The sequence below is a fragment of the Cyprinus carpio genome, chromosome A23 (assembly GCF_018340385.1).
Source record: "Cyprinus carpio isolate SPL01 chromosome A23, ASM1834038v1, whole genome shotgun sequence".
Taxonomy (NCBI): domain Eukaryota; kingdom Metazoa; phylum Chordata; class Actinopteri; order Cypriniformes; family Cyprinidae; genus Cyprinus; species Cyprinus carpio.
Window position 1 is genome coordinate 15,339,725 of NC_056594.1, and position 72,089 is coordinate 15,411,813.

Genomic DNA, 72,089 nt, shown 5'->3' on the forward strand with positions numbered 1-72,089 from the left:
ACTCTTTTCTTTGACCTTGTGTATATTGAAAACACGAAAGAAAAAAAGAAGCATTTCTGCAAAGGTTTATTTTGCAAGGACAAGGACAGTGTTTTACAGCTGGTGGCCTAGCAGAGCCACAGCCGTTCAGTCAAGTCTGTCGCGGACACTGTCTACCGCTAGAGGGCAGCATAGCTCTACGAGAAACCTGTAATGGTAAAATATCCTGAACTCCAGCTCATAGGGATGTGAACCGTCCCTTCCTGTTTAACTGGCGATCAGAGAGAAACATTGACGCCGTAATAGAGACGCGCACGCTCCCATTATGTCTGGAACCGCTCGCTCCGTTGAAGACCAGGATTTTTGTTTGCCTACGTGAAAGCGGCAACCAGCAATGTCGCCTTATAGCGCATAAATGGCACTTGACGAGTTATAGTCTACAAATATATTTTGTATCGCGCTGCTGCAACCCTTGCTCCTTCTTCTGTCAATGATTGTCCTACCCATATAAGCCTACTCATGGCGGAGACCAAAATTATATACCATATCGACGAAGAAGAAACCCCTTATTTAGTGAAACTGACGGTTTCTCCGGAAAAAGTAACGTTGGCGGATTTTAAAAATGTCCTCAACAACCGTCCGGTCAACAGTTATAAATTCTTTTTCAAATCTATGGATCAGGATTTCGGGTAAGCGGAGAAATATGATTTTGCTCTTATTGTAGTGTGGTTTAGTATTCAACAAACACGATCACACCCATGATCGACTCAGCATTTTGGCAGTCACGTGCCTTATAGACGCTGTCAAACCTGGAAAGCGTTTAGAACGTTTAGTTGTTCGTTGTGACGTTGCTACATTGTTACATTCTTGCTGCTGGCACCTGCTTTGAACCCGTGTTCTAAAGTGCGCGTTCTTGCGCGGGTGCGGGTGCTTGTGCTCAGAGCAACCCACTGTGGCAAGCCGCTTTAACATTTACGTTTAGCTTCAAAGTGAAGACGGAAGTATCGAAATATTCTACTTACTAGTAAACATGTATAAGTAAGTGATATAAATTATATTTTTTTATCTTTTTGAATTCAGATTCACAATATAGCCTAATTAATTTGCTTTGTTTATAGAACTTGTCCTAATAATGGATTCCCAACTCACAGGTGTTTCCTAAGGTGCACTTGAGGGCAGCATTATTCCTTACTACCTAGTCTTTTCATTAAGTTACATTTTGTATATACTAAGTAATCCAGTATCCAAGTTTCATTTTCATTAGTAATTGGATATTTATTGGACGAATGCTTGTTCCAGTTGTTACTATTTAAATTTATTACATCAGTCTAGTGATTTTTCAGTACATACTGCTACTTATTCCTTTACTTACATTTTTCCCCAACAGTGACTTGTTGCTTAATTATTGAAACTGGCAACAAATTGCAGCTTTTTTATTTTTTCCCCATAACGGTTCTAACAGTTACTGGTTTGTTTTACTGTCTGAACCACAGGTGACCATAGAAGTCAGTAACAAAAAAAATGTTTTTTCTTTGTTTTATATACAAGTAACGATAGAAGTAACTTCAGTATTAAGATATTCACTATTAAAGGGATACTCCAACCCAAAATGAAAATTTTGTCATTAATCACTTACCCCCATGTCGTTCCATGACTGCCATGTAAATAACAATGTCAAGGTCCATAAAAGGTATGAAAGTCATCGTCAAAATACTCCATCTGCCAATGGAGTATTGCAATCTGGGTTATATGAAGCGACGGGAACATTTTTTGTAAGCGAAGAAAACAAAAATAATGACTATTCAATAATTCCTTTTTCAATGGTCTCCTCTGTGTCTCCCCATATCACCGTATGCTGTGTATGCGCTTCTGTGTCATACACGCCACAAGGATGCGCTGTTTCTGCGTGTATTTAGCTTTGATTTGAAATAAAACAGCGCATCCTTGTGGCGCGGATGTTACAGAAGGGCATCCGGTGATATGGAGTGACACAGAGGAGACCGTTGACAAAGAAATTATTGAATAAAGTCATTATTTTTGTTTTCTTCGCTTTAAAAAAGTGTTCCTGTCGCTTCATATAACCCAGATTGCACGTATGAAGGCAGATGAGTATTCTGACGACGACTTCCATACCTTTTATGGACCTTGACACTGTTATTTACTTGGCAGACTATGGGACAGTCACAGGCCTCCAGGTTTTCATCCAAAATATCTTAAATTGTGTTCCAAAGATGAACTAAGCTTTTATGGGTTTGGAATGACATGGGGGTAACTGATTAATGACAAAATTTTCATTTTGGGGTGGAGTTTCCCTTTAAGTGACAAGTAGCAAAAATAATGCCTACTAATATCTGAAGCGGTTCTAGTTATAAGTGAAATTGAAAAAGATACTAGTCACTGTCTGATTACTTAAACATAATTACTAGTAACATAATGAATACTAGTTTGTTTTAATTAATACGTTAAATGGCTTGCCACAGCACCACACATGCACTGCAACAGAGCTAATTTTGTCAACTCCAGTGGCATGCTTCAGTTATCCACATGGTTCAAATATATCATGGTTATTTCCTAATACAGTGTCTTCTGTTGTAACTCCTTTTGACAGTGCTCTGGTTTCCCTGGATTTGAAGCTTTTGAAGTTTAGGCCTGGCATTCAGAGGCATCATACTAGAAAATCTGAACATGACATGACAAAGTCAGCCTGATTTTGAAAGGAGACAGCACCTTTCATAACTCTAAAACAAACACACTCTCAATTTAGTTAAAATTAAGTTAAAATTTATTAGAAGTACTTCCATGTTAGACAGATGGGTCAGATACACTGACCATCGTTGACCAGATAAAAGGAAGACATCAAACATAATCTTCATATCCAATTAACATCTCACAGGTCCTAATTTGTTCAGACAGCAAACTCATTTGTGTAGCAGAATTTCAGTCATTTTCTGTCACTTCAAAATGACCAATAGACTGAGGTTAGTTGAGGGGAAGTGAGAGACTGCGTACCATCAGCTGTCAAGCAGAACTGTCACTTTCTAATTTGTCAGAGTCACCCAACATGAATGGATCAGTTGTCTAATATTTCCAAATGGCAAACAGGCTGTCAGATAAAACGAGCAGCTGTCCTTTCAGCTTTCTATTTTTCTGTGATTGTTAAACATTGTCATTTTGAAATTGAGTCAAATTTGTATTCGTAGTCATTCACAATAGGTCATCTAGTGTTTTAAGTAGCAATATTCTAACCATATTGAAGCTGTAGCAAAATAAGAAGTTTATTCTACAGGAAACTATGTTCTTAAACAGAAACAGTGCCTGTTATATTACTTGCTGTTAAATGTAATTATAATAGCAATAAAAATAGCAGATCATAATTACAAGCTATTCATTTCTCAGTTGTTACATAGCAAATACTATATAATCAATATTGGGTGGCATTGGAGTTTTTTTTTTTTTTTTTAATTATGGTTGCTGCTATCTATAATAGTACATATATGCTGACTTCTAACTGGTATTGTCAATTTTGGATGAGTTTCTTTTAAAGTATTTTTTTCTCAAAAGTCTATTGAACTGACTAAAGGCCTCTTCAGACCAAGAATGATAACTATAGCTATAACAATAACTATATTAGCGTCCACACTTTCACACAATACCGTTCTATTCGGCTATAATATCTGTTTATGTAATGTCATTGGTGGATAAATAGATAAATTTGATCTTGGCTTCCCGTGTTAACTTCTAAAGAGTCTCTGGATTATTCCTGTTCAGAGATGACTGTCTCATTTGATCTGAAAATACACACAAACATGCCCTGATGTTTAGTGACATGTCCAGGATGGAAATGCTCCTCTGCAGTACCAAATGTGGTTATTTCTCACAATTTCAATTTGAAGACCTCTTTAATCCCACATAGCTAAGGCTATTAGCCTGCCATTCACCAGACCCTTTTAAACTCACATATGCACCACAACACATGTTGGTGTTCTAGCATGACCTTCTAAAAAAAACTCTCTTTTCCTGTTAACATAGGAGAGTTTACTAACAGCGTTGCTTTCCTGTTACACCTAGCACTGAATGCACAGTTGGCCCTGGTGACCGTGAAGTAGATTGCTTGAACAAACAACGCTTGACCTTCAGTTCCAGACTGCTGTGGTTTACTAGGTTCTCCTTGGCTACTTTGTTGTGCTAAAATGTGAAGTAGTAGCTTGGGCCTATATATAGGATCCTTTGAGTTTGGGCTGTGCGATTAATTGAATTTTAGTTTCAATTTCGGTTTTGGCTTTCAGTGATTATGAAAAAGCAAAAATCAAGACTTTTTTTTTATTACATTAGTTAGCCTAGTATTAGTTTCTGCTGTGGCATCGAAATTGGTATCAAGAATTACGAAATTCCATTGGTATCTAAAATTGTGTTATTATAGCAATCATTTGTCCAGCAAAATATACTCTATATTGTTATTGTGAAAAAAACATACTCATAAGATTTTGGTCTTATGACCACTGCTAATCATAAAAATGATGATTTTTGCCATAACCAAGCAGTCCTACTTTGAGGCTCAGTATGCTTGACGACAAAACTATGAGTCACAACTTGGATCTGGACACATTTCCGAACCTTAAACGCGTCTCAGGGGGAGTTGAGTTATTTTGTGTGCAGCTAAATGCGGTTATTATTTTTAGACAGCATTGCATTGTTCATGCTTCAACCATTCATAAAGCAGGAAGAAATCCAACCAGCACAAGTCTTGTGAGATCTCAAATGCACAAAAATGGGCCTCTGTAATGTGGGTTAGTTAGTGTTTACATTTACAGATCAGCGATGAGATGAACCTATGAACTCTGGGAAGGCATAGAGACACACCCCTTATTATCACATCATAACTAGCCCAACAGTGTCCAATATAAACATCGCTAATCCCACTATTACTGCCATAGATCCCCACTGTGTTCGTCCTCTGTAATAATAAACAACATTCTGCTGCTTCTGATAATATCTTCTGATATTATCCTCCACAGTCTGTTAATACCCCTGTAAACCGGTTTTGAGGATGATAGCAGCGGCAGACACCCAAACACCATCTCTCTGAGGGCTGATGCATGCCAGTTACCTCCATTTCACTGCTGCTGCTGCGTGTGATTGTTGGAAAACATAATCTTAAATAAATCTGATTTGTTTAACAAGATATCAGTGGAGCGTATGAATGAAGACTGTGCGTAATGATCCAGATGGATTTCATTGGCTTTTAAGCTGCCTTTGTTCAGTACACATTGCTTATAGAGCGCTTGTGTTTTAACTAATGGTTACGCTGTAATGGATTCCTCCATGTCAGGCCAAGTTAATGTATTTTTTTGTGATTCATTTTTAAAGTGCTGCTGTCGCGTGTTGTGTGAAGGGATTTGGTTAGCTTTTGACTGGAAGTGATATGGAAGTGGCACTCTGTTCTTAACAGCTTGTAGGTGAAATAATCTCATGGTCTCATTCTGATGATCAGGCATTAATCGGACAGAGCTTGCCCTCGTCTCGGCCCTCATTATTTGTTATAGGATCATGCTAAGCTGTGCCGCAGCTCACAGATGGAATGCTCCCACATCACAGGAAATCCCTGAAGTAGATAAATGATATCATTACCATGTGCTTGCTAGTCAGAAAAGCCCTATAGGTTTTTGAATAAAGGCATGTGCATGGTTATATATTGATTTTCATCTGTTAGATCTCACTGGGAATGTCATCAGGTGCTTGCATCACTATTTACTCTTTTCACCAACCTTAATTATTAAACTCAGGCCGTTTGGGCTATTAATATGAATTGTACCATAAATTGTGTGACTGGTTGAGGAGAGTTGTGCTTTTTATTTTCTAAGTGATCTAATGTAAGATTTTTGCCTGGCAGATAATAAAACTAGTGTTATTTTAGGATTATTCACGTACTATAGTATTTATTGCTATTTTTATACCTTCATTTTGTATTTTAACTTTAGTTTCTTTTAGTAATTTTCTTAAATCATTAATTTGTCATTTTGATTAGTTTTTGCCTTTTTTTAATTTAATTGTTTATATTTATTTCAGTTTTAGTTTAAGCAATTTTAGTACTTAAAAATTGTACATCAAATGTATTTCAGTTGCCAAGGTGACATTTCTATTTTTTAATAAAATATTTATTCAGATTATTTTTAAAATATATTAAAATAGATCTTTAAATAAATATATATCTATGTATATGTGTATATATATATATATATATATATATATATATATATGTATATATATATATATATATATATATATATATATATATATATATATATATATATATATATATATATATATATTTCAGCTTTAATTCATTTGATGAAAATATTTCTAATAGTTTTAGCTGTAGTTAACAGTAACAGCACTGGATTAAACTGATTCCTTAGATTTAGAAAAGAGAAACCAGAATATCATAGACATTCGCTGGAGGGCTAACACGCTAGCAACTGCATAGTAACATGCAAAAGACCACACAGAACACCTTAGTAACCCATAGCAACAATCTGGCAACCGTCCATAGCATGCTAGCATCATGATGGTCAGTTTTGCACAGGCTAGAACCATTCAGATTTAAAATGTTGTATTGTCTTAACCTGTATGACTGACTTTCTTCTGCAGAACACAAAAGAAGATATTCAGAAGAATGTTTCAAGTTAACTGTCCATACAGTTTTAGTCAAATGCGTCCAAAAAAGCATTGGAACCCATTGACATACATTGCATGGACAGAAAACAATACAGTATTTTCCAAAATATCTTCTTTTGTATTACACAGAAGCTGGAATGACATGAGAATGAGTAAATGACGACAAAAGTTTCATCGGGTCTGGTGAACTATCCCTTCAGGAAAGAGTGTTAGCTAGTTTCAAGAAATTTTAAGTTTGAAGCTGATATTATTACCCAGAAGAACAGATTTAAACTCCAGTGTGTAACCAAATGCATTACTTTCCTCAAGTTTGGACAAACATACTTCCTTATGACCACCCCCACACACCTCTGTGTATGTTGCTGTATATTGTAAAGACCTCTTGAAAGGACACAAACACTTCCTAATCCTAACCATGACTAGAGTTACACCCAGTTTCCTGTGCTGGGCTCAGGACGCTTGCACAGGCTGCAGAAACTCTCCTTGTTTTGTAACTCTTTCCACAAGACCATGTTATCATCATCCTTCTGTCCCACTTAACTCACCTCCTCAGTCTCACAGCCGTGTGGGTGATGTAACCTGGAAGTTCTGGAGGAGCAGAGAGGAAGACATTATAATTACGACAGGCTGCTGGAATTTCTCAAATCATTATGCTCTGTCAGCACATTTTACCACTGACTGCACAATATTGATTTTTATGTTGTGGTCAATATATGATTACTAATGTTACATCTGTTCTTCATTTATTCATGTAGCAGATGCTTTGATCCAGCTGTTTATCTTAAAGAGACAGTAACATAAGATGTTAACCAAGGTACAAAAAGTTAGAAATGTACAAGCTAGTACATGATATAACGCAGAGAGGAGGATGCTGCATAGAGCTGTTCAGTCATGACATCAGTCTCTAGGCCAACCCGGAGGGCTAATTCGTCATTTGTTCCCTGAACTTCTAATGGGTTTTTAGAGTGGTTGTGTTAAATTTTTGATTAAAATAAAATCTGTGGTTAACATTACTTAAAGACACTCTTAATGTCATAATCTACAACATGCATTCATACCATAAATTTGTTTGGTATTTGAAGAATATAAGAAATGTTTGCGTTCATGTTGATCCGTAACTTTTGATTGCAGGTGCTAAGCTTTTGGGTTCTTTCTTGGGTTGGGAACAGAGGAAAATACCAGAACCAAGTGTTTTTTCGTTTCATATACAGCACGACTAGTGTGGTCTGATTCCCGAACAAATGACTCTTTTTAATGTATCAATTATGTGTAGTGCAGTTCTTGAACTAATGTCTCTTAAGGAACACGTTCTTTTTAGTGAATCAAACAAATACAGAGAAACCAGTGTAGTCTGACTCTTGAACAAATGAATCTAATAAACTGGTTCTTCTTGGCAAACAAACAAATGCAGCATGGCCATTGTAGTCGATTCTTGAACAGATTACTTGTATGATCTGCTTCTTTTTATAGTGAATCAATAGCATTCAGTGTGACCAGTGTAGATAGGGTTCCCAAACAAATGACTAATAACTGGTTATTTTTAGTAATTCAAAAAAATTACAATGCACCCAATGTATTCTGAATCCTGAACGAACAAATCTTCTGAATTCTAGTGAATCAAAAGCACACTGTAACCAGTGTAGTTCAATTTGCGAGTTAGTTCTTATTTATGAATCAAAGACAATTATGAACCATAGAAAAGTTGATGAACACACAATTTAAGGCTCACTTACTGAACAGCAAGTGACACAAGTTGGCTTGTGAGAAATCACTGTAACTTTATTGGTTGTTCATATGCGAATATGTTTTAATATAGGTATATTTTATTAGGTCAATTACTAGATTGCAATTAGTGGTGATTTTGCCAGTCTCGTGTGGTTTGTATATGTGTGTCTGGACTGTGGACACTCTAGGCCTGTGTAAAGTTACAGGAGACCAACAGGTGTGTGACTGCTGAACCTCGACTGGGAGGGTTAAAGGGTAACTGTGTGGTATTTACGTAGGGAATTTACAGCCTGGGATGGACACTCTGCTAACACACTCACTTACTCTATTAATAACCTCCTGTGCCCTGACACCCCTGCTGCACCTTTCACACATATAAATGTGCCCTCACTTGAATGTGTATATATATGTACAGACCCTCAACACTCAAAAACGCTCACACACTTAGAGAAACATTAGATCTACATTTATACTAAGCCACTGTATCAGTCCGGCAAGAGCAGTTTTAGTAGGTAGTCTGGAACGTGTGTGAGGTACTAATGAGGCCTGTTGTAAAACTGAGTAGATTTCAACAGAGTAGTCGGTCAACAGGGGTGTTCAGCATTCTCATCATGAGCAGCCAGCAGTTGTGAACTAAGTGGAAAATTCCGCTGTTTGAGCGTGACATGCTTTCAGTATGCCTCAGCTTTTGCAAATAGATGGAAACACTGGTGTGCAATCCTGGGTGCTGGTCTCACAGAGTCCCTAACAGTTTGTGTTCTTTCCCGCAGAGTTGTCAAAGAAGAAATCTCTAAAGATAATGCCAAGCTGCCCTGCTTCAACGGCAGAGTTGTGTCCTGGGTAAGTGAGACAGATGGTGCCCTCCTCTCTGTATTGGACAGATTGTGACATTACAGAATATCAGTGTATCAACGCTGCTGGAAAAAAACAGCTTAAAACAGTTATTTTTTTATAGGTCTCTCAGGCCAGTCTGTTGGCTAGTTTTAGGGGAACAAACACAGAAAACAAATTCCTGAATGAATGATTCTTATGAACTGGTTCTTTTTAGTGAATCAAACAAATACAACGAAACCAGTGTAGTCTGATTCCTGAACGTGATTCTTGTGAACTAGTTCTTTTAAGTGAATAAATCAATAAAGCACAACTAGTACAGTCCGATTATAAACTGGTTCATTTTAGTGAATCAAACAAATACAGTATGACCAGTGCAGTCTGATTCTTGAACAATTGACTCTATTGAACTATTTCTTTTTAGTAAATAAACCAATAAGGTGCAGCCAGTGTATTCCGATTCCTCTCTCATGATTTCTTTTTAGTCAATAAACCAATGCAGCACAACCTGTGTAGTCTGATTTCTGAACAAATTACTCTTATGAGCTGGTTCTTTTTAGTGAATAAACCAATACAGCATTACTAGTGTTTTCGATTCTTGAATCAATGACTCTAATAAACTGTTTCTTTATAGTGAATAAACCAATACAGTGCGACCAGTGTAGTCTGATTCCTGAAGGAATGACTCTTAAGAACCAGCAGAATAATAATGAATCTGATAATTGCCTCTAAAATACACATCTACACTCCTACAAGCAGGTGTTATACCCATAGTGTTGTGTAGAGTTGATGTGAGGTGCAAAATACAGGTTAGTGGACTCCAGCGAGCATCCAGCTGCACAGAGCTGCACAGACATGCTGTGATACATGACATTGAACTGTGCTCCACTAAAATATGTGCTTCACTGCCTGCTGTCCAAACATGGAGACCTTCAGTATACCATAACATGATCACTACTTTAACATTTAACAGTGCATTGGATTTCTGCCGTACTTCGAGGTTTTATTATTGGTTTTTGCAGAGAATATGAACAATAGTGTTTATAGGGTTATAGTCTCAGGTATCAAACATCTACCACCCATTATTTGGATCATGAAAGCACTTCACCACATCATAAGCCACCTTTTTTTGTTTCTGATAGAATAAGGTGGAGTCGTTGGACCACTCATATAAATATTTGCTATTCTGTTGCTTGAAATTTAACTGGACCAACCTCAATTGTCTTGTGTGTGATTTGAGCAAAGTATGCATCAGTACTGCTACCATCGTGGTCATATTTTATTGCTGATTTGAAATATGTTGAAATAGCCGCCCAGGGCCTTTATCGAGAAGCCTGCCAAGTGAACTGACTTGCCTTAAAGGGTCCATGTTTCACTCTCCTGTCTGCTCAAACAAATGCACTCTCTTCTCTTCCTTCTGCTGGTCTACTTATTTATGCAGGGCTAGTAGTTAATCTAGAGAGTTTCTTCCTGAAGCCTTTGTGGGTAATTATGTGTGTGTGTGTGTGTTTGGCTGTAGTTGGTGTTGGCTGAAGGCACACACTCGGATGGTGGATCTCAGTGCACAGAGAGCCACAAAGAGCTGCCGCCACCCTTGGAGCGAACTGGAGGGATTGGAGATTCCAGACCCCCCTCCTTCCAGTGAGTAATGCCGTGCAAATAATTAGTCTGACATTCAATACTCACTTTTTAGGCCCGTAGTACACCATTGAGGTCTTATAAGGTCACATCCTGTTATAACCTGATTTACAACAAATAAAGATCATGAAATGTATAAATTTAGGTCAAAGGGTCAAGTTCTTCCTGTTGGTATTTTATATTTTATACGACCCTTTGAATATGCAAGAGACGCATGTGCACATCTTAATCATTATTCGTTTTCAAACATACACTGCCGTTCAGAAGTGTGGGGTCAGTAAGGATGCATTAAATTGATCAAAAGAGACAAAAAAGATATTGTACATTTTTTTTTTTGTTTAAAATAAATACTGTTCTTTCATCAAAGAGTCACTGAAGACTGGAGTAATGGCTGCTGAAAATTCAGCTTTGCCATCACAGGAATATATTACATTTTAAGCCATATTAAAATATAAAATGATAATAATATTTCACAATATTACTTTTTAACTGTTTTGTGTTTAGTGAAATAAACTGGAATACACTCATAGAATGCACACACACACACACACACACACACACACACACACAAAAACACGCACACTTCTGACAAGCATTACAAAACCGCTGATTTGATTTAATTTGTTCTGAGTTCCTGACCACAGTCACAGCAGTAGCAGATGTCTGTTATCCAGCTGGAGGGAAAATATCATTCTTGTCCTTCTGGGAGCCACGTGTGAATCACAGTCCAATTCCAGCGCCTGTCTCTTGAGCTCCATTCTAATAGGACACATGTTTGCCTCACAAAGTTCAATGTGTTTGTTTGATTTACCAGCATTCATGCGGTCAGGTCTTCAACCAGTCATGTAGCAATGCCTCCTTCCACTCATACACAGCTGCCCACAATATTAATTCATGTTCTTGGGCAAATACCAATTACAGATTTCATAACATTAAAGTATTTTAGTGATAGTCTTATCGGATTCATGAATGAATCTTTCTTGGACGTATTCGTTTAAATGATTTTATTAAATTGACTCACTGTTTCTGTGTTGTGTGTGTGTGTGCAAGGTTCAAGTGATCATGTTTTTTTCTTTCTTCAATAATTGTTATGCACATAATTATATACATATCTCTTGAACCATTTGCTTCAATAAACAACAAAAACAGGTTTGCTAAAACCAATCAGACTAATTTCTTCTCTCCGTTTGCTTGAGGTTCTAAAAACACTTTAATGTTGCTTGAGCTGTAAAAAAGGCTTTGAGAGTTATGCACTGTTGCATATCTGGTTATGTTGTGCTTCTGCCGCAAACACACAGATTAAATATTCTCTTTGTTCCTATTGAAGATGTTGAAAGCTAAATTTAGATCAACGAGCTTCAGGGCAGCAGCCTTTCTTTGTGCATCTCTGTTGCACCTGTTCACTTTGTATAAGTCCTGTGATTTCTTTATCTAATGTTTGACTTTCTGACTTTTTTGGTGGTGTTCTGAATTGTAGCCTTCTCACCCCACCAGAGAATTCTCACCAGTTGTTTTCTATAGTGTCTAGTGCCATCTAGTGCCAGAACATGTCAAGGTGAACCGCAGACCACTTCCTTTCTCCCATCAGTCCTCTCCCTCATGGTCTCTGCAACAGACTACCGGCCAATTTTACTTGAAATTAAAATGAATGTTTCTCCCACAAGAAATCTCCCTCATTTCCATTATAAAAGTGTCACTGTAAGCATTAGCAAGTAACCAAATGTTATCCTCTGCCTGCTCCCTTTGTGCTGTGCATTATTTATTGGTCCTGCTGAATACATTTGGTAGGGTGAGGAGAGTATGTTTTCGGCTGTCCCTTGAGCAGCTAATCCGGATTAGTGGACACTAAAAGCACCCGTCTACGTTGCTCTGCAGGGTGACACAGCTGCCTCGGTCTCCCCAGGACTAAACTGTCCCCCTGTAAATACAACATATACTTACTCAAAGAGTATAAGATATGTACAATAAATGGTATTTAATACCATTGTGTGATAAGATATATTTTACACTGATTTCACAATTTTGTTCATTTTGGGAAGTTATTTGTAAGCCATTGTAAATCAGGCCAAATTATATTTTAATTGCTTAAATTTTTTTTTTTTTTTTAACTTTGCATTTGAAGTCAACAGCAAATCAAATAGTGATCTCTCTCTTGTTTTTAAATTCCACAAGATTTTGTATTTTGCTGTCCTAATTATGCATGATTATATTAAGGCATCTTTGCGCAGCTAAGTTAAGACTGCTTAGTGCCTGCTCAAAATTCAGTGTAAAGATGCAATGCCAGACTAAATTATGCCTGTTCTGTTCAATTAAGCCCTTAGTATCAAATTATACAGTTTTAATTGCTGTATAAATTGCCATGTCTACGCAGCATTAAACAGTCTGTGTAAAGACACCTAAATGAAGCACTTCTGTGCTACCTTTGCCATTAGAAGATTGTTATTATTTGCATTTAGCTTTGTTTCTCCCTCCAATTTGCTCTCAGCACAGACCTGTGACCCAATTTAAATATATGTCTTAACCGTTGAGACCCACTGAATTAATGCATACATTTTGGTGTTTTGATTGATGTACTTTTGGTGAATTATCACCGTACTGATGAAGTAACAGACTCTATCCAGCAGAGAGAGACATAAGCACAATGCTTTGTGTTTGAGCTAGTTGTGCTTGAGGAGTGGGACTTTCCTTTTTGGAGAATGGATGCAAATAAACTTTAGTTGGATACAATTTTCTGAAATTGTTTAAAATCATTCAAGGATTATTTATTTGTTTGGTTTAATATAATTTCTCCCAAGTATAATCATTAAATTACAAGGGTGTTTTTCTACTTTCTTGTCCTTGAGCAGATTTAAATAGATGTTAGCAGCGCTCAATGGATATTCACAAGCTTTTCAAACAACAATTGTATGTTTTCTTTGGGCTGATAACTTATAGAAACAGATTTGAAATACAGAGAAAAATGGCAAAAATTAAACGTAAGGATTTTCTTAAGATGTGAATGCATGTTTATTAAGTACTGCTTTTAACTGAAACTATAGCTTAAATAGGTAAATCTATGCCTAGGCAAATTTACTTTAGGAAAGACCCTTGAAGGGATACGAAAGCAAAAACACTGACAAAAATTCATAGTCACTCAGAAGGAGACAGTTTGTAAGCACTATTTGCATTGTTATAGTGGTTAGTTTATTAAAAGAATTATGCAAAACAGTTAACGGTAACAATATGCCCATAAAATCTCTACTAAATGTGTATTAACATTAATTAAATCAAATTACATTTACTGCTTCTGTTCTGTAGGTAGAAATAGTGTGGCAGTCATTTATATTTATATGTATTTATGCTTTTAGCAGATGCTTTTATCCAAAGTGACTTACATTGCATTCAAGACTGAATTTATGCATTCCTTGGATATTGAACCCATGATCCTGGATGTACGTTTTTATGCTAAAATACATACAGAAATGTCACTTCCTCATTATCACAGTCATTATGCTGTTTATTTATTTTTCCAGAGGAACCATGCAAAAATTACAGCTTTTTTTTCTCATGTGTTATCATGTGTGTGCATCTTTGCATGTGTTCTCACCAACCTCATGTTTCTTTTCTGCACTGAGCAAAAGCACTTTACCCACTCTGCTAGAATAACTAACCTTTAGCATATCCGCATACAATTATTCATTCCCACATTACATTGCAGCCTCATTTACCCCCAACCTACTCCTCTGGGGGTCCGACCACAGGCTTGCAGGGTTTAAAACTCCTGGTCCTAAATGCTTTATCATATTCTACGTTCTCAGCTTTGAATAAATAGTGACAGCTGCTGAAAATGAATGGCTATAAATCATATACCCCTAAACAATGAAATATCTGTTGGTGATAAAATTGAATGTAGGTAATCATAATTTCAGAAGGTTTCCCAGAACTTTTTTTTTCACTTTTGTGGCCAACTGTATTATGAAGATGGTTTCGAGACCATATAATTAAGACACCTTTCTCTTTTTGTGTGTGTGTGTGTGTGTGTGTGTGTGTGTGTGTGTATATGTGTGTACTAGTGCCAATGCTGTGAGTAGTCGGGATGGATTGGACACAGAGACGGGGACGGAGTCTCTCCAGAGCCAGCGGAGAGAGCGGGAGAGGGAGCGAGCTCACAGGAGGGCACGAGAAAGTAAGTGTGAGTGACTTTGAACAGTACTCAGCCAAACAGAGCCGTTCTCACACTTTACACACATCACATATCATGTGCCAGGGATCCGGAAACATATGATACATATGACATTATTATTTTATTAATTAATATTATTGTCAATGTTAAAAACACTTGTACTGCTTGATGTTCTTGTGGAAACTGTAATAGTTTGAAGTTTTGATGGTTTTGAATATAAAGTTCAGAAAAACAGCATTTGGAAATCTTTTGTAACATTTTATGGCTCATTCCGTGTCAAATTTCAGAAACTTTCACATTTTTGATTTTGCTAATATTTTTTCTAAAGAAAGATAAGATAAGATAGCACTTTTAAAGTTTTTTTTCTCAAAAGTTTGCATGCCTGTAACTCAAGAAATATTAAAGATATCTTAATGCCCTTTTTGGATATTGGGTCTTAACAAACTTTCCTTTTGGCATCTTCATTTTAAAGGCCCAATATGGTTTGGTTTGAATTTCAGTATAGCTTCAGCAGTAATTTGTTAAACTGTACACATCTTCAGTGGTTAAAAACCAAATAGAAAACCACTTTGCATAAATAGAATACTTATTTTCTTTTAAAGAGGAATGTCTGAAGAACAAATAATGTTGAAACTAGAAATGTATCTTGTTTCCTTCTGTCAAAACCTTTTTCCCAAAGTTTGCATGCCCATTCTCAAGAAGTATCAAAGATATCGCAATATGATTTTAGATTCTAGTTCTTAATAAACTTTTCTTTTGGAATCTTCCATTTCAAGGCCCTACATTGTTCAGTCCCAGAGATATGGGGATCTCAATGCAGCTCCATATTCAGATTGTTGAATATTACCCATTTTCAGGGGCTGAAAACCCACATTTGGTTTTCGACCACTGATAATGCAATGCAACAAAGATTGCTAAAGTCAACAGATTTTACTAACAGACCTGCCAATCTTTCTGAAGTCATTTTTAGCCCCCTCTGAATCTCGGGTGAAAAAGATCATATTAATAGTGAATTACTCAGTGAATTTTCATCTATGACATTTAATATTTTGGCTTCATCACTATACATGTCTTATCTTGTCTTATCATATCTTTCTTCAGAAAAACAATATTATTAATTTCAATATCATTATTTCAACTTCCTCATTTTTAAAGCTCCAAAGTTGACACAGGTGTGTTGCAGGATGTAATTGATTTCTTCAGAATTTTTTCCCAGAATGACCCTGCTCTGTGGTCATTTACTGGAAGTTTGTTTTAAACCAGTACAGAAAGTTTATTTTTGTTCGTGTGCATGCTGAGTTGATCTCTGGGTAAAAAGAGGTCACTTGGAAACATAAAAGCTTCCTTTTGCAGGAAAAAATATTCAGCAAACAACAAACAATGCTCCCGGCACATGATATTTTTCCCTTAAAAAATAAAAGTTTTTGTGTGTGTGTTGTCAATAGATTTCAAGGTGATTGAGAAAGTGCCAACTTTATCTAGACTGTTTACATTGTTGAAGCTATTTCCTCGGCCTCTTACTGTATAGAATAGTATGATAGAGCATTGCTACTTTCTCACATCTATCTGATGCAAGGCCGTAACCATGTCTTGAACATTGGGGGGGACCAATATAGGCTATATATATATTTGATATACACACACACACTGACGTTCAAAAGTTTGGAATCGGTATGTTTAAGTTTTTTTTTTTTTTTTTTTTTAATACATTTCTTTCATCAAGGCTGCATTATTTTATCAAAAATACGGAAAAAGAAAACTTAATTTTGTGAAATATTATTGCAATTTAAAATAACAGTTTTATATTTTAATATACTTAAAAATATAATTTATTCCTTGTGAAACAAAGCTGAATTATCAACATTATTACTCCAGTCTTCCTTCAGAATTCAATCTAATATGCTGATTTATAATCAATGTTAGAAACATTTTTGCTGCTTCATATTGTTTGGGATTTGTGATACTTTTTTTCAGGATTCATTTGTAAATAAAAAGTTAAAAGGAAGACTGTTAATCCAAAAATAATTTTTGTGTTACAGTATACACTACTAATCAAAGGTTGGGGTCAGTAAATTGTTTCTGTATTCTTCTTCTTCTTTTAAGAAATTAATACTTTTAGTATTAGTAAGTGATAGTAAAGACATATATTGTTAGAAAAGATTACTATTTTAAATAAATGTTATTTTTTTTAATCATTTTATTCATCAAATAATAATAATAATAATAATAATAATAATAATAATAAAAAAAATTAAAAGCAGCACAACATGTAATGATGCTGAAAATTCAGTGTGTTCCTGTGGCTCAGTGGTAGAGCATTGTTTCAGCAGTGCAAAAGGTTGTGGGTTCGATTCCCAAGGAATACATGTTAGATAAAAAAATGTTAGCCTGAATGCACTGTAAGTCACTTTGGATAAAACCGTCTGCTAAATGCATAAATGTACATGTAAAATAGGAAAACAATATTTAATATTTCACAGTATTAATGTTTTTTTCTGTATTTTTGATCAAATAAATACAGCCTTGATGAGCATAAGAGACTCTAGTAAAAATAATAAAAAATCTAACTGTTTTTGAACGGCAGTGCATAAAAAGCTATATTAATGCACACACACACACACACACACACACACACACACACACACACACACACACACCACTTGCACACAAATCAGAGCAGAGAAACTCATTGTGTATGGCCCGCTGCCCCGCGACTTTTATAAATAATAGCTTTGATACTGGATCGCTCTTTTTTTTTTTTTACAGTCTGTGGGATCGCTACATTATATTACTCAACAATGAGGAGGTAAAATAGCAGGTAAAAAAACCTGCCTACTTTGACTTGATTGACCATCTTAGTCATTGTGACATTGACAAGTGCTGTTAGACCATAGCGGCAGAGCACGCTGAAGATATAACTATTAAAGGCTTTGTCATCCTAACAAGAGCGCTGCGTAATGGAGTGCAGCAGATCAATGCAAGAATTTCAAATATTGGGGGGTGGGGGGGCAGTTTGGCCACTTTTAATTATTGGGGGGACTTGTCCCCCTCAATGTCTATGGTGGTTACGACCCTGATCTGATGTATTTGTAGAAGCCCCGCTCCTCCTCCAGTTCTGTCCACTAGAATAATTTCATGCTCTTCCTCGCCATTTCTCCTGCTGTTTGCACCTCATTAGTGCCAAGTGCATTAATTAGTGCAGCTTCATTAGCAGTGAAACTGTTAGACACAAGCGACAGATGGAGGTGTTTGTGTGCTTGCTGAAGATACTGATGATTTATTGATAGTTGTTGAACCTCTGTGTTTACAAATGTCTGTTAGAGACATCAGACCCCTATGGAGTGCTTCTGTAGTGTCAGTACTTTAAGTTAATTCCCAACACTGAGTTAATGGTTGTGATCCACACTGTACTTGTGTTTTTTTGGGTCTGTCTTTGAAGTACAGCATCTGTCGTTTAGCATGTGTACGTCTGAACTCCCCCTTTCTCCTCCAGAAACAGTCATGCATAGTAGAGCTGTTAAACCCAGAAAGCTGTCATGATAAAGCATTCAGTCATGTTTTAAATATATATTAATAACACACATGCATTTATTTATGTATGCATGTATGTATGTGTATGTATATGTGTGTATATATATATATATATATATATATATATATATATATATATATATATATATATATATATATATATATATATATATATATATATATAAAACATGTATGTGTGTGTATAAAAAATATCAATATATATTTATTTTGTAATAAAAATATATTTGAATATTTGTATATATTTATTATAATTTTAATATTATTTAAAAAACGTTGTATTCATCAAAAATATGAAACAATGATAATTTTTTTTTTCTTGAGCACCAAATCAGCATGTTAGAATGATTTCTGAAGGATCATGTAACACTATACACTGAAAATTCAGCTTTGCCATCACAGGAATAAATAACATTTCAAAATACATTTAAAAAAACCCCCAGATATTTTAGAAAACAGTTATTTTAAATTGTCATAATATTTTAGAGTTTTTACATTATTTTTGATGAAATACATACAGCCTTGGTGAGCTTAAAAAGCTTTTTTTAAACTCCCAGAAGGAGTGAGAGAGAAGATCTGTTTTCTAGCCTCAGGCACTGCTCTGTTAACCATGCTGAGCCACCAATATTCAGTTTCCATTTAGCTGTTTTTGGTGTACATGTAGGTGTTGATTTGTTTTGGGTTTGGCTCGTCTTTAGTTTAAGCTAAATTTTGTGAATTTATCGTTGTGTGGTGTTTTGCTGTCAACATGAATACACAACAAAATGACAAATTTTCTTTGTGGACATTTTTTCTGTTAAATCATCAGATCACATGCATAAAAAAAAATAAAAACGCAACACTGCCCAATATCTTATAACATACAAAAATCATAAATTAAATTATAATAAAATAGAAAAACGTTATTAATCGTTCTGATTTTTTACATCATAATAATATTTCACAAAATTAAATTTTTCCTGTATTTTTGATCAAATAAATGCAGCCTTGATTAGCATAAGAAACTCCTGTAAAAAACATTAAAAATCGTTCTGATCCCAAACTTTTGACCGGTAGTGTATACACACACACACGTAATCAATGTGAATAAGATTATTATTATTATTTTTTTTTATTATTATTGGTATTTAATTTCTGAATAATAATGAATAAATAATTAGTGTGTGTGTGTGTGTATATATATATATATATATGTATATGTGTATATATATATATATATATATATATATATATATATATATATATATATATATATATATATATATAATATCCTGTATTTTAATATATTTTAAATTAAGTATATTGTATTACAATACATTATATTATATTAGTATAAGTATAATATATTAAATATACTTCTGTTAAAATAAGTATATTTAGCTTACCATATAAAAGCTGTTCTCTAAAGATTTACTAAAACACTAAAAACAGTTCAGCAAATATAAAAAAGCATTTAGTCTTTTTTATTGCCTGTTTTGATTTTAGTATGAATATACTGGTTGTTTACATTAATATTGCGCTTCACAGGTCATCTCCTGAAGTCAGATGTAGAGGGATTTGTTTTGGTGCACACATCTTGAGCAAATTCATCTTCATCTTCCGTTATATCTCTCTTTCCTGATGTCTAATGCATGCTAAATTGAGCCAAAAAACCCAGATGTCTAAAAAGCATCTCGCCACATGCAGGCCTCTGCGAGCCAAAAAGACAGCAGCTCATCTCGCCACATGCAGCTCATCTCGCCACATGCAGGCCTCTGCTTGTACCCTTGTTCGTTGAGGTGATACCATTGTCCATTGAACTCACACATGGCAGAGGAATGGTAGAGCTTCCTCTGTATGTGAAGATTGAAATGTGGTTGGGTTAAATAGCTGTGATTGATTTGTGCGTATGAGTGGCTATGTGGAAGGTAATGGTTTGAAATGAGCACTCCTGCAGTACTGGAATGTTTTGGTCACTCTCGGGGTCCACAGCGATCTGATCGTTTGGTCAGACGGTTTCAGTGCATCCGTTGCCACCCAGAGACGCAGCTTCATCCTTGTCTCTGTACATATACACCAGCCATGTTTTTAGACTGATGTGATGGTTTCTAGAAGGAAATAACTTGTTGAAAAGGTCATAAACTTTCAGTTCTTCAACATAAAGCACATTTGAAAAAAAAAGTGAAAGTCGTGACATTTGCCAAGTATGGTAACCCATACTCAGAATTGGTGCTCTGCATTTAACCCATCCAAGTGCACACACACAGCAGTGAGAAGTGAACACACACCCGGAGCAGTGGGCAGCTATATCCAGCGCCCGGGGAGCATCTGGGGGTTCAGTGCCTTGCTCAAGGGCACTTCAGCCATGGGTATTGAGGGTGGAAGAGAGCACTGTTCATACACTCCCCCCACCTACAACTCCTGCCATCACCGAGACTCGAAACCTGTGACCTTGTGGTTACAAGTCCAACTCTCCAACCATAAGGCCACAGCTGCCCCAGCTGTGAGCACAGATTCATTTCCTTGTAAACAAAGCCAGTTCTTATAAGTCCATTATCAAGAAAAAACTTTACTGTTTATCTCATTTGTCATCCAGAGCTATTATGCCTTTCCCAGAATTATGTACTGTATTCTCTCTTTGAAGTGTTGTTATACTGTTGACTTCCTCAGCTTTCAAACAATGTCTTTTTTGTTTTCTCACAGTCCCTCGTATGAACGGTCACTCGAAATCTGAGCGTTTGAATCGTGACTCAGCTGTTGTCTATGACAGTGCATCAGTGATGAGCAGTGAGCTGGAATCTAGCTCTTTTATCGACAGTGAGGAGGATGTGGATGCCAGCAGGTCAGACGTCACCCAATGGTTCATTTTCCAGGAACAATTAAATGCAAATCTGATTGGCTCAGATTGCAGGATTAATTTCCTTTCAAACAATGACTATACTTGTTTGCCCACTGGCATGACTATATTTCACTCTTAATTAGGGATGGGCGATATATCGCATGCGATTGTCACGCGCATTTCGTCAGTAAAACCGGTTCCCTGATTACCGCTAAATCTCCATCACCTGCTTTCAAATGGAGCGGCATTTAATAGACAGAGCCGTAAATCACTGACAAGCTACGCAATATCGCGTTCATTATCGCAGATGAATCGCCTTCGATAAAGAACGCGATATTGTGTAGCTTGTCTGTGAACTACGGCTCTGTCTATTAAATGCCGCTCCATTTGAAAGCAGGTGATGGAGATTTAGCGGTAATCAGGGAACCGGCTTTACTGATGAAATGCGCGTGACAATCGCATGCGATATATCGCCCATCCCTACTCTTAATTTAATTTGTAAAGCTGGCCAAAGAATTAAATATGAATTGAATCTTTAAAATTAAGCATTGATTATTGTTTAGCGGTCAATTGAAATGATTCAATCATGTTTAATCTTACATTTTTCCCATAGTTAATGCATTCATGATTAATGTAAAAAAAATCATAATGTACCGTATGCAAAATGATATTCATTTTGAGATTTGCTAAAGATTACATTAACTAGGTGTTATAAAATATTAACTAGATGACGGCAAAGTAAACTTTTTTTATTTTATTTTTTTAAGATTTTTATGTGTGAATGCTTCAGTGCCAGTCAGAATTAAACAGTTATAAGGGCAAAATAAATTGTGGAAGTAGTTTCAATTGAAAACCTAATTGAGAATTGACCTCAAAACTGAACTCATATTGTAGATCATGTTTGGCCACCAAAATAATGCACTTAGAGTTTCATAAAACCATGCTGTTTCATTAGTGTAAGGTTGACATCTGCTGTGACCTTTCTTTTTGTCTGAAGCACAGACTTAGCACTTCAACCGAGCAGAGCTCTTCATCACAACTCATGCGTAGACACAAGCGCCGACGACGGAGGCAGAAAGTCACCAAAATGGACAGGGTGAGAAATATGGTGGAACAAGTACACGTTTCTACATTAAAGTGTTTTATCTGTTCTAATATTTTGTATGTTCTTTTGACAGTCCTCATCCTTCAGTAGTATTACAGACTCCACAATGAGTCTCAACATTATCACTGTCACTCTCAACATGGGTAAGAACTTCTTCACTAGCTCAGTCCTTTCTTTTTCCCCATCATCCATCCCGCTGCCTTCTCCCTTTTCTCTTATGTGTCCACTCCACCTGATAAATAATCCAAACTTCCTGTTTTTCAAGGTCTAGTGTGCACAGTGTGCTCTAAATATAGATGAACCTGTCATTTGGAAACAGCCTTATCTCTCTTTCTCACAGAGAAGTACAACTTCCTGGGCATCAGTATAGTGGGTCAGAGTAATGACAGAGGAGATGGAGGCATCTATATTGGCTCCATCATGAAAGGTGGTGCGGTGGCGGCTGATGGCAGGATTGAGCCTGGAGACATGCTGTTACAGGTATAATAATCAGCAGTCTGAAGCCACTTCCATGAGGGATCTAGAGACTGATCTAATGTGCTTTAAGGAAGATTAAAAATAAAAAAAATGTGCATTTAAGTTATTGCCAGTATCCACAATGTTACTAACAGGGAAATTCTGTCACCATTTACTCACCCTCATGTTATTCCAGTAGGTAAATACCAATTAAATATTCACCAGGAAAGTTGTCTTGAATATATCCTCATTGTCACTGTGTGAATAAGTTTACACAATGTAAATTTAATAGATAATTTACACTAACAATGAATCCATTAACAGAACTGAAACTGGCCTGTTATTGTAAGTCTCTTCTCTTTTTTTAGTTTCTAAATGCACTTGTGGAATTGTCAAGATTTATTTGGGTCACTTCCCTGTGTTGTTGACTTATGTTCTACTCCCTTAACGTTCCTGCTAAAGAAAGACCACAAAGGATATAATGGTGCTTTCAAGTATTTTGTCATTTATTTACATGACAGTGGGGTTTTCCTCAGCCCGGTGATCTGATTTAGAAACAATAATGATGAGGTAATCCTGTGTTGTTAGGTGAATTTTGCAGAATGATGTCCAAGTGACCATAAAACATCATACATTTAAAGGGGTCATATGATGTTGCTAAAATTTTGTGTATTTGGTGTTATTAAATGTGTTTATGAGGTTTAACGTTCAAAAAACACATTATTTTCCACATACTGTACATTATTGTTTATCCTCTATGCCCCACCTTTCTGAAACGCGTCGTTTTTTACAACGCTTATCGGTCTGAAAAGCGAGGTGTGCTCTGATTGGCCAGCTATCCAGTGCTTTGTGAGTGGCCGAATGCCTCAAGCGTGTGACGGAAATGTTACGCCCTTTGACAAGACAAAAACAATAAAACTCATTACAAACGTGCCATTTGTTGCATCCAGTGGGGACATAATTACAGCCTATAATGACTTAGGCTGCATTTACACTGCGTTTCTTAATGCACAGATCCGATCTTTTGACCATATCTGATTTTTTGGCCCGTCTGTTTACATTCATTTTAGACACGACTGATATCCGATATCTGTGTTTACATAATTCCCGCCCAAAATGATTGTGAATGATCGCACATGGTAGATCCTCGGGTTTTGAATGGCCGTGCTATTCAAATGATGTATTATTTATATAATTCACGTCGAGTGGCCATTTAGCTATTATTTGCCAGCATGGACGATGGCTGTCATGGATGTTTTGCAGCTCAAAATCTCACTGAACGGATAAATGACAAATTTTCATTTGATATGCTATTTTAAACAGCTCGTTAGAGGTAGAATTCTTTAGTGAAATAAAGTAGCGCCAAAATGATATTTATTAAATGAATTCGAATTAATTAACGAGAGAGAGACCTCGCGAGTGTGAAGCTTGCAAACAAGTGAAAGTGAAAAGTCACCTTAAAAAACACCTCAAAAGTCACCTCATTGCTAAGAAATATAATGTAGCTTTTAGTAGCGAAGCTGTTGTATTTATAAAATTCATGGGGCAGAGGTTGAAAACCAGCTCCTGAATGTGCATTTTTTAAAGTTTCCATCTCAATAAAATGCTAGAACATACAGCACACTGGCATTTGGGCAAACGTGTCACCCTCACATTGGGTGTTCTGCGGGGAATCGGATATGTGTGTTTAGATGTAGGTCGGATGTCCAGATATCGGATATGTATCTGATTTAAAACCACATTAAAAAACTCATAACATATGATAAAAAAAAAAAACTAAACTCTATTTTATATATGTTTTTACATGCGTGCATCAAATAACGACCTGTCTCAGATGTGGGCAAAAAATCTGATTTTTTCTGCAAGTGTAAACGCAGCCTTACACTGTGTTTTTACGCGTTGTGTTGCATCGTGCCGTGCTGCGTAAACATAAAACCATGTCTGCATTTGTGATCGGAGAAATGACAAACAACAAGCCCTACTCTACACCAGTGGTTCTCAATTCCAGTCCTCGTGCCCCCTAGCTCTGCATATTTCACACATCTCTCTTTGTTAACACCTGATTCAGATAACCAGCTCGTTAGAATTGACCTCCGTGCATGAACTGTGTTCCCATTGACATGGTCCCTACATAGTGTTCATTGCTCCCTACTCCCTGAGCAGGGGAAATCTGTAGAAGTTACCTTACCTCGGAACATTCATCCACGGATTTGCGCTGTGCAACATCTTCACACACGGACAAGTGTGACATCATATACCTCTGTAATAAAAAAAACAATTTAAATTCATATCTCGCACATTTCAATGCACTTTGAATGGAACATATACAATCGTTTCAAACTGGAATCATGGCAGAATATCCTGTGATGTCCACTTCACAGGGCACTTGCGTTTGAATAGAACAAACGTCTGAAGCCATAAGAGAAGCATACAAAATGTGCAGAGCAGGGGGGCGTGAGGACTGGAATTGAGAACCGCTGCTCTACATTGCTCAAAACTCACGTTTGAATCAGTGTCAAATCCTTTACATATGTAAACATACTTACAGACTGTGAGTCAGAACAGCCGGCATTGTAGTTTTCTCTCCCAGGATCTGGAAACAGTCCTCCATAAAATGTGCTGCACACTAAATATTTGGGTTGAACTGTTCTGGAACAGTGTTGTAAATACAACTTAACCACTGATTGCTAGTTGTCCTAATTTGGAAGGCCAAACAAAGTATTTTCGGTTACACAACAAAACCCCATCACAACACAACACGACACCGGCACCACAAAAAAAAAAATCAAATGCCATGCCTTCTTTCTTTGCTTGTGGTTTGCGTTTTTTGAACATTGGGGTGGTGTTATGCAAAGATCTTCCCAACATCGTGACGTAGACATGTGGGGGAAGCTCGCAGGCGTCGTTTAAACGAGAGAGAAGTTTTAGGGGGGTGTGGTTGACTCCTTTGATAAAGAATATCTCTTTGGGTTTGAGACTTTAGTCTTTGCAACTTTACAGATCTTCTTTATGCACCAAGAGCTTGTAACACTCCAAAGAGAAAGGAAACATTTAAATCGCATCATATGACCCCTTTAAACAAACAGGCAGTTTGGTAGACGAGAAACTGACTCATTGCTTTTTTTCAAGCCATTCTTTTCAAGAATTAATTCACCTAAAAGTAATTATTTACTCACCAATTTGGTCCAAACTCATTTGAATTCCTTTCTTGTGTGAAATTTAAAAATAGTTATTTTAATTAAATCCAATGTAATTACAATGAATTTGTAGTAAAAATGCACTACAAAAGAAGTCCTGATTTACTATTCTATATTACTAGTCTTATGTGAGGAAAGTTTGCTGTTGACTTACGTTTTGGTATGTTTAGCCCTATTCGCACGTGATTAGTATTATCTGGGGACCATGTGTGATTTTGAAATGACCCCCCCCCCCCCCACACACACACACACATCTGAATTTCGTGTGGTTCATTCGCACGGGATAGGCAAAGCCTGTGATTGTACTAAAATTTACTGACTTATCTCTCAGATACGATGTCAAGGCTTTGAGAGTCCCATTCTATGGTCCGGTTAGATGGATGTAAATGTGTCATTTACATTTCACCAGGTTAAAATATATCTCAAGCTTTATGCTTGTTTTATTTGTAACACATTATCCTCAAAACCTCTTCAGCTTTGGTTTCTGCAAATTGTGTAGCGATATGATAGCCCCTAAAATACAATCAAACAATCCAATGCAGCTCCATTTTTCACGAAAGATGGATAAAAAGGCACACAGGAAACAAAAACCTTGGAAAATGCTATACGATCTGCCAAATGCTGGCCAAATCACAGAGATGCTGATTCGCACGGGACTAATATTATCACAGGACCTCGTGTTTGGTGAAAAATGGTAGGTCATTTGTGGGGGATTTTTTTACTCTACAAATTACAGACATCAAAGAATTAAACAGGATTAAACTCAAACCCAAAACCAAAATGATGGAAATTTTTTTCATTAATCATTTACCCCCACGTCGTTCCAAATCTGTAAAAGCTCTGTTCATCTTCGGAACACAATTTAAGATATTTTGGATGAAAACCGTGAGGCTGCGTATGCTCTTCTGTATCATCCGTGCCACAAGGATGCACTGTTTTCTTTTAAATCAAAGCTAAATACACGTAGAAACAGCACATCCTTGTGGTGCGGATGATACAGAAGAGCATACGCAGCATACGGTGATATGGAGAGAGATTCATTATTTTTATTTTCTTCGCTTACAAAAAGTGTTCCCATCGCTTCATACCCAGATTGATGGGCACGTCTGATGGCAGATGGAGTATTCTGACGACGACTTTCATACCTTTTATGGACCTTGACACTGTAATTTACTTGGCAGTCTATGGGACATTCCCAGGCCTCCCGGTTTTCATCCAAAATAATATCTTAAATAGTGTTCCAAGACGAACTGAGCTTTTACGGGTTTGGTACGACATGGGGGTAAGTGATTAATGACAAAATTTTCATTTTGGGGTGGAGTATCCCTTTAAGATCACAGACAACCTCCGCAATTATTACAAATGAATGGAGGTCACCAGGTAATACTAATACCATGCGAATAGGGCTTTTGTCACACATAGCTATCAGACTTCAAAATATAGTGCATAGAAGTCATTTATTCTACTTTTATGAGACCTTTATGGAGCTTCTTAGTCATTTTGGAGCTTGACAGACCTAATTTTCATTCACTTTCTTTTTATTGAAAAGAGTGGCCAGGATTCTCTTCAGATATTCACCTTTAATGCTCCGTAGAAGAAACTAACTCGTAAGAGTTTGGGGGAAAAAATAGTTTTTCTAAGGCGTACTATCCCTCAAATAATTGCCTCAAATAGGAAAAATGTATGTAATGCTTTAAATAATGGGAGGTTTAATGGAAGTATAATTTTCTCAGGTCAATGACGTAAACTTTGAAAACATGAGTAATGATGATGCTGTCAGGATTCTACGGGAGCTCGTCTCCAAACCTGGGTGAGATTGGTTGTTATACCTCAGTTGTTTGATCATTTTTCTCAGTAAATCTATCATAATGCTCTCTTTAACATTGATTCATGTTTCATTTGTCCTCTAAAGGCCGATAAGCCTAACAGTGGCCAAATGTTGGGACCCCTCTCCTAGAAGCTACTTCACCATTCCTAGAGGTATCTACCGCCTATCATTATAGACATGAAGATCCATGCCGCATTCGTCCAGTTCATTTTTTGGGTCACCTTTCGGATTGTACATAAATTCTGATCTCTGTCTGTCCTCAGCCGAGCCGGTGAGACCCATCGACCCTGCTGCCTGGATCTCACATACTACAGCACTTTCTGGGCCATACCCCCATTATGGTATGATCAAAGTCAAATTCCTGCATCCTAGATCATCTGTCAATGGAATGGCATACTTATCATGCTCAACACTGTAATTTCTCCCTCATTTCACAGAGTTTGATGACCTCCCCCTTTCGGTGTCAAAAACAGACATGGCCACTATAGTAAAGGTCATGCAGCTACCAGATTCAGGCCTGGAGATCAGAGACCGAATGTGGTTGAAGATCACTATAGCCAACGCTGTCATCGGTTTGTGCCTTTAATAGCTGTGGTTTGAATTTGTTGGGTGGGAGTTACTTTCCTTGTGCCTTGTTTATTGCATGCATCAAGTTTTCAGTAGATGTTTTGCATATTCAATGTAATTGGTGTTATTTTTTGTCATTGCTCAATCTCTGTGTTCCAGGGGCTGATGTTGTCGACTGGTTGTTCTCACGGGTGGAGGGCTTCAAGGACCGTCGGGATGCTAGAAAATACGCCAGCAGTTTGTTGAAACACGGCTACCTGAGACACACAGTCAATAAAATCACCTTCTCGGAGCAGTGCTACTACACTTTTGGAGACCTGTGCCAAAGTACAGTCAACACACTTGAGTTAACAAAGATTTTTCAGTCTTAGAAAAAAGTCTCTTATATCACCAAGGCTGCATTTACTTGAGATACTTACAGATAAAACTGTGATTATCTTTACTATCACTTATGACTTAATGTATCTTTCTGTCAAAAATTCTTCTGTTTTCAGATATGGCTTCTCTCAATCTCAATGAGGGTTCTAGAGGTGGAGGCTCTGACCAGGATGGTCTTGCTCCTCTTCCTCCACCAGGAACCAACCCCTGGCCCCTCGGAGGTCAGCCCTACCCTTACCCAGGTTACCCCACTCCTCCACCAGGCTTCCCTCCTGGATACTCGGATCCTTGCCACAGTTTCCACAGTGGCAGTGCAGGCAGCCAACAGAGTGAAGGTAGGTGTTGTTTGTGTGTAAGAGAGTGCAATAAAAGATGCTCTGATAGATAAAAGGGGAAATCCCCTTTTCACACTCGTGCCCACACACAATCTCGTGAGCTTCCTGTGTGATTTTTTCTTTCAGTTTCTGGAGTGCCTAATGATAAGTAACAACTGTTACATTGGTAACTGCTCAAATGTACTATAAATGGAATTTATTACAGTAAAAGAGAAACCATCAGTGGGTTTATTGAAAATCTGTATGTAGGATGATTAGATTCAATACTATTATATGTTAAAGCAGATTGAGTTTTGCTTTCAGTAGCGAAATGAACACGTTACCCAGCCAGAATGACATCAGTGGCACAAGACTAGTAAACCATGTGCACATATTTGCATGAATAGAACACTTCTCAGTTTTGACCAATTATTCAGAAAATATAAAGTTTTAAAACTCAACTTCTTTTTGACATTTTAGCAGTTACTCGTGTAAATCAAATGCATAGCAAATAATTAGTCAGATGCAGTTAAACTAGACGTAAACAAAGGCTGGTGTTACATTCATAACACCATTGCTGGACATGAAAATAATCTATAATGTGAATGTTTAGAATTAATGTGTAATTGCATTCAAGGCACTAGACATATTATAAGTTAAAGATTTAGAACAGACTTTAATATTGACACCAGACTATATGTGACCGAACAGTATGCATGACAAAGTTGATACTGAAAGTACATTTGAATAAACAGTCCCTAATTTTCCCTAAAGATACACTACTCAAAAAGGAAATATTCTGATGTTTTTGTATTATTGCTCCTAAAAACTTTTAAAAGGAGAGATTTATTGAAAATAAAATAGCATAATAGATAATACAAGAATAATGGAGTAAAATAGAAAAATATAAAATCAAAAATTAAAATTTATTACTTTTTCTGTAACCTCAGATTTGTTTTTAAATATCTCTGTCATTGTGAGATTTATTTATTTATTTATGTGAGAATATATCTTTATCATTGTTACAGTGATACTTTCTTTAAATTAAATTATTTATTGATTTTATAAATAAGTCAGCAAATAAATATCTAAGAATCTGGCTAATTTAGTACACTCTAAAAAATGCTGGGTTGTTTCAACCCAACTTTGGGTCAACTATGGACTAACCCAAGTTTTAGGTTCAGTATTTCTTTATTAAATTTTTAAACAACGTTCATCAAAATGCCATTGACATATAAATGAATAGCCAAAACATAAAAAAAGTTTTTAGAGTGTCAGACTAAATCAAGGTCGCAAATGCCAACTATTTTCTTTTTAAACATTCCATTTCCAGAGCATCATCATTGTCGCTGTTTTCACTTGGATATTCCATATATGTGGTATGGCCAGACTTTTAAATCATTTACACTGCTTATGCCACCCTTTGCATAAATGTGCATGGTGGAGTTAGTACAGAGTTGGGAATGTGTATCGGTAATAATGCAAAAGTCATTGATCTTAAAGACTTTTTAACACCGATCCAGCATACTCAAGTTTGGTCGCTTTGGGAAGCATAACATATGGTGGCATCACAGAAACTGGGGGGCAGGGTTTTTGTGAAGAGCTTGTTGGTATATTCGGTGTGGGAGTGTGAGATGGAATATCTGGTTGGGCAACATGTCGTAATTCTAATATTCCCTCTGTTTTTGCTGGCCGTCTATAGACTGATGGAAATTTCTTCTATTCACAGGGAATCTGGTAAGATTAGCACTCTCATTTAAATGTCCTCCTGCCCCACGTTTTCTCCTTGACATCATGTTATTCCAGTGGTTTGTCATCATATGGCATATGACTCATTGGGGTGGCCATTGTGACACCCCAGCTGTAATGCTTGTTTGTGTTTCTTGTGTGGGAATGTGCAGTTTTACCTTCCTTGTGCATGAGAATCCGACTGATTCTCATCCTTTGAAACGTTATGTAATACACTTAATCTTTTTGCCAAAGTCTGAATCAACTAGGAAAAGCTGAAATGAATATTTCCATGATACTGTATGATGTGAGTTGAAGCTTATTTCATTCACAAGAACTGTATTATCATAAAATTTTGACCTACCTTCAGTGCTAAATGTTAGTTAAAACTCATTACCACCACAAAATTTGCATAATCGTACCATATCAATTTTGTTGATGTATCGATGTAGTTAAGTACCCTCATGGTATTGCTGTCCTTCACACTGTGTCCTAACCAGGTGCGACACAACAATATTACAGCCAATCAGAGCACAGATGAAGAGCGTGAAACTAAGAACATGTACCTTCCATGATGCCTGTCCACACAGCTTTTTTAAAAATGTTGTTTCTTGTCAGAATTGGGGAATTTGCATGACATGAGGGATTTGTTTGGTCTTCGTCAAATTCTACAATCATTCTCTCTTTGTCTATGTTTGATGTTTAATATACTGTACACTACCGTTCTAACGTTAGAGTTCGGTTAAGATTTTTTTACGTTTTTGAAAAGTTTTGTCTCTTATGCTGTTTTGATCAAAAATACATTAAAAATAGTGACGTCAAATATTACAATTAAAAATAACTTTTCTCTTTTAATATATTTTGAATTTTTATTTATTCCTGTGATGACAAAGTTTAATTTTTAGCAGCCATTACTTCAGTCTTCAGTGTCATGTGATCCTTCCGAAATCATTCTAATAAGCTGATTTGGTGCTCAAGAAACATTTCTTAATATTAACAAGGGTTTTTTTTTTTTTTTTTTTCTTTGGAAACCTTGATACATTTTTTTTCCAAGATTCACAGATGAATAGAAATTTCATAAGAACTGGATTTATTTGAAATATTCAAACAATGTAAAAGTCTGTACTGTAATTTTTTTATCAATTTAACACATCAATGCTGAATAAAAGTATTTACTTCTTCAAAAAAAAAAAAAAACAATTTCCTCAAAATTTTAAAAAGTAGTGTAGATGAGAAGTTGGATTTTTATCCAATGAGATTTCAAGTTGGTTGACTGCAGAAATATAAATCAAGCAACTAAACAAATGTAGATTTGCTTGACACGGCTGTAATTCGAAATTCAGGTAACCTGGGAAAAATGGCTGACATTGCGTGTTGAGTCTGGTTAGCATATGGTTTTGTGAGGGGAAAATTATACTACTTTTGTCCAAACACATTTGTCTTTCACCTCAGGTAGCAGAAGCAGTGGTTCCAACCCCAGCACTGGGAAAGGACGGAGACCCTCCCCTCGAGAAAAGGACCATAAGGCACCGTGCTGTGGGGGCAGCGAATCAGAAATGGGAACATGGGTCGGAAGGAGGGGTGAGAGAGCACCCAGTCAGCTGAGTCATCAAAGCCACAGCCGCTCTGCTGCCAGTCAGGCCCACTCCAGCCACAGCTACGTTCATTCTGGGTACAGCCACGGAAATTGTCACAGCATCTCGCAGCATAGCCACAACTTCACCTACAGCCATGCCCCTTTCATTCAGCCCAGTCATCTGTCCTGTGCCCATAGTGAGAGAAGTCACGGCTCTTCGTACGGCCCGCCGGGTCTGCCCCCTCCGTACTGCCTTGCTCACCTCGCCCGCAAAGCGGCAGCAAGCAACAGCCCACCTGGGGCTCCTCCCATCCGGGAGCTAGCAAACGTCCCCCCAGAACTCACAGCTAGTCGGCAGTCTTTTCAACACGCCATGGGCAATCCATGTGAATTTTTCGTTGATATTATGTGACAGGAGAGTGCCTTCAACCCTTTCAGAGCACAAGGCCTACTTCCCGCAGCTTGCTTAATGAATTTTTGCTACTGACGATCCCTGCACTGAGAATGTACAAACTGACAGCCCAATTTAAAGCTTTTAAAGGGACAGTTCACCCAATACTGAAAGTTCTGTCATTTACTCTCATTTATGCACATGTAGGGTTTCTTTCTTCTGTGGAACAAAAAAATTACTGTTGTAATTGTCAATTAAAACGTTTAAAAATTGTTATTGTTATTGTAATTTCCTTGGCAACTAACAGAAATAAATACATTTAAGTTGAAGTCCTAAAATGATTTAAATGAAATAAAAATGGCAATATAGAAATATTAAAAATAATAAAAAGTAATAACAATGACAAATTCACATACTTAATAAATAATAATTATTGTATTAATAAATATAATAATGTAATAATATACATAAATATTACTAAAATGTTCAAATTAAAATGAAAAAAAAAAAAGCTATTAAAATGTTTTATAAAATAGTATAACAGCATATACATAATACTAAAATAACACCGCTATTTTTAATATATTTTTTTAAATCCCGAAAACATTTTATTCAGAATATCCTGACAACTCTTTTCTATATAATTGGAGTAACTAGGGACTGGGGCTGTCAACGTACAAATTGACGAAAAATCAAAAACATAAAAGTATCATAAAAGTAGTCATAAGAAAAAGGAGATTATTATTTATTAACAGCTTAGCTTTCTGTTTCCAAAATGTATAATATGTCTTCAGAAGACTTGAAATATAGCCCACTATGTCAAATGGACTGCTTTTTTTTTAGCTTGACAACCTGTCCCCATTCACTTCTATTATATGCAAAGGATCGAACAAGAGATATATTTAACTTTTTTGTTAAACAGAAGAGAAAAGGTATTTGAAAAAAAAAAAAACATAAGAGTGAGCAAATGACAGATTTTTCATTTTTAGGAGTTTCTTTCTTCTGTTGAACACAAAAGAATATATTTTGAAAACTGTTGGTATCTGAACAGTTGATGGGCACCAAAAAATACTATGGAAATCAATGGTGCCCATCAACTGTTCTGATGCCAACATTTTTCATAACATCCTCTTTGTGTTCAACAGAAGAAAGAAACTTTCTTGAGAAAAATGACGTAATTTTCATTCTGGAAGTTAACTACTCCTTTACCGTTGATTCAATGTTATTTCAATCATAGAAAGATACTTTAAAAAAAAAAAAAGCACAACTGCAGAGTTAAATTAGACTGTGACACAAAAACTACAGTACTGCAGTAGCAGCACAAGATAACACAACTAATAAGCTTTTAACAAGAATGTCAGTGCATCAGACTGTCTGCTTCTTACACGCAGCTGCTTTAAACTTTGCACAAATTACAAGCCAGAAAACTGACATAACAGCTCTTGAAATAGTCTTTACTTTTAAATGTATCCATGCTGTGGAAGTGGATTTTTTTTCTTACACAGTTGCATTTGACTCTACATTCACAGAGTTATAACCCTGTTGACAATCAGACATTATAACATCATAATGTCCCTAAACATTGTTGAATGTATTGTCTTGTGAGGCTAACTCAAAATTCCCTCATTAGCTTGATAGCATGTTAAGCTATCGTTAAATAAATGCTTGGACGTGTTCATTTTAGACTCATGGTTGCCAAATGTCGCAAAAATATCCGTCATGAACTCTAAATGTACGATACAGTTTTAACAATAACAAACAGGTGCTTTTCATAGAGTCTGTGAACTGACTGTTCAGATGTCACCAGTTGTCTTAGTATTACCACTGTATTACGAACGTCACTGTACAGTTAATGCAGTAGAGTGATAGTAGGCCTGTAAGTTATAACATAGATATTAAAACAAGCAGATAGGCTAACCAAAGTCCCTTGACAATTAGTGAGTCATGATTTTTGTTCTAAAACAGCAGTGAGGGTGTTGTCTTTGTTCATAATGTTCTGTTCCATGAACTGATCTATCTGCCTGAGTCAAAACAGGAAAGAGTATGAATTTGTCAGGCACTTTTGAAATGTAACTTCTGGGCCCTTCAGAATGAAATACTGATTGCAGTGAAAGTGGTTTGCTTTTTTGTTTCTTCACAAAAGAAGAAGAATAAATTGTAAATATGATAACACAAATATATTATATAAATATATAAATGAATCTGAGAAAATAAACTTTTAAATATTAAGAAGTGGCCAGCCATTTTCTTGTTTTCAAGTTTTTTTTTGTTTGTTTACTCACGAACACAGCTTGTTACAAAAGTAGCTTATTTTGGTCTATTGTCTGGCACTAGGTCTCCAGTATTTCCTATTTGGCAGAAAACATTGGAGTGTCTTGTAAAAGATTAGGGTGGTGATATCATTTTTCACTATCTGTGTTTTGTCTGCATGATTTGTGCTGCCAAAACACCAGATCATTTTCAAAGAATAGATGTTTTCTGTCTACTACTCATTGTCCTGTACGCCCATAACAAAACTTCAGACAGAAATGTAACAAAAATCTATTCTGAATAACTGGCAGTTTTTTAGGATTTGAACACATTTTGACATGCATTGTCAAGCTGTTTTCCAAATATAAATAATATCCTAAATTATATACCTAAAGTCATAACGTCATATAGTGATATAGTATACTGTATATAGGCTATATTAGTGGTATCAAAAATAGCGTTAACGCAGGCAATTTTTTTCAGTTTAATGCGTTAAAAAAATTCAATTCAAGTTTAGCATATTTGTATAGCGCTTTTCACGATACAAATAGTTGCAAAGCAGCTTTACAGGAAATTAAGTTTCTACAATATATTTAGTAGTAGCTTGTCAGTGGTGACTGTCAAATTGATGTACATACGGCAGAAATGTGCGGTAAAATTCAGTTAGTAACATAATCAGACAAACAATGAACACTATTAAGAGCAATGGACCCTTTTCACAAGACTGTGATGACGCGTTTTATTGTCATCATCGTAAATCCAAAAAGTTTTTCATATTTGTATTTTTTACAAAATTTATGTACATTTATAACACTATTCTTTGTCTTATATCACCTTTGCATCAAATTAAAAAAAAAAAAAACAGTTAACGTCGACATGAAACGGAAGTAGCGATTGTCTTTTTTTCTCTACTGTGACATCTATCTGAGTGAAACGGCATCTGAAATGAAAGGGCGGGACTTGATTTTGTCCTTCGGGAATTGATTGGATCGTTTGAACAGGCGCGAGAGAGAGAGAGACTGCCTGAATGACTGAGCGCATCCTACATCAGGTTTAGTCATATTCATAAAACAATAGTTTGCGATGTCCTGAGAGTAATGTTTTGGTAATATCCTAATATCCTTTCAGTTTTTAAGGGTAGTGTACTCCCCCATGGCTTGCGTCAGCACTGGTCAATGCATTGATTTCTATAAAGTAAAGCATCAGCTTCAATTTCTCCCCGTTATTTATCCCAGCGTTTACCCATTACGTCATTAGCTCCACCCTTGCGCCATAGCTTGTGACCGGAAGAAAAGAGGAGTCATTTTGAGGGGGAGGAGAGGTTAACGTTTTTGATTAAAGTTTTTGTTTTACTCAGCCTCGAAGCATCCTAGGTGTATGTGACTTTCTTCTTTCAGACGAATCCAGTCGGAGTTATATTAAAAATTGTCTTTACTCTTGCAAGCCTTTCAATTGGGGTAAGCAGGTGTTTGTTGTCAACAGTTCAGAAGACGTAAAGTAAAGTGCGCGCATCTGTAATAAAGCATCCCTCACACGGCTCCAGGGGGGTGTATAAAGGCCCCCTGTAGCGAATCCATATGTTTTTGTAAGATAAATATCCAGATTTAAAATGTAATTTCAAAACTTTTTTTTCTCACATCTGCTGACTGTGGGAAGCAGAAGACGTGCAGGCAGATGACGTAGTATGTCAGCACTGCATGGTTACTAATGAGCGTGGAGAGAGAACAAAACAAAACACCGGTCACAAATTAAAATCACGAAACGAGGATTTGTATAGAAAAACGTTGAAGATTTTGCTAAAAGCCAATAGGAGACTTGTGTAGAACCTCAGTGAACAGACATAAATACATAAGTGAATCACCACATTCCAAGAACAACCTAAAGAAACCTCTCTCAGCCATCTGTGGGTCATAAAAATGACCAATGACCCTTCTAACGCCCAATTGTCTGGACCGGTTTCCAGTCTTGTCTGGTTCCTATCCTTCAAGGGATCAACATTGTAAAGAAAAACCTTACTCAACCAACACAGAACAAAGAACGCTGTATCTGGAAATGTTCCACACTACTTGACCCCATGACTGTTTAACGCATAAATTGATAATCTTATCAGTTGAAAAAACAGATTTACGTTGACTCAGATGCTCAGCAGTTCTACACCAGTTACACTGTCATGACCTCCTCGTCCTCGGGAACACACGACTCCCCTCACATCCTGCATTCCAAAAGAACACGCCCACTTCCTTACAAAGGAGCACACGCAAACTCACATAGATGATTTCAAAAGACAATCATTTAAAAGTATAAAAGTGCAACTATATTCACAAATAATATGTTTTAATTCTTATATATGCTTGATGTGTTTCATGTAATCGGTGCAAGTTTAATAAATGTTATATAACCCCTTTTAGTAGATAAGATTATTAATGTGTATGCAAACTACCCGATATCTGAGCTTGAATGAAAGCTTATTTTATGTGCAAGACTTTGAAATGAATGAAAAGCTGTTATTTTGAACAGTGTGTTGTATGACACTTTATAGAAGTTATTAACAAAACCTGCAAAGACATTTCCACAGTGATGAATTAAACAGCATGTTAATTTATGAACGAAAAAGGAACCGTATGGGGCGTGACTAAGTCTTGCAACAAACTGATTGGAAGATTGTGTCGTGGGACGGACTTATTCAGCTTGATCAAAACCCCAATCTCGGAGCAGATCCGTGCTCGCTTGCTTTCTTGATATTTGGCTTCTTCGCCTTGTTGACCGCGCTACAAAGAGCTCACATGCTGTAACGTCATGCGAGCGAGACTCCAGAACTCAAACAATTTGAAACTTTGTGACTGCCGGAATCTTCAAAGTCTAGCCAAGCAAAGAAACTCTCAGATGAACTTCCGAAGCTCCTACGTCACAAGGCGAACCTCCATTCCCCACGAGGGTTCTCCCAAAAGACGTCAACCAAACAACAGATCTGCAAGCAATCAGAGGTGCTGGGATTCCCTGAGATGAGCCAGAGCAAAACTCCAACTCCTCTCAACTCAAACGCAAGTAAACAAACAAAGCTTTATCTCTTGCTGAACTGGTGTGTATTGATCTTAAGCAGTAAAGATAAGCCAAATCTCTTAAGTTAAACTTTGCCCAGATCTGGCTACCTAGCTCGTAGCTTATTAATTATCACAAACATGTATTAACCCGTGCCCAAGGAATTATACAAATATTCAAATTAGTAAGGTATACTGATGTTAACATCTCGCTGGACGAACAGTTGAAGAAGTATAAACTAATCAAATTTTGGAATCTGTTCAATCAGGTTGATTTTGAATCTTCAGATTCGATTTTCCCAGAAAACCTGAGATAAAAAAGAGAATTCCTTACACTGGTTTTCCTTTTCTAAAGTGTTTCTACATTTCCCAGAGGTGCGTGCGCAACGCATATGTCTTCAGTCTTCAGCCTGCACATCTTCCGCTTCCTACAGTCAGCAGATGTGAGAAAAAAGTGTTTATTACATTTGAAATCTGGATATTTATCTTACAGAAACGCATGGATTCACTACAGTGGGCCTTTATTCACACCCCGGAGTCATGTGAGGGACGTTTTATTACAGATGCGCGCACTTTATTTCACGTCTTCTGAACTGTTGACAACAAACACCCGCTTACCCCCATTGAAAGGCTTAGAAGAGCAAGGACAAATTTTAATATAACTCAGATTGGATTCGTCTGAAAGAAGAAAGTCACATACACCTAGGATGCTTCGAGGGTGAGTAAAACATGGATGAATTTTCATTTTGGGGTGAACTAACCCTTTAACTTGTCAGCTTATTAATAGAGACTTTAAGACCTAAAGTAGGCCAGAAAAGGTAAAGAGAGTTGAGAGAAAATATGATGCATGTCAGATCCGTGTCATGTTCTTAAAGAAATAGCAGCCAAAACAACCTAATAACAAGCTGCTGTGATGTCTATTAATCAAAGGACAAAGAAAAAAGAGGGAAAAATAACTTTTATAGCTTTAAGGATTCATCTATATTTAATTTAGAATTGAGTGTTTGATAACTTCAATTTCAGTTTCTGTATATTTCTGCTGAAGGGCACAGGTAAATATGGCATTTATTATAATGGGTTTATGTGAAGATGGTTTTAAGTTCACTTAAATTAGAAGTTATTTTTTTTAAAGTCTAATAAATGTTAAGATTGATAGCTCTTAATTATACTGTAATGTTGAATGGCTATAGTCAATGGTTAAATATTGGGGGGGGGGTTTCAAAGCGGGGGTTGCAATTTGCATAGAGAAATCAGTATTGGTATCATTGATACTGGCCTTCAGTCATAAAAAAAAGATGCCAGTAAACAAATATTTAAAAATGTACTGTTTTTATGTTGTTTGTACATTAATTTGAAGATTGAATGTGAAATTATTTCAATATAAAAGTATATTTCAAAAATTTAATTTAAGGGTGATTAATTCAGAAAAAATGTGCGATTAATTAGCTATTTTTTTTAATCGATTGATAGCATATATATATATATATATATATATATATATATATATATATATATATATATATATATATATATATATATATATATATATATATATATATATATATATATATATATATATATACACACATATATACACACACACTCACCGGCCACTTTATTAGGTACACCTATTCAATTGCTTGGTAACACAAATTGCTAATCAGCCAATCACACGGCAGCAACTCAATGCATTTAGGCATCTAGATGTGGTGAAGACGACTTGCTGAAGTTCAAACCGAGCTTCAGAATGGGGAAGAAAGGGGATTTAAGTGACTTTGAACATGGAATGGTTGTTGGTGCCAGACGGGCTGGTCTGAGTATTTCAAAAACTGCTGATCTACTGGGATTTACATGCACAACCATCTTTAGGGTTTACAGAGAATGTTCCGTAAAAGAGAAAATATCCAGTGAGCGGCAGTTGTGTGGACGAAAATGCCTTGTTGATGTCAGAGGTCAGAGGAGAATGGGCAGACTGGTTAGAGATGATAGAAAGGCAACAGTAATTCAAAAAATCCACTCGTTACAACCAAGGTATGCAGAATACCATCTCTGAACACACAACACGTCAAACCCTGAAGCAGATGGGCTACAGCAGCAGAAGACCACACCGGGTACCACTCCTGTCAGCTAAGAACAGGAAACGGAGGCTACAATTCACACAGGCTCACCAAAATTGGACAATAGAAGATTGGAAAAACGTTACCTGGTCTGATGAGTCTAGATTTCTGCTGCGACATTCAGAAGGTAGGGTCAGAATTTGGAGCAAAGAACATGAAAGCATTCGGCAACGGTTCAGGCTGCTGGTGGTGGTGTAATGGTGTGGGGGATATTTTCTTGGCACACTTTAGGCCCCTTAGTACCAACTGAGCATCGTTTAAACACCACAGACTACCTGAGTATTGTTGCTGACCATGTCCATCCCTTTATGACTACAGTGTACCCATCTTCTGATGGCTACTTCCAGCAGGATAATGCACCAAGCTCAAATCACCTCAGACTGGTTTCTTGAACATGACAATGAGTTCACTTTACTCAAATGGCCCCCACAGTCACCAGATCTCAATCCAATAGAGCAGCTTTGGGATGTGGTGGAATGGGAGATTCACATCATGGATGTGGAGCCGACAAATCTGCAGCAACTGCGTGATGCTATCATGTCAATATGGACCAAAATCTCTGAGGAATGTTTCCAACACCTTGTTGAATCTATGCCATGAAGAATTAAGGCAGTTCTGAAGGCAAAAGGGGGTCCAACCTGGTACTAGCAAGGTATATCTAATAAAGTGGCCAGTGAGTGTATACACTACTCAAAAGGAAACATTTAATGATTGAGTATAACACCGAGTAAAATATCAGTCTGTCCAGTTAGGAAGCAGAAGTGATTGTGAATCAGTTTCACCTGCTATGGTGCAAATGAAAATGAAAGCAACAGGAGGTGCACTGGAGAGACAACAGCAAGACAAAAGGGAATGGTTTTGCAGGTGGTGGCCACAGACAATTGCTCTTTCCTTATCTTTCCTGCCTGATTCCACAGGTAGTCCAGGTCCTCCAGCATAGGACATCCATATGTGCTGTTGCAAGGAGGTTTGGTGTGTCTCCCAGTCCCAGCACAGACTCGGTCTTGAGCGTTGAGGAAATACAGTGAGCCAGGCTGTTACAAGAGGACAGCTGGACAGAACCGTAGAAGGGTTACGTTCCCCAGGCATGATTCCATTTGAGAACATCTTGAAAGTTATGTATGGGATGTATTGGAGCATCTGAAGCTGCAGTTTTTTTTTCTTTGATTTTATATATATACATATACATATATACAGTGGGTATAGAAAAAAATCACCCCCTTTTAAATTAATCACATTTTGTTGCTTTGCAGCCTAGAATGAAGACCTACACAGTTTTTGTCAGAATTGCTGAGTTGGAAACAGAATCACCCCTTCCTAAAAATTACTTGTAAACTCAATCAGGTGGAGCTAATCACCTTCTCAATGGCGCAAAAAAAGCAAATGGTCAACTGTGGGTGGCAAGGCACTGTCAAAAGATCTCAGGGATAAAGTTGTGGACAGGCACAAGTCAGGAGATGGATCCAAAAAGAATTTCAAAGGCTTTATCAATGCCCCGGAAGCACAGTGAAGTCTATTATTAAGAAGTGGAATGTATTTGGTACAACACAGACCCTCCCTGGATCAGGACGTCGCTCCAAACTGGATGAAACTGGTCAGAGAGGTGACCAAGAGGCCTACAGCAACTCTGAAGCATTTGCAGGAATTTATGACAAAGAGTGGTCATTATTAAGTCAAGTCAAGTCAAACCAGGCTCAGTTGGGGGGCCAGTTCTCCTCTAGCCAGATGGAAACCAGCATTGCGTGGTTAAATTCCAGGTGCTGACCATCTGGACTGGATCTGGGTGGCTATGGTGACCTTGGAATAAGAACGAAAGAGACTAATATCATAGATGCCATTCTTCTTACGATATACACTATTTTATACAGGGACTGGAGCACTTGTCAGGATAGAAGGAAAAATTGATGTAGCAAAATACCATTAAATTCTTGAGTTAAATCTGCTGCCCTCTGCCAGAAAGTTGTCAATGGGAAGAAGGTTTACCTTTCAACATGACAATGAGCACTGCAAAACTGCACACAGTGGTTAAAGGAGAAAAGGTGAATGTCCTTGCATCATGGCCTAGTCAGAACCCAGACCTAAACCCCATTGAAAATCTGTGGAATGACTTGAAGACTGCAGTCCACAAATGGTCATCATCAAATTTAACTGAACTCGAGCAGTCCTGCAAAGAAGATGGACAAATATTACAAAGTCTAGGGGCCCTATCATACACCCGGCACAAGTGTTTTTGCTAGTTTCAGCCCGACGCAGTTCTAATTTTCCTGTCCAGCACCGCATTGTTTAAATAGCAAATTAATTTAAACCCATTTGTGCGCGTTAAAGAGCGCGTTAGTAATATGCGCCTATAGGCGGGTGCACGACGCGTGTACACTTTGCTTATTACACACTCAGGGACGCGCAGCAGCACACGAACATTTTTGAAAATGAAAAATTACATTCCGCCATGTAAATAGCGAACCCGCCATGGCGCGAGCTCAACTGGCTTTTAAAGGGAATGGGAGATGAGACTCTGTTTTCCCATCGTTAAACTAGCAAAAGTGGATTTGGACATGCCCTGAGTGCACCTGCGGCGTGCGCTTTAGACCATGCGCTTACAGTGCCTTGCGAAAGTTTTTATACCCCTTCATTTATTTCATGATTTTTTATGTTGCTGCCTTATTGTTAAACTGCTTTAAATTACTTTTTTCCACATAAATCTACACTCTAAGCACAGTAATACAATAATACACAATACAATTTCTTACACAGTTCTCTGGAATACTTGATTCTGATTGGTTAGTTGTGACATTCCGAGGTTATTTCCTGATAACAGTCATCCTCATTAGCAATTCCAAATAACACACCACTCATCCGAGTATCTGAGGCCAGCGCTTTTTTTTACGTCTTACATATTACACTGCAACCCTCTCTATGGTTTCATTCAAATGCAGCTGCTATCTTTGTTGTGTATCTTTGTTTTGTACACTGTAATGGATTTAAGCTAATAAACAAGTAAGATTTTTAAATGTTTTTTTTTTTTTCTCAAGTAACGTATGTCTTCATCTTTTTTCTTTGGTGAAAAGCTGTGTAATTAGTCATATGACTGTACATTATGCCTTAAGTGTCCATCTCGTCTGAAATTTGTCTAGGCATAAAGCTGTTTGTTAGGAGCTGTTTATCTTTGCGGAAGCTTTGAGTTTGAAGAGCTAAAAAAATCTTTCAACTCTAATTAACAGACATTATCCCTTACCTATTGTTTTATAGCATCACACACACACACACACACACACACACACACACACACACATAACTATTTTTTTTTATTGCCCCACCTAAATTTTCACTATATGACTTTAGGTATTTCATATTGCTCAGGTATATATATATTTCACAGAAAGTAAACAAAATGCTTATCACATAAAAGGGTTGGTAAGTGTCAAGTGAAAAGAACAGATACGTAGATGATACTTAACCTTTGTCCAGACAGAGATTCTTAAGTGAGTAGAGCTGCAAATGATGTCATTTAATCTTCTAATGATAAGGTCAGTGTGGGTGTGTGTGTGATGTGGTAATGTAGGTGTATGTGCCAGATCATCACTGACTTTCCTTTTTAGTTAGTTATATGACATAATAGCATTTTAGAATAGCACTATGAAATTTAGCTTATTCTTTTTTCAAATGACTAGACAAAACTAATGGGGAAAAACAGTGATTCAGTGACGATGTCTGGAAGTATTATCACTTTTGTTATTGGATATGAAAATTAGTGGATGTTTAAATTAAATGCTCCTTTAATTATGAAGGCTGCGCCTCTGTATGTTTAAATGCAAATTGGTAGAAAATTGTGACAATAGTGTAACTACCAGGCTGCTGTGAAAGTGATTGAAGTGATAGAGCTGTTTAGCCATATTTCATTAAAAGACAATGTAATTTCTCTCAAGTTAGCTACAACTATGGCCCAATACCTAAAACTTATATTTTTCAAAGGAACTGTCATTTCACTTGCAATTATTTCAGTCTTTTTATTTTTGCAGTTGTTTTCAGTGGTGAATTTCGAGGTGTGACTACATGGTATGTGTGTTGGAGCAGGGGTTGATCTAAACTCTGCAGGGCTCCAGGCCATCCAGGAATTGAGTTTGACACCCCAATCTTAACCAATTTTAAATCCAAGGGAGACCACAGACATGAAAACCATTTCAACTGATTTTTAACCTTATAATCTAGATGATGCGACTAGACCGCAAGACCACACACTTGTCGATTTCACAGTGACATGTGATCTCATCGAGACTTTCAAGATCAGACATAACTAGACTATGGAAGGCCAAAAGGGCCAAAACGTGAATTTTAACATGTCAACAACGCGTTAAATATGTGTATTTAGCGCGTATTTCATATGTTAAATACATGTTGTTTGCACGTGAAAAATCAGTGCGTTAAATACGCATATTTAACACTTATATAACGTGTTAAATATGTGTGAAATACGCGTTAAATACATGTTAAATACATGTTAAAAAACAGTTTGAATGGGTCAGTGTCGTTGGCTGCTGAAGACTTGGGTCAAACCATTTCTGTGAGCTTAGGGGGGTTCATAGACTAGGCTACAACCATTTCACATGCTATAGATCAGTTTATTCAGCCTATTTATTTTGTCTTTTTTATAGCCTATAGAAATAATATATTTCAATTGCAGTTTTATGAAAAATTAGATAAAAATAAAATTGCCAAATTTTTCTCCACTTTTTGTAAATAAACACATTTGTGGGCATTCTAGCTTTAACAGTGATCAAACTTTAGTTAGCATCAAAGTTACAGTGGAGGTAAGCAAAAAATGGTTATACAGTTAAAATATAATTTTAGACCAGTTCCAACACACCTGATCCAGGTAATCAAGCTCTTCAGGACAGTGGCCCTCCAGGAACTGAGTTTGACACCCCTGCCCTATAAAGTTATAAGAACATAGACTGCACATATGTTGCATAATCATTCACAGGTCTAAAACAACATAAGGGTGGTTTTGTGAATAGAAAGTCTGTTGTACTGTAAGTCTATTGTACGTGACCTGTATAGCCAATGACACTGATTCATTCAAACTAGTTTTTAACATGCATTTCACGCGTATTAAACGCATTAATTATTCACGTGATAACAACATGTATTTAACGTGTGAAATACGTGTTAAATACACGTGAAATACACATATTTAACGTGTTGTTGATGTGTTAAAATTCACATGTTTTGGACTTTTTGGCCTTCCACACGAGAGAAGTGACAAACACACGGAGGACAATCAACGTTGTCAGCTGTTTCTCTTGGCATGCGTTCTGTTGTACAGTAAAAAATAAAATATAAAAAAAATATATATATGGGTAATGCTCTTTCTCAGTACTCTACTTTCGTAGCATGTTTGTGGCTGCCTAGTTTCAGCCATAGAAGCACACAACATCTGGTAGGTGACACTTGCTGCTCTCATTGGCTATCGCAGGTATGATGTCAGGCATCCTGATCAAGAATCGTAAATATCAAACATGCTTTATTTGAGTTTGGGGACATTACACCTCAATCTGGAGCAGTAAAATATATATATATATATATATTTTTTTTGCGACAAGCCTCGAATCGGGCCACGCCCACCTGATCATTTGGAGGTGAAAATCTGGCATAAAATCGTCCTTAAAGGGGTCCTATTATGCTCTTACAAAGTCTTGATTTTGTTTTGGGGGGTGTACTAGAACATGCTTTCATGCTTGGTGGTCGAAAAACGCATTATTTTTCACATAATTTACATTATTACAATACCTTTCTCCCCAGCCCGGCCCAAACGGCTCGATTAGACTCGAGAATATTGAGCAAGAGGATCACGCAAAACCTTTGCACGCATGGGTATTGACATATTAGAGTGGTAACGTTATTGTTGACTAAATCATGTTTTAGAATATTACATATCAAAAAAAAAACAAAAATAAAAAAATAAATACAATTAATAAGAAAAGTACAAATGCATATGTATTATGTTTGTTGTTAATTCTAACATTATAACATGAATTGCAGTGAAATCAGTTATACTGATTAGTTGAATTTATTTATACCATAGTCCAGTGATTCCCACAGACTTCCACTCTATTTGTGGCGGCATATATATGCAAATTAAATATCTGCCAGCAGGAGGTGCTGTTGGAGAATAACTTGTGTAATAACTTGCGAAAACTTGAGTTTACACTGTAAATGATTTCTGTGGTTTACACACAAAGTATAATACTGATCACATCAGCATCTTGCTTTATAAACAATCTTACAACATTTTACTACAGATTTATTAGTTTTTTACACAGTATTATATTGTATTCTCAATAGTTGAGTACTGTACTTCAATGCATTCTGGGAAATTATCAATGACTGTAAATCAAAATACAGCAGTGCAAACTGTCCGCAAAAAACCCCACACAGAATTTCGCAGGTAAAACTACTATTCCTACATAAAAAAAAAAATTCGGGACTGGGTTAATTTCTGTCAGTGGGGGGTGCAAGAGAACGCATTTGAAAGAGTTTTGCCGGAGAGTCTAGCCGGTCCCTGAGCCTGGCGAGGCGCAGAAGAAGAGCGGGACCTCGCAGATGGTGACTGGAGTGAGCGACGGGGCATCACGTGGCTCATCGCCTTGGCGCGCTTCTGCGTCTCGGAGAAAACACGCTCCGTGACCGACTCCACGGACGTCACCAAAGAGGCCGGGAGGGAGTGACTGGAGCGTTTAACAGCGTCTTTGCGGTCCTGCATCCTTCAGTTCATCTAGGGTAAGCCACAGTGGCCTGTTAAGGACGACCATGAACCCCATGGAACGCCCGATGGCTTGAGCAGAGCGCTTAGTAGCCATCAGCGCGAGATCAGTTGCCGCGCGCAGATCCCTGATGACATCAGCGCCGACTGCGGCCGCCGTCGAGGGATTGAAGCAGTTTCGCCTGGAACACCTGCAGTAGTAGCCTAGGTGAAGAGCAAAACTGCCTCCCCTGCAGCAGCATAGGCTTTGTCCGCCTGGTGGGCCGTGAATCTGCACGGCTTGGAAGGCAGGCTGCGGTCCGAACCCAACGCAGAGGAAGACGTGCACAGGTCCTCCTGGAGGTCTGCAGGGCCCTCTTGGTCGGGGCGGTCCGACTGAGACCCCCAATCCTTTTCCGACGCCGAGAGCGACATGGAGTCGTCTTCCTCGCCAGCTTCTTCGAAGGCGACGAAGTTCGCGCGGCGTTGGGGGGGCGGAAGCTAACTTCCGCGAAGTTGACGTCGTCGAACTCGACCTCGGGCGGGGGAGGGCCCACCAGCGGCTCGCTGGCGGTAGTGGACCTCATCCCTGCTGTTGCCCGAGCCACTTCTCTCCTCCTGGCTCTGATGAGCGCGCGACTGGCAGCTCGGCGCAGTGGGCGCACGTGTCGTCCGTGAGTGCCGCCTCCGCGTGGGCGTGGCCCAGGCAGGTGACACCCAGGGGGCAAGGAAGTCGACCGGAAGTTGAAGTCGGCCGCGTGCCGCCATCTTGTAGCAGAACTTCACTTGTGTTAGCATCCCATTGACTCCCGTTTCATTTTGGCGTCACTTTTGACAGCGAATAACTTTACATATGAAGTGTTTTTAAAAGACCTCCATTTGCATCCATTATTTATTTCTAAAGATACACGACAATGTTATAAAGGGCCTCCATTACCTTCTATGTTACATTATGGCCCCGTAGAAACAGTTTTTTGTAAAAATAGGCTGTTTAACGATTGCGTAATAAACACTCAACTCTCTATCGCACAGTAGAGAAATTACCGTACAGACAGGAGGAGAAGCTCGCAGGCAATCGGGGGAGTACGTCAAGAGATATGGCGTACTGGCTTTACATTTTAAAATACTATACAAAATAATTAATCAGAATACTTACTCCTGCTCACCTCAGGCCAAAGAAGTCCCGCACAAGCTCGCCGTCTCTGCAAGATTAACGATGGCAGTTTGCACGCACAGGCTACTAGAAGATTTACATCTGTCAGACAGGTTGCTGACGTCATCAAGTTTAGTTTGAGTCTGCGCGTCAGAAACCGGAAGTTCTAAAAATCGCTAAAAATGGGCTTCACTTGTCTCAATTGAGTTCCAATGGGGTCGCTGTGTCCATTTCTTTTACTGTCTATGGGTGACACAGAACTGGTGAAGGTCGGGCGGGTCAATGGGACCCGCGCAAATCTGGCATGTAGCAGCCATCGGATGCGGAGAGGAAAAAACACGGGTGAGTAGTTCCTCTAATGCAACTTCTACGATGACTTGGAAAAGACTTCTAGGCGTGAAGAAAGAGATTCTGACGTAAATTTTCGCGCCCATGCATTTTATACTGCCGGTGACGTGTCAGTATTTGCATGCATTCGCGTCAATTGGCCAGCTGTCCCCAAGCTGGCGTTAGCCCATAAGATTTCAGCGAAAGTGGAGAAGGGAGGAGGTTCCCATATACGTCTTAGCTGACGTAATGTCTCGTTCCCGCCTCTCAGGGAACCGAGGTTACGATAGTAACCGGAGGCGTTTTGTCCTGTAATGTCGGAAACATCGTGTCTTCTCTGCGACCTGGAAACGTGCTTCATCTGGCGAGTAATAAATATTAATATTTTCATGCATACAGACATTCTAGCTAATAGATTTAATGTTAGTTTAGAATAGCTGACCGCGATTTCGATATTCAAGGTTTATACTCAACATTTTACTAGTGTATAAGCTGTGTAACAGTACTCTTTCAATGTAGTCTGTGACATGTTACTGTAAATTTAAATACAGTAATACGAAATGACCGCGAAAAACAACCAAAAACTGCTATTTTGTGAAGAACTCTTTCAGTTCTCTGAGCAACTTTGAGGGTGCCTTCGCCTCGCGTCGCTGTCTGTAAAGTTTGCCATAAATATCCTGTAAGTGAAAAATCTTTATTTTTTTATGCAAACCAAAATGTCAGTAAATTTTGCTCCAGCCCTAATCAAACACACCTGAACAAGCTAATCAAGGTCTGAAGGGTAACTAGAAAGCTACAGACAGGCGAGTTTTGATTAGGGTTGGAGCTGAACTCTGCAGGGCTGCGGCTCTCCAGGACCGACGTTCGTATCGCAAGCCGTTTTAGCATTTAAAACTTGGTTTGACTATCCATAAATATAATTTCGGATAGTCACAATTCTAATTCGGATAGTCATAATTATAATTCGACTAGTCACAGTGACAATTAGAGATACCTGCAATTATAATTGCACTAGTAAGAAATCGGATTAAAGATATCTCTAAATACTTTATGACTAGTCAAAACTCCATTTAAGATATCTGTAATTACTTTATAGATATCTTCAATAGACGCGTCATACATCCACAAATGTAATTAGAGATATATCTAATTCAATTTCGACTAGTCACAATTATAGTTTAAGATATCTAAATTGCAATTGCTCCTAGTCGAAATGCTGTTGTGTGACGTCAGAATAAATGTACTCAGCTCCTCCCCGCCTACTCTGCTAACTGCTAACAACATAATAAAAGTCTGCTTTTGTTGTCACGAAGAGAAAAGCTACCGGATGAAGTGCTTCATGGATTATTAAATAAATCTGGATGCAGCCTTGTGTGGTAAAAGGTCTCCAGCGTGCATGTGTGTATAGCGCTGCGTTTTAACTGAATCATGTTGCAAAACATACCAAATGCAGTGTAATGTTCAATAAAGGCAGAAAATCACAAACGGCTCGTCTGAATTTATTTATTATATATTTAGACAATGAAAAACAATGTTTGTTTATTTTTTTATTTATTTAAAGAAAGATAGCCCTACCTTAAAAAAATGAAGGTAGGCCTAATTTGCAGATTTTATCTTACCATTCATTCTGACCTTTTTCCTCAGAATTGCGATAGCTATATAGACAATGCGAGACAATATATATATATATATATATCTATTTTTTCTATATATATATATATATATATATTATATATATATATATATAAACTGAGATAAAAGGTATATATTTCTTTATATCTTTATTAATTATTTATATAATATATTTCTTTATGTAGTGGCGGAAACGAGCTTCCATAAATAGCCCACAAGGTGGGAGTATTTATTGTATTTCAAGAGATCCATGATGATGATATTCTGCTGTGTTCAGTGATGAGCGCCAATGTATTCTTTATGCATGGCTATTTGCACTAGGTGTAAATAGCATATTTTCCAGCGATAGATGATATTTACACTAAGGTGAAAATAGCATTGTATTCTCTTTACACTAAGTGAAAATAGCAGTATTTTTTTTAACGATGTGCCATTTACACTAAGTGCAAATAACTATAGATTATATTTACACTATGTTAAAATAGCAATATTTTCTGCTATTTATACTACTTATTTCAAATAATGGGCAATTATCTGCACCTCAGTATTGTAGTACATTATAAAACAGTACACAATAATAACTTGGTGAGTGTAAATGATAATTTTAATTCAATTTTTTAAATAGATGCCACCTTACTGGGACAATAAAGCCCTCCCTACACTTACCCTAACCCTACCAAATATTTCTTTTCAACCTTTTAATTATTTCCTTAATTTTTATTGAAAATAAATGCCTTTCCGATACGATATGAGATTTGAAAAAGGACAAAAAATGTTTGGCAAAAGGAGGACGTGAACTCGGGTCGATTGCGTCAAAAAGCACACACTTTAACCACTAATCTACTACAACTAATACTGAGTTTGCGTCGTTTCTGAGTGTTGACTATTCCAATCACATGTTGGTGGGTGAAAGTGTAACTAGCCTCTGACAACAAGGCAGGATTGCACTTAGTGTAAATAGACACTGATTCTTTTAACATAATATTAAAATGTTGCAACGGCTGACATGAGGTTTATACATGTGTTCGTTTGTAAATAAAGGCTAACAAAATTTAATCCACAGCACACACGTCTCAACATCACGATATAAAACCTATTTAAGTTCTCTCTGTATAGCCTACCACTTTTACACATGCTCCAGCTACATTTTTATTTCCATACTTTTGAATTACTTCTGTATAAAACTGTTTAAAATCACCCAAAGACGCAGGACTTTTATTATACAACTCTTGACAAGACTGCGAATGACAACAGTTTCCAAGCCAGGATTGGTTAAATAAAACGTATAAGGTGGGGCTCAACAAAGGTGTATTTGCATGCACATTGTAGATATCTATAAACGTATTTTGACTAGTCAAATTGTTAATTTCAGATATCTACATTGCAATTACGCCTAGTCACAAAGCTAAATGCAGATATCTCTAAATCTAGTTCTTCCTAGTCAAAAATCTGATTGGGATATCCATAAATAAATTACAGATATCTTTAAATGGGTTTTGACTAGTCATAATTCCAATTCAAGATATCTTTAAATATGATTTGCCTAGTAAAATTCCAATTCAAGATATCTACAACTGTAATTTGACTAGTCATAAATGAATTGCAGATATCTACAAATGTATTTTGGATATCTTTAAAATTTTTGAATTAAAGATATCTTAAATTGTATTTTGACTAGTCAAATCATATTTAAAGATATCTTGAATTGGGATTACGACTAGTCAAAACTCATTTGAGGATATCTCTAATTGAATTATCACTAGTCAAATTATAATTTGAGATATCTTTAATTAGAGAGATATTTAAAGATATCTTGAATTGGAATTACGACTAGTCAAAACTAATTTGAAGATATCTGCAAATATTTTTCAATGGAAGTCAATGGAAGATTATGACTAGTCGTAATAGCATTGTAGATATCTGGAATGTGTATTGTGACTAGTCAAAATGACATTCTAGATATCTTCAATGCATATTACGACTAGTCACAATCACATTGTAGATATCTTAATTCCAATTACGACGAGTCATAATTGCAATATAGATATCTGGAATTACAATTGTGACTATCCGAAATTATATTCATGGATAGTCAAAAACAAGTTTTAAATGCTAAAACGGCTTGCGATACGTTCGCCACCCCTGATCTATAATATCATCTTCGGTACACATGTCAAGTTATTTTTGATTAAATCTGATGGCTCAATGAGGCCTCTATAGACAGAAATGTCATGTGGACGAAACTGCTTCTATCCACATTCATCCATCATAAACATACTCCACACGGCTCCTGTGGGGTTAATAAAGGCCTTCTGAAGCGAAGCGATGCATTTGTGTAAAAAAAACAACAACCCATATTTAAACAAGTTATGAAATAAAATATGTAGCTGCCAGGCAGCCTTTTGTATTATGAAAAAAACTGAACTGGCATCACGTTAGTTCCGCTTTTTCCATAAGTTAAATGGGGAAGGTGTAGGTCATGTAAGCTTTTTGAACTGTGAGAGTTTTACACTTACTTTGTAAGTTGAATGCGGAAGGTGGTTTGGAGGAAGCTAGATATTTTACTTCATAGCTTGTTAAATTTGGATATTTTTTTTACAGAAATGCATCACTTCGCATAAGAAGGCCTTTATTAACCCCGTGGAGCTGTGTGGAGTAGGTTTATGATGGATGAATGTGGATGGAGACATTTTCTTCAGCTTCATACTCGTTGGTCCCGTTCACTGCCATTATAAAGCTCAGATGCATCAGGATATTTATTAATATATCTCTGACTGTGTTCATCAGAAAGAAGACATATACACCTAGGATGGCTTGAGGGTGAGTAAAGCTTGGGGTAATTTTCATGTGAAAGTGAACATCCTTTAAGGGTCACACTAACAATAAATGCATTGAAAATAATGCATTATAAACATGTTTGTCAATATGCAAGCTTTTATGAAGCAAATCGTGAATTGCTAGAAACAGGTATCTGTTTTTCAATTTTTTAAAAAGGTTTGTAAATATAAATTTATGCATCTGACATCTAATAAGGTTAGAAAAAAATGGCAATACTTGGAGCCCCTGCAAATCACTTTAAGGAGTCAAATCATGCCTCGTAATGAGGTGGTTAATTTTTATCATTGATTAGAAGGTACACCTAAATGTTTTTTAATTTTTTTTTTTTTTTTTAATTAGGAGCACAAGTGCTCATTCTCCTTTTTATTAAACACAAGGGATTATTAATGATACATTATTACATGCAGATTCCTACACAATCTATTATTTGGCAAGAATTACACGGGTAATTATCTCGAAGCAGAGATTCTGTTGAATGTGTCTGTCTCGATACCCAAGAAAACATATGGTTTAGAGAAACATGCAATAATGTTATTATAGATTATAAAGGTTTTTATAGTTAAATACATCTGAAAACGCATCTTTCAGGGTCCCCTAAGTGAATTTTGGCCATTTCCACCATGTAAATATCCAATTCGACAGTATTTAAATACAGCATTTGCCTCGAAAGTCTGATTACAGGTCAGAACCACTGATTTAAAAAAATTAGTGGATTGCTCATAGAATTCTAAGTGGTCATCTATGCAGAAAAGCCACCGGAAGTGTTCGAGCAGCCAAGATGCTATTCCCTACAGACAGAGGGCTTACTGTATTCAAGAGTCAATGACTGACACTGCCAAAACCTTGACCTAAAATCACCTGTTAATTAGTAGCACAGGATTAGTTTTTAGGATGTGTATATGTAATTGAATTGTTACGTCAGATGTTAATTGTAATGTTTATGGGTATTTCGGGCAGGATAATCGTTAAGGTGGGGGTGTCTGCCATCTGCTGCACACTGACACAGGTAATTGACTGAATATAAAATGTTTCTTTTACCGCAGTTAGGGGATTGTAAAAAGTGTTTACGTCTTCATGGAGCTCCTAATTATAACTTGTAAAATGGGAATTTCCTAAGAGCTACGACTTGTAGGCTACAGCCTAAACGCTGCAGATATGTTGATGCCACACTTTGACCGCTTTAGTTTTCCAAGTTGCCACAATAACGTTGTTCTGTTTCTGGTGGTAAAAACAGTCAGGATTTAAGTTCTCAAGGAAACTGGTCAGCCTTTTACAGGTACTGTATGTGTTGATTTGTGTTTTAATATGTATTAACTCATTATTTCAAAACTATGGTATAGTTTTATTGTTGTGTTAGTTGACGCTAGATAGCCTGTTTGTGAAATGTGGCTTTTGCATTGCCAAGTTTTGCATTGCTGTCTGTACTACTAAAAGGGTCTTGTACAAATTCCTTTTATGTTCATTAAAATGCCTTTATTACCATATAACATGCTTGTTTTGTTTTGTTTATGGGTATATTTCCTTGTGTTACCGTAAAAATAAAGAAAGGAAGGAGCACCGCAGCAGCTAAGAGTCACGTCTAGGGCCAATGACTAAGTAATCACCGGATTCTTTGGTTATTGCCACTTAATTCCTAGCTTTCTTCAAGCTCCATGCCAAAGCCAGGAGTAAGAAGGAAAGATTTTAAATATAGGCTTAGGAGGAAGTCGAGTTTCTAAATGTGTCCTTCAGACAGCTTCAGACAGTCATGATGTGTTACTAACCAGTTTAGGATGGCAAAGTACAAGCTACGCAGTGTTGCCATCTGCTTTCAATGGAAATTAGCTAAAGCCAGTTATAAAAGTCGCTAAATGTCACTAGATGGCGTCATACGCTGATTAGCATATCAATGACGTCATCGAGTCGTATTGCCTTTTACATTTGTTTGCCTCTCTGTGCTCACATACTGTATTTTAATTTAGCCAAATTCTCAATAAAACTGTGTTCAGTTATATAATTTAATGTTACTGCTGTCAGTCAACGGGATAAATATGAAATAGTGACTGAAATGTGGCCCTTTAAGACTAGTACATGACCAGCTCTCCCTTCCAAGATCTTAATCTGCACAAAAATCCTTATTTATAATCGAGCTGTCGTCTGATGAAATCAAATACACATAACATAAGCAAAGAAAGACAATTCCTGTGTTGAAAAAAAGTCACTAGAGGGGTATGAAAAGTCGCTAAATCTAACAACAAAGTCGCTAAATAGTTGGCAACACAGAAACTACGTTGTTTCGCTGTATATCGCGACATCAAATGTGTGGGAGAAAACCATGCAGCCACTCACGCCGATAACTAACAGAGGAGAGCGAGTCAGAGAGAGACGCAACGTGTGTCCCAAAAGCCCCTCCTACCGGTAATACAACCCTTGTGAATTTTCTGATCTTTAAATCATGAGCAAGTGGAAATTTTGATCTTATTGCGCGTTTGCTACGAGCCAGGACCACTACACTCAAAACAGTAAGAGAATACCTATTATTTACCTGTGACTATTTATTAATACGAATCATATAGATAATTGTAACTTTATTTTCTATCCTACATCTAAAAACATTTGTGGATTTTAGAAGTTGATTGAGACTTTGTTTAACTTCACTGTTCACTGCTGACAGAGTTTAATGAATTGGTGAAGGAATTATACTTTTAATTATTATTAATAATATATCAATACTTTGTCTATTTTATAGTGTTTTATACAACACAGATTGTTTCAAAGCAGCTTCACATTATTAAACAGGAAAGTAACAGAATAACTGAGGCAAATTTAAAGCAGCAGTAGCAAAACAATAGTTTCATTATTCAGCACCAGTCAGTTTAGTGTTGGTTCACTTCAGTTCAGTGACTGTGTAAAACTGATTTATTACGATAAGCAGGTCTACTGAAAACAATAGTGTTGTTATAATTAAATAATTATATCCTCCTGGGACCCAGGCATATTCTTTTGTCCCCTGTAGAGGGCATTATAATTTCTCTGAGACCATACATGCCAGTTTTAAGGATGTTTTTAAGTTCTGCATGTCTTGTACAGTGAACATTCAGGGCTTTTTAGAGATATCAAATGTTTGGAGGTTTGATAATAAACACTCCCTCTCCTTGGTCTTTAAATATGACTGATATTGACAGAATGATTAAATTTAGCACTCTTTGGGAAATATGATAATGTTTTGTAATTATCTTTTAAATCTGACTAATTTTCTAATTGTTTGTTGTAAATAAATATCTCAGAAAAATGTTATGGGGTTTCAAACCAGAATATGACTTTTTGTTATGAAACAAGGCATCATTTTCATACATGTCTTCTGTAGAAGACACCAGGACAAACATCATGTTAATCAGGCATTTTGGGGAGACACAACAAGTCTATAGGGAAAGAAATTATGGATCAATGTGCCTTTTCATTACTATTTAATTTTAATTTGTAATTTTTAAATAACTTAGGCTAGTCCCAGCATCCTCCACAAAGGACATAAAATAAAATATGAATAAAAATGTATTTTTTTTCAAAAAGTTTTCTTGTGTGCCAACCAATATAATGACATAAAAAAACAACAAAATTCACAAAGCGCTTTTTTATTTTTATTTTCTGGTTCTCAGGAGGATATTGTATTATATCACTGTATTATAACAGTTAATTAATAATGCCTTAATGATTTCTCTTAGTTGATAATTGTTTTATTTCTTGTGCAGGAAGAAATGTTGGCTGCTTTCCGAGGAGTTCAAAGGATTTTGCTTATATTCAGTTTAGTACTGAACTGCACTATAGGTGCTGACACTGGCTGCGATGACTGGACTCTTAATGGAAATGATGTCTGCTGCGAGAGATGCAAGCCAGGTACAGAAACATTAACTGACAGCAATGTACTGTTTTGTAACCTAACAAGATATTTGCAACTTTTATGAAGGTACGATTTCATGATTTACCATGATTTAATTTATTGGAATATCGAAAATGCCAAACAGCGGATTACATATGAATGACCAAGTGAAGGCAGTTTCAGATCATTCTGAAAGTGTCATGAAAAAGGATGTGGTTTAGCACTCAAAGGGAAATCCTTGAAGTGTTCTGTCATTGCATACAGCTGATTAGATCATCCTTAGAGAATCCAAAGGGTTGTCCTGGAAATCCTGCTGTAAATAAGGAGTTCTGTGAAGCTTGCTTGAAAGGTCAAGTTTCAAACATTCTGCCATATTCACAAGAAAAATGAGACCCAGTGGATGTCATTCTCTATTAGCAGTAACTGTCCCTATGTTTTTGGAATTATCATTTCAGATAAGCAGATGTTATGTTGCATGACATTTAACAGTTTAACATACAGTGGAACTAAAATGTAAATCATAAAACTAAAACATTTTTTAATACCAAATCCCAAAACATAAAACATTTTTTATTGCTGGGTTTTTAATGAGATGAGAAAAAAATCCCCAAGCTGACCTATGGACACCCTTTTGTGATCAGACTGCTGAAGTCATGAAAGTGAAAGTGAAAGTGAAGTGACGTGTGGCCAAGTATGGTGACCCATACTCGGAATTTGTGCTCTGCATTTAACCCATCCATGCGTCTGTATGAATCAAATGGGTATGAGTTTAAATGGCCATGCTAAAAGTAGCTGCTTGTGGTTACAGGGAACCGCTTGGTGGAAAGTTGTGGAAGAAACCCGGAAAATCTCTGTACCCCCTGTGAATCTGACACTTACATAACCAGTCATGGATTGTACTGTTTGAGATGTACCCAGTGCATAGGTATGATACAGTTTTACATCCTCATTGCCCTTTAAGTTAAGCAAATGAAAATTTAAGGCTAGGAGATAAATGATTGTACTGATCTGCATCATCATAAGCTTTGATATGTGCTTCATACTGAGTACATAATGCATATATAACATCATACTGAGTAAACATTAATCTTTCTGTTACATGTTTACAGGTAATCAGTTTACGCTTAAACATTGCACTATCAGCAGCGATACTGTATGTGGATGCAAGGCTGGATATCTGTGTGGAAACGACAAATGTTCTTTCTGTGTTACCGAATGCAAGGAGGGGGAGGAGCCAACCAAAGAGCGTAAGAATTTAATTGAACCCCTTTTCTTGACCTTCTCAGATTAACAAGCTCTCAAGCTGTTTAATAGCAAATTGCTTTCTGTTTTGCTGTATTATTTTCAATTAAATTCTGTAATTTAATGTTCGCAGGATATTGTAGAAAATGTCCAGAGGGAAAATTCAATGATAAAATCCACAGTATGTGCAAAGAATGGAGAAAAAGGTAGAGTACAATTGGACGTTTATATATACAGTAGTATATCATTTCTCAGAAATGCATTTGTCATAAAAGTCATTCAAACTATCTTATCCATCTAGTTGTCCTGATGGACAGACTTTGGTAAAAGGATGTTACCAGCGACAGTATGTGCACATATTTAAAAGGTAAGAAGTAAATACAGGAGAAGAACATAACTTTGATGGCAAGCAACATACTGCTGCATAATCTAATGTTTTTGTCTACAATTTTTGTTACAGAACCTAAAAAAGAACCCATACCTGTTTTGACAGATAAAAAAGGTAAATGAGAATATCTAGTTAAAAAAAGAGCATAGTGTCATTGCAGACTTGTGCTCAAGCTAACTGGACAGCATATGTTTCAATATGAATGTCAAATTCTTACCTCAAGGATAATTTTGTTTCTTCTAGAACCGAGAAAATGGCTTCCAGTTTTCATTGCTGCAGGGATGGCAGGGTTTGCTGTCCTTTGTATCATAGTATCAGTGGTTGCATATCTAAAGGCACAAAACAAAACAGAGAAGCCAAAAACCGATACCCCTGACCAAGGTACAATTTAAGCCTGTGGGTCCATTTTGTCTTTCTTATATGCCGTTCTTAGAATAAAACTACCTGTCATGTAGGGTTGCCACCTTCAGCGAGGCAAAATAAGGGAAACCCATTCACCCCCCCACCACCCAAAAAAAAAATAAAAAAAAATAAAAAAGAAACAAGAACACAAATAATAAGCGAGGAACTCACATCTCAACAATAAACCATGAGAAAACATGCTCAAGTATGTAAACTTGCAACAAAACACATTTATATTGTTATTTTTAATTTTATTATTTTACTTATAATTATTATTTATTATTGGTCTTTTTTTGACTGCAGCTGTTACCTGGATGGGATGAATTTCTTCTTCTTCTTTTTTTATTCATTTGCTTAAATTAGGACTACAACATGATGCAATTATTTGTTCCATTGTTATCTAAATAATTTAGCACTTTTTTAAGTGCCAAATTGTATAAGATGAATATGATGATTTATTATGTATATATTTATGATTAATATAAATGATAAATTAATCAATAGGGCCTAACATTAATTATAATCTATTAATTCATCTGTCTAATAATGTCTAAGAATATAACAATTATGTCTACCAAGCTCTGATAATGTATGGAATATTATATTAACAGACTATCCAAATTTTAATAAAACAATAGGCCGATACCTTTAGAAGCATGGATGTGTCTGTCACTTTAAGGGCTGGGTGGCAACCCTACTGTCATGATAATGTCTGAATTTACAGTATTGTCATTCCTTTCTTTTAGACCACTCAGATGAGTCCAGGATAATGGTTGTTGAGCAAGAAGACTGTAGTTTCCGTCAACCTGAGCAGGAACAGTGTGGCAGCTCAGAGTCCATCAATACGCAAGACTCAGAGTCTAAACTCATAGTGTGAGTTCACTAGACAGCCTTAATTTTCTTACCTGACTCAAGCATTGCTTCAAGAACGAGAGAGCACAACCACTAAACATCTACTAAACTGTGAAAAACATACTTGACTGAGTGTCTGTCAGCTATTCCAGTTGGTGTATCAGTGATAGATGTGAACAAAATGGGTAGTTTCACGTCAGAGTTTTTAACTTCTGAAGTATAGTGCACCTTAATAACACAGTGATGAGAGGTTGTTAACGTAGGTGTGCAGTAGTAGACAATATGTCAACACTTTTATGAGAGTAGGCGTCATCTACTGGCGCTTGCGTCACATTTTCAGGTCAAAGCTCTCTTGAAATACCCTGGTGGGCTTTCCAAAACAAATAACAAAAAAAAAAAAAAAAAAAACATATTGGACTAAGAACAAAGAGGATAACAGAAGAACAACAAAACCTTTTTAAATGGGATGTTTGCACTTAAACTTTTTTTAATTAATAATAGTTCTTTGTCTAATTGTTTATATACTGTATATATATATATATGTATATTTTATTCTGTGTCTGGAATTCAGCAGAGAAAGCAGAGTAGTGTGAACTCATCTGGCAAAACTAAACATTTGACCTCTAGATTTTTGTGTGCATTTTACTGTTTTGTACATATTAGGATTTTAAAATTAGTAAAATTGTCAACTCAGGCCATTCTAAACCCTGGGTTTACAAAATCGTGACTTTTCATTCATTCACAGTTCAGTGTTCACCTGGGGTTAGGAATTTACCCTGAGAATTAGGTTTCGACTATTTCTAATTAGGTTTCATGATGCATTTGTAAATCTCGGGTTAAAATTCTTATTTGCAGATTTGGGTTGTCAATATCATTGACTAGATAATATGTTTAAATTAAAGCTTGTCTTGCTTATACGCATCCGTTGGGTTTAGGGTATTTATTCTTGACTATACCATCCGGTTTACCCTAAACAGTCTTTTTGAACTTTCCACTGTAAAATTAAAATAGTCTCTTTGCTCCAGTTGACGTGTTTCCATTGCTGTTTGCCATTTCCCCCTCTCAAACACTAAAACAAAATAGGGTTTTGTGTACAGACCGCATGAGTAATTAATGGGGTGAGTACTGTTTAGCTTAAATTGGTGGTTTGTTGGCCGTTAAGTACTAACATTGCATATACATTTGGCTCTGCAATATGGGGGTAACCACGCAAAAGATTTCAACCTGGTGTTAAGGTCAGTGGGAAAAAACCTATATAATCATATAGAATGTAATAACTACACTGTTGTTATATGTATGTTGCACAGCTTGTGCTGTAGGCTATATTGTAAATACATTTGCTATAAATCAAAACTCCCAGCTTCTCCCAGGGGTCACAGAATCCATGTGTTAGGGACTTTCCTGTAGGCAAGTTCATGAAGTAGATACTGAGGCCATTTAAAGACACTGGGGAAAAATCCTCTAAAATTTCCAAAAACATGGAAGATTTGGAGTTTATTTTCACTGGGAACAGAGGTTTACTAATATAAGAGATAGCTTCTGATGGTTTTACATGACTAATCAATTCTAAAATTGTTCAGTGGACTGTATATCCTGCTGACTCAGCAGAAGTTCCCTAATGACCTGATTTGAAAAATATTTACTGTATCTGTAATATTAATAATCTAGAGTTCACCTAGGGATCATGATGAATCATTTTGCATTTTGGCTTCATTTTCCTTCCACGTCTAAACAGGCCTTAATTCACTCTGCATCCATAAAAAAAACCCCTCTAAAAAACACTTATTTGGCTCCAGGGAGGTTTTGTCAGGCCGTGAGGATGGAACAGAACAGCTGGTGGTTGAGCAGTGTGACGATGGTGCTTGTCTTTAACAGTCAAAAAAGGTCAAGCTGTTTAATGTCACTTTATGCATCACTACTGTGTTTATGTTAAACCCTACACTGAGTTTATAAAACAGCTCTCCCTCTTGTAAATAGGAAAAGAATATCCGTTTTTTTACACGCAAGTTTCATTTTGTGGGAACAGAAGGTCTCTATGGAACTTGATGTTTGAGGTGCTTCCCACGGAGATTTGCATGAATTTGTTGGTATTAGGGAAAGTCTTAACCTCTTCCTAGAGTCTAAATTTAAATCCACAAAATTCCTGCTGTAAATGTAAAAGTGCTTATTGATGTACATCAAGAAAGATATGTATGTATGTATGTATATATATATATATATATATATATATATATATACACATATATATATATATATACATATACATACAAAAATACAAGAAAACACATGAAAGTTTCATCAAAAACACAATAAAAAAAATAAAATATTCAATACATAGAGACTATGCTGATGTACAGTACAAAGAAGGAGCAGTCTCGTAAACTGGTAAATATTAAAATAATATTAAGAATAATAAACATGTAATTTCTACAATGTGAAAGCAGGACTTGGTTTTGCAAAAAGTTTTTTTTTTTTTTTTAATAACTTTATACAAATAAGAGACATTCTTACATACTGAAGGCAACCATTAGAAATTAAAATAACACTTTAGGAAAATTAAGACTACTGTAGTTCCTGGAATACAGAGAAAAAAGGTACAAGCAATTCAAAAAAGAATGCTTGATTAAATATCTTAAGAGATCAAGAGTCATGCAGAAAAACTCCAAAACAACCATGTGCCAACTTCCTTTATCAAGCATAGTATCATTTCAGGTTTTCCCAGAAGTCAAATGTGTAATGCCAAGTACTGCTAATGGGAGCTTTCCCTCTGTGGTGAGATATCAGCCTCTAACCAGAAGGTAAATAAAAATGAAACAAACCAATAGAGCATGACATGGCTTAAACAGATGTTTACTAGTAATAGCATTATTTGGATGGAGTGCCCCTGTTTTGCAAGTTCAAGTTGATTTGATGAATACAAAAGTATCCCAAGTCTTGGAGAAAACAGAAGACTGGAAAGCCCCAAACTGCCAGGACATGCATGCATTTCTTTAATCCAATTTGGTTATTAATTCATTATTGCAGTTGATTTCACACTTTTATATGTCCAGCATCACTGCTGCTTGCAGTTCTCTTTCTGTTTTGCATTTTCCTTTTTCTTCTTGTGCTTTACACGTCCCAGTTTGTCACTCTGTTGTTTCGTGGGGGGCACAAAAGTAGGTTCTTCCACAGGGCTGTTCAAACCTACTTGTTGTGATGTTTGATTTTGACAGGAACCTATAAATGAACGACTTATAGTTATTATTTATTCCATTCTTAAATATATTAGAAGTTGTTGTGTTATGTGAATGAATCAAAGCACCATTAATTTGTTCTGATTCAGCTGAATCCTTCCTTTGAAAGGTGGGGTCCAGCTCTTCAGCAATATTTCTGATGGCTTGCGGTTGTCTGTGGTGACACCAAAGGATGTTAAATGATATTACCTGAAAATTTAGCAGTAATTCATAGAGAAAGGAGTGATTTACATTGTCACGGAAATGTGACCAGGGAGCTGATTGTCTGGGGTGAAGTCATCAAATGGGGATTGAAGACCTTCGGAATCCAGTCTGTGCCTCTGAATATCAAACAGCAAAATTCATAATCAAAATTATTTTGGAATTTCTTTGTACTACTACAAAAAAGGCTCCTAAAGGTTGTTTCACTCTGGTTCAACAAACACAAATAGGGTTTTAGAATTTGTTAGAATTTGCTGAGTCTGTGTGAATCATCACGCATGTGGCAATACTGATGAATCACATGATCAAATCATATAAGCACAGCAAAAGTAATGTTTAAAAAGGGGTGAATTTTTCAAAAGCATCGTTAGCTAACTATGGTTGTTAGTTCCACTGAACTCTTGGTAATGATGGAGCTTGCGACCATAGTTGCTTTTGGGAAATGCACTCCAGTTCAACAGCACTAATATCAGAATGAACTGTGCCAAAGAGATGCATGGACAAGGCAATTCTGCAGAGGTGTCATTTGAAACTTTCAGATGGTTGGAAGTTTTGGTAAGTACTGTAAGTTAGAAGTACATGGTTACGCAATAATAAAATATAGTGTCACTCTAAAAGTGACTACCTGTCTGTCACATGTTGTTCTCCTGTCATTCTCCCAGTATTCTCGAACAGGTTCCAGCTCACGAGACCTCCGTTTAGCCTTAATCTCCTGTTTCTGCATGAAACGTGCAATTTCCTGCCACAAAATGACAAATTAATATTCACATCTAGGGGTGTAACGATTCATTCATTTTATCGATGCATCGATTACAAACCCTGACGATGCATATGCATCAATCTTGAAACATGATTTTTGAATCGTGAATCGCCGATTTTGGACAGTAATCGATTTAAAACGCTAAGAATCGAATGAATCGTAATTTTTCTATAGCGACTCAATGCATTCAAAATATATACACATTAAATTACTACAACCACGAATTAATGGAGAACTTGAACAGTATTCATGCCTCGCATCTCTCCTTCATGCGCTCCACTGTTTACCGCCTGTGACTGTCACAGGATTGCGCTCGCGCACCGTTCATTTCACTGACACATTTTTTGAGCAGCTGTTGTGATCTCAACTTAGTAGCCTACTTGTGGCCAGTAATGTTAAAGTGAAGTAGTTTTACTTTTCTGTAGTTTTTCAATGGCTCTCAGCATCTTACCGACAGTGTTTCCTGAGCAGTCGAAATCTGCTTATTTATTGCATGGATGGAACAGAAATGTAAGTGTCTAAAGAATATGCACAGTTCCATTGAATAATAAATGTGTTTTAACAATGTTGTTGAACCAGATGTACGAAGGAAACTGTTAAAATAACCATAGCATTAACAACAACCTTGAAATAAAAAAGCAAGGTTTATCTGATAATCAGATGCATGAAAGTAGCATTCGTTGCTTAAGCAAACAGACATGGCAAGTGTTTTCTTTCAGAATCATCATTCGCTGATGGAAAGGAAAAGTTAAATACTATAGCATTTTATTTTATGAAAATGAGATGAAGTTTTTGCACTGAAAGAGATGTGATCTTGCGCCCATAGATGTTAAGAAAAAACCCCCACAATAAATAAAATTTATGAATGATGCAGTGCTAATTGACATATTATTTATTACAGTACAGAAACCATAAAGTATATTCTCTACCTTATTCTGTGCAGAAATAATTGTTTGTAGTATATAAAACAATCATACAATTGGCATTAGGAAAAAACAATCTGTAGATTACAAATGACTTATTGTCCAGCAGTGTATTGATTTCTTATAGCAAATTCAAAGTAATAGATAAGAAAAGAATTCCTTTAAAAAAATAATAATAATAGTAATTATAATATATACATACATAAAATTATTGTATTTGACATTTCTGTCCTAAAATTATGGCTACACCCCTGGTGTGAAAAAATGTTAGCCTATGCATAATACTTTTAAAGCTCTTTTTTAAAATCTTGGCTTACATAAATTTTTACATATGTCATGTCACGTCACGCCATAGCATCATTAAACTAGCATCTAACAATGGACAAATGTGTTTTTTTATTTCTTTAGGCCTAACCTATGGTTCTGTTACCATAAAGGCTGCTGTGTAATTTGCCTCCTGACTAAGCATTTAAAGAATTTAGGGGAAGCATTTAAATAATCCTGCGAATGCACTTAAAAAATGCAGAATCGAATCGTTATAATCAGATCAAATTTAATTTAATTGTGAATCGAATCGTTTTTCAATTTGCAAAAAATCGTTCTTGAATCGAACCGAAAACCTATGAATCATGAATCGAATCGAATCGCTGTCTACCCAAAGATTCACAGCCCTATTCACACCTATTCATGTAATGGGAAAGCAGTACTCTCATTTAAGCTCTGCTTACCTCATCTTGAGCAACCTGTGCCACTCTGAAATCTCCAATAGGACAGTCCCTTCTAAGAGGAGAGGGGCCTTGATGGGTCTATGAAAGAACAAAACAATTCTGCATATTTTCACTTATTTTAGGAATTTTTACTACTGTTATTGATAGGGATATTAAACAGACTTCGCGACAGAGCACTAATAGAGCTGGGTTGTTATGATGGTACATACCAGGGGTGTCCAATCCTGCTCCTGAAGGGCCACCTTCCAACAGTGTTTAGCACTAGCCCTAATTAAACACACCTGAAAACCTACAGGCATGTGTGTTAAAGCTAAACTTGGCAGGAAAGTGGCCCTCCAGGAGCCGAATTGTTCGGTGTACACAATATACCAGTGATTTCCTATCATGTTTCTGGAGCTCCCCAACACTAAACAGTTTAAATGTCTCCTTTGCCTGACACTCCAATTTCTTAGTCTCTTCTAATGAGCTGATAACCTGTATCAAGTGTGTTTGATTAAAGAGACAGTGGCATATACCAAAACTGTGGTAGATATACAGGTGTATAGCCTATTTCTTCCACACTTTTTCCTTCCACTCAACTTTCTGTTAACATGCTTGGATACAGCACTCTGTGAACAGCCAGCTTCTTTGGCCATGAATGTTTGTGGCTTTTCCTCCTTGTGAAGGGTGTCAATGATTGTCTTCTGAACAACTGTGAGATCAGCAGTCTTCCCCATGATTGTGTAGCCTAGTGAACCAAACTGAGAGACCATTTTGAAGGCTCAGGAATCCTTTGCGGGTGTTTTGAGTTGATTAGCTGATTGGCATGTCACCATATTCTAATTTGTTGAGAGAGTGAATTGGTGGGTTTTTGTTAAATGTGAGCCGAAACATCACCATTAAAAGAACCAAAGACTTATACTACTTCAGTCTGTGTGCACTGAATTTATTTAGTACACAAGTTTCACAATTTAAGTTGAATTACTAAAATAAATGAACTTTTCCTTGACATTCTAATTTATTGAGATGCACCTATATTTGGTCCTGTAGCTCACCTCTTCGGCCGATCTCTCCTCCTCTTCCTGAAGCCTGAGGGCTAGCTCCTCATCCAGTAGCACTTGCTCCAGCTCTCCCAAGTCAAGAGCAGCCATTTCACTCCTAAGAGCAGGTCCTGGCAGGTAATAAGCACAGAATCACAACCAGATAATGTGGAGAGGGGACAAAGGGTTTTCAGACCACCAACACCTTCAGCCAGATGGGCCTCAACCATAGGTGTCCAATCCTGCTCTCCTTGAGGGCAACTGTCCCACAGAGTATAGCGCCAAAACACTTACCTGAAAGATCCCAGTAATCCTGAAGACCTTATTTAGTTGGTTCAGATGTTTAATTAGGGCTGGAGCTAATTTCTGCTGCAAGGTGGCCCTTTGGGAACAGGATTGAACACTTTTGGCCAAGACAGCTGAATGTGGATTTCCATTTGATTAAACTCATTAGGAATCTTATTAGGTGGATTACAGCCATATAAACGTACCTCAAAGGACACACAAAGTAAGGGCCAAATCAAAAAGAAAATGCAAGACTACATCAAGAAAAAACAAGAATATTTAACACTGAGGTACTGAAAAGGAGAAAATCACTGATGCTGCTCTAGGAGAAAGAGAAGAAGATGAGATTTTGAGGTTTTTGAGAAACAAGGATGAGATTTAGTCTCACTGGAGAAGGGATCAAGCTTGAGAAAAAGCAGATGACACCAAAAAAAAAATAATTGCCTCAGCTCCCAAGATGTACACTGGAAGCACACAGGAATGGACAGAAGTTCTTGTTTATTGATTGGAAAGCAATGAGTAGATGTAGGGACAGGCTCAGCCACACTGCAGAGCTCAGAGAGGGGTTACCTGCTCTGGAAGAGCGCCCACTGCAAGACTGGAGTCTTTGCATCAGTCTCTCCTCTCTCGTGCTCTCCCTCTCCAACTCTTCCTCTGTGCTTGATCTCTCTTCCTCGAAGGTCTGCCAGCGCTCACTCTGAATTCTCCTCCCTCTACACTCTCTATGCCTGTGGTCTCGGTCTATCCTCCTTTCATCCTCCGTTAATGATTGAGCTCTCTGCCGTGTATTTCTGCCTCTCACCATCTCCCAATTTCTCCTATCTTTCAAACAATCCTCCACTTCCAACTCCATCAACTGTGGCACTCTAGGCTGCAGTGAGGGAGCATTATTTGAGAGTCTTGGTCTAGCCAAGTTAGAATAATCTATGCTGCATGTTCTGCTTCCCTCATGCACAGATGTCCGCCTGACATTACCATGGTAACTACGTCGCATTGAAATGTTCCGTTGAAACTCCTGAGATTGAGTGTGGAGACCTTGAGTTTCTCTGAGGTGTGTGTGATCATCTGCTGAACACTGAACTCTTTCCCTAGTGTCCCTTTGACCATTTTCATAGATCCTACAACCACTGCCAAGGTAACTGTTAGTGCGCCTCCGTTCATCCAGGAAATGAACATGTCTCTCCCTAAAACTCGTTCCATGACCATAACTGTCTCCCTGCCACATTCTGCTATGATCCTCCCTCATGCTGCTGTGGCGACTCAGCCCCATTCCTGAGACCTGCTGCTTCTGTCGCAATATATTCTCAAGTTTATAGACTGGTTCAAAGAGGTCATCCTCAGAGCTGTTGCTGAGGTAGCCTTGCTCACTCATATCGTTCTTTATGAGCTTGATGACATCACCCCATCCACCTGACAGGTGTGAAGATCTGTTACTGCTGCTTTGGCTGGTCATGCTTTTGTCATCCTGCTCTAAATGAGCTCTGGAAGGTCTGCCGACCAGCTTCCTCTGCCCCACAGTGGGTTTGACTGTAGGCCTACTGTACTCAATCAGGTCCTCCTCAGAGTCCGAGTAGGTGGGTGAGGAAGATTGCTGCCATTTTCTGGTTGGAGACTGGTTGTGAGGTACATGAACAGGCCGGGGTAAGTATGGACGAGCAGGAATGCTTGTGGACTCTTTAGTAAAGCCAACCATGCAAACATAAAGCAGGGGATATGGGAAATGGTTAGAGATCAGGGGATGCACAGTAAAACAGTTAACATATGAAGCTTTGTTTAGAAGTAAAAAAGACAAATGTACCATTAAAACATGCATTACATGTGGGAAAAAAATACAAAACATGGGAGTTAAAATGGAGCTTCACTGAATTCAGGGCCTGGTTACGACATCAATAAAATTCAATAGGATAGTTGGATTCAAGGAATAGTTCACCCAAAAGAAATAATAGTAGTGTCATCATTTATTCACTCTCATGTCATTCCAAATGAATTTTCATCTTTGGGTGTACTTCAACTGGACTTGTTTAGCAAAACAAAGAAGTGGAAACGCCATCAATCCTGCAGACGTGAATGAAGTCAATAAATTTGAAGGAAAACTTAACATTCTGTTGAAGCTCTGTTTATGCCATTATAGAAATTCAGGTTTTATTGTAAGACACAAAAGATGTCACGCAACCATAGAACTTTTCAAACAGAAAACAAACATGTGAACTGGACTTTGGAATAGTCATCATTCCAGATAATGTTTTGTGGGGCTTAAAAAGCAAATGAAGCAGCTGTCTATACTGTATGTGTCATACTGTCATACAACATCACCCGTGGGGTCACATTATTTTAGTGCAAATCAAATGCAGGAAACAACCATGTGACTAGTCAAAGAAAATGCATGTGACAAGGCATTGAGACATAGTCATGATCATAGTCATTTATCAACATGATCTTTCGCAATTTAGGCTTTTAATAAGCAAATCAGACTCAATCCAGATGATTTAGTTTATAATTTTACTGTGGGGTTCAGGTTCAGTGTCAATGTAAGTGTGGCCCCCCCTACAACATAAAATATATATAAAACACCCAAAAAAACTACAAAAAATACAACAACCATTAAAAAAAAAAATACTGAATGCAGTATAAATGTAAATGTATTTTATGTACAGAAGCTTTGTCACACAACAGAAACAGTGTCAGTGTGAACACAACGGGAGCCTGCTGTCACAAAAGAGCGCCCTACCTAACAAAACTGTTGAAGGAACAACCCCTTCATAAAAACACTTCAATAACACCATGAATTTTGTTACAGAGGAGTATTTTACCTCTACCATCTTTATTTTGGTAACTTCTCCTGTGTCTCAAATAAAGCTCTTCCTCTTCCTGTATCCTTTTTGCTATTTCCTAAAAAACACAAACAAAAACAAAAGCTTTATAGATCTCAATGTTCATTTGGGAGAGTGAGGATCTGTTGTTGTTGTTTTTTTTAAATACATCTTTAATAAATGTAAAATATGGCTGCAGATTGTATTTGAGAAAAAAAAAAAACTATAATAGCATGTCAGAAAGAAATAGATTTACAATCATTCAGTGATGACACATTAAGGAGAAACCCTCAACCCTAAGTGTGGGTTGTGTGACTAAAAATATATCCGCTCATGCACTCAATATAGCACCAGCGATAGACCGCGCACGTCAACAGAGGGGAATTTCCATGCTTACGTATCAAAGGCCTTAAAACCTGCACTTACAGCAAAAAGCCCACCATACAGAATCTTCAAAAAGCTACATACTTGGCTTGCAATAAACAGGGGTCACATTTATCACACGGCTGACCACAATGACTCACAAGCTTCCTCTGACAAAGTATGGCTGAAACCTATTTAAACTGAAACAATTACAGTATGATTACAACAGTGACCTTATCTTTAATCTTCTCACATGACTACCAAGGAAAAATGCAATACTTCAGCAGCTGGGCTGAATATTTATAACAAGATTCTTCAAAATTTGAAAATGGGAGAAATCAGAATATAGGAGAAGAGTAAGTAAAGAGACGGTCAAGTAAGTTGTTTAGGTAAGAGTTTTTTTTTTTAAAGCAGGAGTACCTCGACATGCCACAAGGGGGTGGCAAAGGCACCTGTGGAAAATTGAACCGAAACTAAAAAGATTTTATAACAATGTATTTTAACACTATGCTTTAGACTGGTAATTTTGGTGAAACTTGAATATGTTTCTCCAATTTTCTAATATTAGACAATAACTAATATTTTGTAGAAAAACAAAGATATGCTGTTAACTTTGCTGTTAACTACAAATGAAATATTTTTCATATAATGTAATATTAATAATAAGTGTTTTGGCTTTAGCCAATGACAAACAGACATTCATTTAAATTTGGAAATTTTCCATTCTAATTAACCTGTTAAGGTGGCCTTGCTTACTTCACAGCACTAATATGATTAAATCCACTGTCCTGAGCTGTGAGATTTTGCCCCACACAGTGACCAGCTCCTGTCTCAAGGGGTCTGATTTTGAGCTTATCTGGCACCTGGACTCTGAAGAAATCACTCTCCAGATGAGGCATGTTTGTGTACAACAATTTGAATGACTGGGTGAGGATGATGTTCAACATTACTCTTCCCTGCTCCTGTATGAGCTTGATAGGACAGCAGGTTTCAGAGCAGCGTGTGGAGATGATATTTAGATGCGAACTGCTGCCTCACAGGCTTTAATTAACACAGGGCTGCAGGGGTATAAATATGTATAATTAATGCATTGAAATGACACTTTGCCACCTGAATCACCCGGGACTCTACCACTCCCAAATATATAGATATAAACCATGATTCATTTTGTGAATCCAAAAATTATAAGAACTGTTTGATCATAATAGAAATCAAACATGACTATTTTACAAGTTGACTGAATTGAAGTGCCTTACTGTAAATCATATAAAATTTCTGTGGGAGAACTTACATTTAATATTTATGAACTTTAAAATTTCATAATAAGCTGATTCTAAAAAAAACTTTTAGTACAATTATTACAAATACTCTGAAGCAAGTATTCACTCTGGAGCAAAGAGACGTTAAGCACTAGGGCACAATGCTGGTTGAAATGAACTTCATGGATTATCGCTTGCAGCTTTTTAAACCACTATGCCACACCACCTCCAACACAAAGAACTGCTATAACATTTATGGGACCCTTAATACAAAGCCCTCACCAAGGAAAGCTGCAGATCCATAGAGATTTCCTTTTATTTCTGGAGGAGAACATTTCCACACTCTTTTCTGCTTGTGACTCACTGAACTAGAAGAGAAGTCTTTTTTGTTTCCCTGGGGAGGTTATTTAAGGTGGGCTGGAGTTAAATGCATCTGAAGTTAATTAATGCACAGTATGAGTGTGATTTTTGCTTTATAGCAGCTTGATGCTCATTCCTGTGTGGTCTTTGCCAGCTCTTACACTCCACAGGAGACTACCTGAATAAATCAGCTCGCTGGCGCCCCATGGTGACTCATTAATTATTGATCCATTTGATCCCTCAGACAAAGTGGTTCAGAGGTGCAAATGAAAAACAGAAGTGGTGACGTTTACTGAGCCTAGAGTGTGTTACACACCTCGTCCTTCACCTCCCTCCCCCGAGCTTCGTCCGCACGGCGCTGGATCTCCTCCTGAATCATGCATGCATATTCAGAGTCCCG

The 72,089-nt window shown here is 37.0% G+C and overlaps 3 protein-coding genes and 1 long non-coding RNA gene across 9 annotated transcripts in view; 3 read left to right on the top strand and 1 right to left on the bottom strand.

The window, feature by feature from the left end:
- The first annotated feature begins 212 nt into the window (after positions 1 to 212).
- Positions 213 to 33,189, top strand: LOC109082698 (segment polarity protein dishevelled homolog DVL-1-like). 2 transcript variants are annotated; one of them, XM_042713371.1, is made up of 15 exons: positions 213 to 668; positions 9,150 to 9,219; positions 10,730 to 10,851; positions 14,901 to 15,019; positions 21,242 to 21,380; positions 22,380 to 22,473; positions 22,556 to 22,625; positions 22,823 to 22,962; positions 27,869 to 27,945; positions 28,048 to 28,115; positions 28,227 to 28,304; positions 28,401 to 28,535; positions 28,690 to 28,857; positions 29,025 to 29,243; positions 32,403 to 33,189. In XM_042713371.1, exons 1-15 carry the CDS (start codon positions 499 to 501, stop codon positions 32,936 to 32,938), a joined length of 2,205 nt encoding a protein of 734 aa, XP_042569305.1. In that variant the 5' UTR covers positions 213 to 498; the 3' UTR covers positions 32,939 to 33,189. The 2 variants fall into 2 exon arrangements, with proteins under 2 accessions (XP_042569305.1, XP_042569306.1); XM_042713372.1 differs by having other exon boundaries at positions 14,901 to 15,013.
- Positions 33,190 to 33,413: 224 nt separating this feature from the next.
- On the top strand, positions 33,414 to 41,840 carry LOC122135099. Its single transcript, XR_006153330.1, has 3 exons — positions 33,414 to 38,212; positions 38,699 to 38,923; positions 41,240 to 41,840. It is a non-coding gene; the product is annotated as an uncharacterized LOC122135099 (long non-coding RNA).
- Positions 41,841 to 53,083: 11,243 nt separating this feature from the next.
- Positions 53,084 to 60,120, top strand: LOC109088859 (tumor necrosis factor receptor superfamily member 4-like). The gene is made up of 9 exons (XM_042713978.1): positions 53,084 to 54,014; positions 56,737 to 56,881; positions 57,673 to 57,789; positions 57,974 to 58,111; positions 58,240 to 58,312; positions 58,408 to 58,473; positions 58,517 to 58,608; positions 58,738 to 58,875; positions 59,643 to 60,120. The coding sequence occupies exons 1-9, from the start codon at positions 53,931 to 53,933 to the stop codon at positions 59,771 to 59,773; spliced, it is 984 nt and encodes a 327-aa protein (XP_042569912.1). The 5' UTR covers positions 53,084 to 53,930; the 3' UTR covers positions 59,774 to 60,120.
- A 2,053-nt stretch (positions 60,121 to 62,173) lies between these two features.
- The window catches only part of LOC109088855 (coiled-coil domain-containing protein 50-like), a 17,658-nt gene continuing 7,742 nt past the window's right edge, over positions 62,174 to 72,089 (bottom strand). For 2 of the 5 annotated variants that reach the window (XM_042713376.1, XM_042713375.1), the window contains exons 4-12: positions 72,006 to 72,089; positions 69,708 to 69,786; positions 67,468 to 68,571; positions 66,628 to 66,743; positions 65,594 to 65,671; positions 63,808 to 63,921; positions 63,213 to 63,301; positions 63,050 to 63,135; positions 62,177 to 62,964 (exon numbers count right to left, since the gene is read on the bottom strand). The exon at positions 72,006 to 72,089 is cut by the window's right edge and continues 7 nt beyond it. In XM_042713376.1, coding sequence (XP_042569310.1) covers positions 62,801 to 62,964; positions 63,050 to 63,135; positions 63,213 to 63,301; positions 63,808 to 63,921; positions 65,594 to 65,671; positions 66,628 to 66,743; positions 67,468 to 68,571; positions 69,708 to 69,786; positions 72,006 to 72,089 — 1,914 coding nt within the window. In that variant the 3' untranslated portion in view covers positions 62,177 to 62,800. Of the gene's footprint in view, positions 62,965 to 63,049; positions 63,136 to 63,212; positions 63,302 to 63,807; positions 63,922 to 65,593; positions 65,672 to 66,627; positions 66,744 to 67,467; positions 68,572 to 69,707; positions 69,787 to 72,005 lie in introns of all 5 variants that reach the window. The other 3 variants (XM_042713373.1, XM_042713377.1, XM_042713378.1) reach the window with 3 other exon arrangements.

Coding starts and splice junctions, on each gene's coding strand:
- LOC109082698 (XM_042713371.1), top strand. CDS start 499: ATGGCGGAGACCAAAATTATATACCATATCGACGAAGAAGAAACCCCT. Junction 10,852..14,900: donor TCCAGACCCCCCTCCTTCCA/GTGAGTAATGCC, acceptor TGTGTGTACTAG/TGCCAATGCTGTGAGTAGTC. Junction 22,963..27,868: donor CTGGAGACATGCTGTTACAG/GTATAATAATCA, acceptor TAATTTTCTCAG/GTCAATGACGTAAACTTTGA.
- LOC109088859 (XM_042713978.1), top strand. CDS start 53,931: ATGTTAATTGTAATGTTTATGGGTATTTCGGGCAGGATAATCGTTAAG. Junction 57,790..57,973: donor GAGATGTACCCAGTGCATAG/GTATGATACAGT, acceptor ACATGTTTACAG/GTAATCAGTTTACGCTTAAA. Junction 58,876..59,642: donor AACCGATACCCCTGACCAAG/GTACAATTTAAG, acceptor CCTTTCTTTTAG/ACCACTCAGATGAGTCCAGG.